Here is a 72,089-nt window from a genome sequence, read left to right as displayed (position 1 = left end):
TCTGAGGGATAGTTTAGAGATATGTCATATTACTAAAATCAGTTTTCCAGCCGGACAGTATATGGTCCAGCTAAGGGTTGTGGAAGAGCCATGATTTCCTGTTGCCACTGTCTCTTTTTGGGAAGGGATTTACTGCAGGAAGGAAGAGACAAGACAACACCCCGTATCACATTACTATGTGTCAGATCTGTCTTGGGGAGCACTTGTGTTACAGGCAGTAGGCATATCCCATCCACAGTCCCTGGTGGCTGCCATTGGATCACAGGCATAGCATGGGTGTGTGACAGCATGAATTTCCAGACACATAGGTCCTATGAACCATGCTCCCATTTTGATAGACCATATGTCAATCATCTTAGAGTCCCTTGTTTTAATTAAAAATAACCAAACATGAAGATATGTGCATGGATATTCTTGTAAGCGCAAGTGTGTGTGTTTGTATGTTGTATGTGTTTGTATGGTTGTGTGTGTGTGTGTGTGTGTATGTTTGTTTGTCATGATGTGATAATATTGTAATACTTCAACTGCTATTACTCATCTTCGTATTAGCCAACATCTGCTTCAAAGGCCTATTGCGCAGTTCTAGGCTATATAAATGTGTCTGGACATCCCAACAGCTGTGCTTCATGTTGGCCCTGCCTTAGTCAAAAGAGGTTAAAAGGTCCCCCCTCCTCTGAAGCCAAGATAATAATAAAAACCTGTGGCCCGCTTTTGGTTCACCCCACCCCCATAGCCACCGATATTCTACAAACGTGCTTGCAATGCAAGAAGATGGCAGTCAAACAGTCGTTTTCTTACACAGGAGGAAACGCACAGGGGACATCCGATGAATGGGAGTCAAATTCCAACACAGCGTTTACGGTGCGAGCTGTAGACTGGCTGAGCGAAGTGGAGAGTGAAACTGTGTTCTGGACCTACACATTGAATCTGGTTTATAATTGAATGTACATAAAGACGGAGGGGAGTCCCACTTGTGTTGGCTTTTGAAAGTATACGGAGTTACTGGAATACAAAAGCGTATTACAGTCCATGTTTTATTCATCGATGGGCAAAACCACATTCTAAACGGTGCGGGCATGGAAATGCGTGCAAGGTAAGTTTAAACACTTTGTTAGACACTTATCGAACATGCAGATTTTTTTCGTCATCACACAATATTCACTGTGTGTTTACCGGAAGTTGGTCCACGCGTAAAACTCGATCTCTCCAACCCAAACACTTTTCCTCATACATGATATGTTTCCTTTTATGTAATCATTATAACAACTTGAGATAACGTGTTTATATATGGTAGGTAGACTATGTAGTCATCGGAATTATAGCCTATGCATGTGGCACAGCTAAGGCTACAATATTTTCCATTACTAACTTTCTAGACACATTGAAATTCAATTCAAACATAACACCCCTTACAGCAAAACCACAGAAAAACCGCATGATTTTACATGTGTAAAATCACATAATTTCACATTGAATTGTACATGTGAAATCATGTTTTATTTATTTTTTTGAACATTTCACATGTGTAGTTTCATGTTATCTATCACATGTTGCTTTACTTGTTGTCGCATGTTATCACATTAACTTCACATACTATCACGTGATCACATGAAAACATGTGTTTTTGGACTTTGCTGGGCCAGAGACTAGCATTGTGCAAGGAGGTTGCCTGGAGTTACTAAGTGCCAAATGGCTCATGTCTTAAGCTGTCAACCATTCCGACTGAGGCCATGTACATGCACATAATAGCTACTTAAATTATTGTTTAGGCCTATTTTATTATGTCCAGTGAGGCTACAATTGGGCAACATGTTGAGGAACATATGGATTTTGACACTCCCTTCACTATGACATAACAAATGATATATTTCTTCACATAGATTGGGACACGCTGACAGAACAACCTCAGGATATAAAAAGTGAAGACCCGTCTGTGGTTAAAGTGAGGATCCATCTGTGGTTGGAAAGAAGCAAAACTTTGATGCTGGATCCTGCGATGCCAGAGGAACCCAGTAAAGACACCATGACAGTGCCAGCAGCCCCAGAAAGAGCTGTCGTGGAGAAGGCCAACATCAATGACCACCCTTTGGTCACTGAAATCCTACTGAATGCGGCCACAGGTGGTGCAGAACTCTCCTGCTATCGCTGCACAGTGCCGTTTGGCGTGGTCATTCTCATTGCCGGTATCGTGGTCACTTCTGTGGCCTACAGCTTCAACTCACATGGGTCCACCATCTCCTACTTTGGGCTGGTGCTACTATCTGCTGGACTGGTGCTATTGGCGCTAAGTGCGGTATGCTGGAAGATGAGACTTGAGAGAAAGAAGGAGAGGAGGAGGGAAAGCCAAACTGCACTGATCGCAAACCAGAGGAGCATCTTTGCATGAAGGGAAAGACTGATCATCAGGAGAGAAATAAGTCTGTGATATGTTTGGGTGCGAGAGGAAACAGAGTTAGTGGTTCATTTGAAAGCGGAGTGGAGACAGCTGTATCCAGATGTTTTCATGACTGACCAACGTCTATGTGGTGGGTCGTTGACCTGCAAGGCTTTCACCTCAGACTGTCTCTAGGCTAAGCAAGTCAAAACGTCTTAGCTTTCATGAAGTTGTTGGGTTTTTAATCTGTCAAACAGACTGGTCACATCTGGGAAGCTGGGCAGACAGCCAAACTGAATGTATCAAAATTAAGACAAATTACCACTGTACAAAGCAATGGAGAGGATGTTTCCCATGAATCTACTGTTGTATCTGGTGGCTTAGATTTACTGGGAGGGATAGTGGTCTGAAAGGAGGGGGACATGGGAAAATCCAGAACAATGAATCATGCTTCATTTACCATGTGTTAGACATAACATCTCTCATTAAGTCTGATTGTTCCTTTTCATTTCACACAGAATTATGTTCAATTACCTGACATGGGAATATGGTACTTACATGTTAATATGTAATGATATATATTGGCATTATGGGGACACAAAAACGTGTTGTTTTTGTTTGATGTTTATTATCGTATTCTCTGAAACAAGTCGAGCTCAGAGATAAAGTCAATTAGATGTCACACAGTAATTATGTATAGTACCTATGATGTACCTATGATGTTATAGGTAGTATTGCATTATGAGGGAATATGATTATTGACTAAATGTAACTTACATCGAATTAACCTTTATTAAGTATTCTCTGTAAGCACTTTGTTCCACACCATGACTAACATGGTGTTCTATGTAACTATGATGACAAGATTCTTTGGAATTACTAGCATCTTGCCACAGTCTTGTTGTCGCTACAGTACTTGCCATTGTCAGTAAATGTATTTCATATGTTGAGCGATATGAAATGGTCTAGTATTTTATTCCACTTTATTATAATCATTTTTATGTATGACTTCTCTGTTAACAGTACATCAATTGTTAATAGGTTATAGTGAGGTTTAATAAACTCTCATCCATATTTAAACATTTCATTTGTGTCCGTTGTCATGATCCAAAGGTTCACTATGTATGTATTCTGAAGAGAATAGCTGATATATATAGGGGAGAAGTCAAAGTGTTCCATGAGACAGCCTGGCTCATATCAGCTATTAGCTTGACATATCAAATGAAATTATCTTTCTGTTTAACACAACCACACATGGTTTATTTCAGCTTTGGGGTTTTTTAACGACTGAAATGACATAATAGAATGTCTCTCACTTAATGTATTTGTCAAAGAAGAAAGAGTAGGGCATAACTGCTAAAAGCAGTTAAGTGGTGTGACTTGAACATTCAATAGTGAATTGAAGGAAGTGTGTCTTTCTCTCCTGACGTACACCACTAAGTCCAACTCCTTATCCTGGGGTTCCATTGTGTATTCAACCTTATGCACTTGTTCTGCCCTTTGTTGATTGTTTCAACTGCTTTGAGGGCAGGTTTGCCTACATTTCATTAATTTGCAGTGAATTAAATGTGTTCGTGATAAAGATAATAAATATTGTTTATGTATTATAGAAATAAGTTACAGTAATAATATCTTCCTAAATATTTGTTCTAATATTACAATGTATTAACTATTTGTTGTTATTTTGTACCTCTGTCAGGATCAAATTATGTAGCTGCCAAAGGTGACATCACTGTATGCTTTGACAGCTGAGAAAACACTTCCACTGTTTCTTCCACTATATAGTAAAGTCCAAATAATCTGCATAACAGTGCTCAGTTGGCCAACAGAATCAATACTTCATTCTACCTTCCAATACATAAATTCCAAAAAGGTAAAAGGAAGTTGAACTCTCCTGTTTGACTTGGTTTAAAATAGCACAGACGCGGAGGTATATTTATAGGCAGCATTTGCGTTGCTATGCGTCCCTGTGACACCAGACACTACAACTAAATGGTTTGCTTGCGTCAGAGGAGCACCTACAACACACTTTGCCACTTTTGAGGGCAAACCTTACCCCACGCATAGGGAAGCTCCTTATAGGGGGAGAATGGAGTCATTCAGACACCTGACTCTGAGACCAAATGTTAATCACTTAGTAAGATGTGTCCCCTTTCCGCATGACAGGTTACCAGCAGCTAAGAAGCAGTGAAGTTGGAAAAAAGGGGTGACTTGATATGGGACTTAACAAGTGCTCTCCGCAACCGTACCCTCTTTCTGAATTTGGTGTATGTCACTTTTTTTGTTCCAGGGACTGCCAAGCAGATAATTATGTTTATGAATCAGACAAAAATGAGATTGGATCAAATTATTTTAATTGAATTGAAGAAGCCCATAATGGCTAGCTGTTACAAGCCAGATTGGGATGAACGCAATTAAAAGTAATGAGGTCAACATTACAGGGATCCTTTTCAGTCAGTTACTTCCAATCAAATACTTGATAAAAAAAACACCAGAGAAGCATGGCTTAACCATAAACAGCTTGAAATAATAAAAATATGTGGTACCAGAGGAGCAAAGGGCTTATTTATTACAGCTTCTATTTCAAATGACGTCCAATCAATGACCTTGCTTGACCTGGAATATGAGGTCCATGTTTTAGAAATATTTTTTTCATCGTTGCTTGTGAGCTCACCATGTTATCATTAGGCTGTTAGGGCTGTTGGTGTAAAGACAGACAAATTCTCACTTTTTGTGTCTGCTCAGAAATAAGACTGCCCATGTTCTTGTACAGTCCAGCCCAAATGGAAAAACAGCTAACCATATCCTAATAATTGTGGATTGTTCAATTGAAAACGGTGTTACAAATATTCACTTCAAGAGATAAGTTGCTGTTATGAATATTAGAACTGGGTTTCTGATCAATGCGTCATTTGAAGTATTCTATGGTCAGAGCTTCTCATAAGTCCAAACCATTGTAAATTCATTTTGAGGTGACTTTTAAGTTGCTCTACAAGGGCTGGTGGGTTAAAGAGATGGAGCGTGACTGTTTAGTTGCTCTACATGGGCTGGTGGGTTAAAGAGATGGAAATTGACTGTTTAGTTGCTCTACAAGGGCTGGTGGGTTAAAGAGATGGAAATTGACTGTTTAGTTGCTCTACAAGGGCTGGTGGGTTAAAGAGATGGAAATTGACTGTTTAGTTGCTCTACAAGGGCTGGTGGGTTAAAGAGATGGAAATTGACTGTTTAGTTGCTCTACAAGGGCTGGTGGGTTAAAGAGATGGAAATTGACTGTTTAGTTGCTCTACAAGGGCTGGTGGGTTAAAGATCTGGGAGTGACTGTTTAGTTGCTCTACTTGGGCTGGTGGGTTAAAGAGATGGAGAGTGACTGTTTAGTTGCTCTACAAGGGCTGGTGGGTTAAAGAGATGGAGAGTGACTGTTTAGTTGCTTTACAAGGGCTGGTGGGTTAAAGAGATGGAGCGTGACTGTTTAGTTGCTTTACAAGTGCTGGTGGGTTAAAGAGATGGAGCGTGACTGTTTAGTTGCTCTACAAGGGCTGGTGGGTTAAAGAGATGGAGCGTGACTGTTTAGTTGCTTTACAAGGGCTGGTGGGTTAAAGAGATGGAGCGTGACTGTTTAGTTGCTTTACAAGTGCTGGTGGGTTAAAGAGATGGAGCGTGACTGTTTAGTTGCTCTACAAGGGCTGGTGGGTTAAAGAGATGGAGCGTGACTGTTTAGTTGCTCTACAAGGGCTGGTGGGTTAAAGAGATGGAGCGTGACTGTTTAGTTGCTTTACAAGGGCTGGTGGGTTAAAGAGATGGAGCGTGACTGTTTAGTTGCTCTACAAGGGCTGGTGGGTTAAAGAGATGGAGAGTGACTGTTTAGTTGCTCTACAAGGGCTGGTGGGTTAAAGAGATGGAGCGTGACTGTTTAGTTGCTCTACAAGGGCTGGTGGGTTAAAGAGATGGAGCGTGACTGTTTAGTTGCTCTACAAGGGCTGGTGGGTTAAAGAGATGGAGCGTGACTGTTTAGTTGCTCTACAAGGGCTGGTGGGTTAAAGAGATGGAGCGTGACTGTTTAGTTGCTCTACAAGGGCTGGTGGGTTAAAGAGATGGAGCGTGACTGTTTAGTTGCTTTACAAGGGCTGGTGGGTTAAAGAGATGGAGCGTGACTGTTTAGTTGCTCTACAAGGGTTTGTTGGTTAAAGAGATTGAGAGTGACTGTTTAGTTGCTCTACAAGGGCCGGAGGGTTAAAGAGCTGGAGAGTGCGTCAGCCACCTTTCCCCTGGAGGATTGGCCCATGTCACTACTTCCTCTGTAAACTCACCCCACCTGACACTCAGCGACCATGGGTACAGGCCAGCTGATGCAGGAAACAATAGGCAGCTAGCCTGCTTATCAGACACGACCCTCCCATTTCTTGAACGTGAGCAGCTCTTTGATGGTTATGTCAGTGGATACAACAAAAGTGGAACCTTGGCAATCAGGAGATGGTTTTGATTAGATTGTTGCATCAGTCGCTTGTAAGAATGCTTGCCTTCCCAAATTTTCACTGTCAGAAATATTTGTTCACTTGGAGTTTCAAACTTTTAAGCTTGTGCCTCTGCTGAATTTCAACATTGGCCCATGTTCTTGATCACTGAAAGAGCAACCACTGAAACACTGCTAAATTCCATGTATTGGTTCAGCCCTTCAAAATTTCCAATCTATATTTCAAGTGCCTCGTCAAGCAATGTTTTCTTCCTGCTCCTTCTGAAAGGTACTAAGTGCACACCCTCCAAGATAAATAAATCGCTTATCAAAAAGTATTTCAAGGCAATCGTTAACCACAATTATGGTGGTAGTTCTCTTAAACAAATTATTATTGTGATAGCTGGGAGAGGATAACCATATTAATAACTTTTTATTGGAAGAAATCCAGACTACATCCATTATCCAAGAAGCACATTTTACCTTAAAAGGAACAGAAAAGCCACTATGGCATTCACAACAGTTATCTTCACTGCCAAGACTGTCTTTTCTTTCATGCTGCGCCAACAGCTCTCAAAGAGGTGTCTGAAGTGCTGCCTGCCCGCTGCCTCTGGGGTCCTAACCCATGGCATGTCCTCATTCCCATGCACACTGGAGGTAAAGCCCTTCCTGACAAACTCAACAACTCAGAGGGATAGAGGATGCACTGGATCGCCATTAAATCTCAGTTCAACCTAAAATTTCACACTGTTGTTTTAAAAGAAAAACTTAAGCACTGCTTTTAAAAGCTTTTTTTTAAACTGCAAAGTTCTTCACCCTCTTGTATCTGGAAGTATAACTTGAGTTTTGAATCTTGATTCAATTTGACATGAACAACTCTCAGCAGATTAAAATAAGTCTGAACAACAAGCAATGCAAGATCAATAGACACTGTGACGTTATTGAGTCTGGACATTGTGTAGAACCTTGGAAGGGTGGTGGGTCAGGGCCTCTAGAAACAATTTTTTTTTTTTGTATTATTTCCCTAAATTCTTATTCAGACTACAGGGCTCTCTTCAGCCATAACAAAAGGCCATCTTGACTGATACAATCTTTACGATTGAAGCAGCTGCAGCTCCCCCAATGCCCAACAACGACCAACTGTTGAACCAGGACATTCATCTTCTAATCGATTGTGCTGTGTAGTATTTTACCTCTTGTCTCCTTGTAGCCAGCCACCCTTCTGTCTCTCTCCCCACAGACTTCCTAATTAAACCAAGGAGTGTACTGCTAACAGTGTTTTCCCTCTATTTCTCTTTCCTCATCAAGACCTCTCTCAAACATAGTGAGCCTCAACCAGCTGCCTGCTGGAAAAGGGTGAAAAGGATTCCCATCATACAACAAAGACGGAAGGACGTCAAAACGGCACAAAGGGAAACCACAAAAGTGACATCCTATCGTGACTGTATTGTTGACTCCGTCAAGCATGAAGAGACATTTAATCCATTTGTCTGAAAAGAGGAATGAGAACACACATGGTCAGAGTTTGGTTTCACTGTGATACATAATACAGGATAGTTGGCCGAATATCTGTTGGACCATGGTGTATGTTGTATCTTGTGATGTACAATGTATTGCAAAAAGCTTAGAGAGATAAATAGGATGAACAGACAGTGGATATGTTATTCATGGTAAATATGTTGGCTCAATGTTGATCTTGAAAGAAGTTCTCACCCTAAAACAATCTAATCCTTGTACCCTTGTTGGAACAACAGAGGAACAATCACTCCTGTCATGGCGTAAAAGACCAACAGGGCTGTTTCATGTCAATCTCTGACACCAACAGGAAAAAAGCGACTTCCACAGTGTTTACCATCTCTGCCTCAGGAAATCTGTTTGTAATCTGCAAGTTCTCCTTTGAAACCAGGGATTGGGAAACAGCTGTAATTAAAGAGTTATCTATTAATCAGTGTTTATTTTTTGCACTTCCACCTTAATTAAAGTGTGTGTGTGTGTATTTGTGTGTGTGTGTGCATGCATGTATGCAAATGCTCATTACAGAAGTACTTGAGAAAAATACACAATGCAGATGAAAACTGCACCCCCTCATTGATCAAATAATAGACAATATGCCAAAGTACATGTGCTGCAAAAGGATATATATTTTTAAATCACAAAACAGTGGATAAAAACACAATGATTAATATGTCTCCTGTGTCTAGAATATCAGTTTACTGTAAAGAAACATTGTGGACAGTGAGTTAATGCTGGAAGACCTCAAGTGTAATTGGTTAGACAGCAATAATACATGCAAGGTGTTCACTCTTTCCAGTACCATATTCTTGCATGTGTACCAAGAAACATCTTGGCAAGCATGGCCAGTCTTTTTCCCCTAAGTAAATTAACTAAATCATTGGAATGGTTTAGGGAGGAAATGACAAGGTGTGTCTGACACAGCTGCAGAGGTCATTTAACAAACACAATGATGTCATGGGAAGTAGCTTCTTCACAGCACTTGGTTTCCTTTCATCTGAACAGCTGAGCTACTTTGTAAAGGGTTGGATTTTCCTCTATAGGCGTTCAAAAACTCCATTGCATAGATCTTTTTGAATGGTAAGTAGAAACTTCTACTTCTGCTGTTGGTTAGGTTACCACCTTGATATTACTCAACAGATAAACTAATACAGTTATGCTATAAATTTATTGATCTTTGGGGGAAAATGAAAAAATATCGAGGGAATAATCTAAACGCTTCATCCTTGAATGTACTAATGGAGACGAAGACAGAAATGTATATTTATTTACCTTCTTCTGCCCTTATGTGACATGAAGTGAAAGCCCAGAGGCTTTCCTATTTGCCACGCTCTGTCAGGTAACTTTCACACCCAGAAGCTATGGCCCCATAAACCAGCCTGGGAGCCTAGGACTTGGTCAGACCTGGTCACACAGAGCACAACAAGGGAATGTGGCCCAGCGGAGAGTAGTGGGACCCCAGCTCCAAGCATCACCTCATCTTGAACAAGTGTGAATAGGTTACTGTGGGAAACAGTGGGGGAGCGTTTAATGTGGTCTCGGGTGTAATTCGGCATGCTTTTAATCAGCTCTGGACGTTCTTCTGAGCGCTCCCTAGGGAAGAGAACAGCAGCATTTCGGATGACGTATGCAGGACAATGGAGAGGGGACACAGTCAGGGCATCTGTTTTGTAGTGCCCCAATGACTTATTACTGTGGCCAATGGGACCCACGTGTAAATCTGAGCTCCTCTGGAGCTGCAAGGCGAAAGAGTCTCTTTGATGCTGAGTGAGATTTAAAGCAAATAAAACAAGTCAACAACGCATTAGACGGAGAAAGAAAACCCTTGTCGACAGCCCTCTGTCCTGCTGAGTATGTAGAACATTGCTATAGGTTGCAATGTGTTCTGAGACATATGGCCAGAGAAGAGTGTTACAAAGGATTACACAGACTTCATATAGAGTAAAACAGTTAATTGAAATCCTATTACTCCATATTACATAGATGTCTAAGTAGGCTACAGATGTAGGATCTTAATTTGAGCCAGTTTAGTACAGCAGGAAAATAATTCTGAAGGATCAGGAAATATGAATTATTATGTGGATTATAATTCATGAAAATGTTTTGTAGGGGTTGATACATTTTTTGTTAGGGCAAATCATGCATATAAAGTCTGATATTTCAAGTGGAAATGACAAACTTTAGAATCCTTTTAAAACATTGAATATACTACATGTTTGCATTTCCTCCTGTGCAAGAAAATTCTCAGCAACAAAAGAGTGATCAAATTAAAATCCTACATCTGTAATTTAGTGCTGTCTAAAAACCATTTCAATGATTCATGTGGTGTTTCGGTAAGGGTCTTTACATGTGTCACATGCGGTTTAACACCACTGTAAAATCACTCCTCTCCCAGGCTGGGCTTTAAATGTAAGTCACATGGTACACAGACTGGTCGTGCTTTGTGAGGTCCTTGACTAGAGGAAGCCATGAGCTCTGGGAGCAGGTTCCCACACCCAGAAGAAGAGACGGAGGATAGGCTAACACAAACAGTTCGCCTTTCAGGAAGGAAAAGGCTCCCTTTAGGCCTTTATCAGATCTGCGAGCGCCTCAGTCCGCCAGTCGCCCGCCAGCTGCTGTCCCCCCGAGAGGTACGGCTCCACCCTGGTCCAATTTAATGATCCCTTTACTCTGAAATAATCAGTCATCATAATGCACTACTAATATATCAGGCTAAATGCTAGGTCACTCCCTTATTTGGGTCTGAGGACACAGTGCATACAGAGGTAAAGTGTGGAACTAGTCTGTGAGTTTTGGGACCAATTTCAAGAATGCAGGCTAATGGCAACACTATCAGATAGGGCTAGACCGGCAGTGCAATATGTGATGACCTGTGCACGGTAGGCCTACAACCCCTCACACGTGTTCAGGAAGGTCTGGCCAACGGGATACAGCAATGTGGTAACAATTACTATAGAATGAACAAAATAACAGATCTGTGGGTAGAGTGTGGGTAAGTTTGGTTTACCACACTATACATTGATTCCTTCCCGTTCAGGTCTAATTTCCTGATCAAACAAGTTATTCTATTCATAAAAACAATTCTGAAGGAAATAAACACAACACGAAACAAATCCTCAACCCCCTGGTTCCTCAGTCTAGATTCCCTCTACTCTCTGTACCCATGGACCAGTATGTCTCTCCTGTGGTATTCGTACACATTGCGGCCGAACAGGAGCTGCCCTCAGCTGTCTTTTGATTGCATAACCCTGCCTCTTTGCTTACCTCATGGAACATCTCTGGAGTAACTCATGGAGACTGAAGACACAAAGAACAGGGACACGTTCACAACATCTGCTGGCTTCAGCACCTCATGACTGTGTATGCCGCTTGGGCAACTCCGCGTGAGTAATAGTTCCCTTATGTCCAGTAAAGGGGGCTGTGTGTACGTTGATCTTTTTTCTAAACTTACTAAACCCTTATGAAAAGGAACCGGATGTGGAACGCTACATTTAATGGGGGAAGGAAACTTTGATACTTCAGTTTAGTTAAACCTTTCAGCAACAAATGTTTTCTTGGTTGACTCCTCCATTCTTTAGATAGAAACAGATCTCAGCAACAATCATGTAGGATAGGGACTGGGAGTAGATGATATCCCACTAACGTCATAGGGAAACCTTTGCCACATCGAGGAGGTCTCGATTTTATGGGTTGTTGCGAGAAATTTATACGCTTACGCATTACAAAATTAGCACTCTGATTTAAAAAATATATTTTTAAAAAGCCTGGGGCTGAAACCTCTGCAATCTTTTTTACTGGCATAGCTAAACTCTCCAAACTTGTATAAAATATATCTTACATTCGTTAGTAGTAGAAAGAACACAATGTATTCCAGTGTCCGACGACTGAATTTCATTATTACCAGATCTGTAAAACAGAGCATTTAAACCTCAAATGTAAACATGCTGCCTTTTGATTGATGTCAGTTAAGTTGTAACAACTTTCTACATTTGGCGCACCCTCATGGTTGCTCACAGAGACACCATGGCAACAAAGAGAAGAGTGCTTGAATACATACATGTCAAGACAAAGGTCCATGCTGTTCAGTATTTGAACATAAAGCTAGTATAGGCGAAAAAGGTTCTTCACATTGTGTTGGATTGCAGAGGGGGAGGGACCTTTTGAATGTGTATGTCTTGTAACTAATTTGTTGTGGACTTGGAGGGGTGAGGGTGGGGGGGTCAGGATATGTCTGATGGAGGGAGGGACACCACCGAGTATTAGTGGCATGCTGGGAAAATAAACAAACATTGAGCAGAGTTGTGTTTCTTTCCCTTGGAGGTAAAGTCTTTGTGCACTAGCAGAATGTGAGGCTTTTGTCGACGGAAAAGTCAAAGAAAAGACTAACTCCCCTTGCATCCTCAGACATCCACACACAGAAAGGCTCCATCCAGACAGAGACGACAGATGGGAAGGCCCAAGGCCCTCCGGCAGGTTTCTCTACATATCCTTTCTCCCCAGCTCTCTCAGGGCGTCTGTCTGCTTCCAGCCCCGTGGAGACGGCCGGACACCCTGGCACCAGGTCTGAAGCTGGGAAAGATCGTCGGCCCAGATATAAACAGGAGAGAGACCCCACCCATGGGCATGGGGCAGACAGACAAACCTGACATATCCTCTCCTGGAATCACTTCCAAACAACTCAACAAAAACATCCCTCAGATTTTCCTTCAACCCAATGTCAATGTGCTATTTTTTGTTTAGTAATCTTGAAAATGAAGCTATATGGATTGCAATGCTGCAAATGACCTTACCAATATTAATCCACACCCACAATGTCATCTCATTGCCAAAATTTACCATTTCCCAGAAGGATATTCTGGCCTCCAAAAATAAGGTTGATGTTTGCTAAAGAAATGCAGGTTGAAAATGTTCTGCATATCAAGCCACAAACAGACTGTATTAATGCTGAGGCCGCCACACAAGGGCGTAGCCTTTTCCAGATGCTCATTTTGGGAATTTGACCAGATTAACAAGTGATGACGAACTGACTGACGTGCTGAGGACTGTCAGAGGACATGGTTGCGCAATGAGGACTTTTTACTCAAAGACAGAGAAGGCATTAGTCTTCTTCATAAGCGTTCATGAAATATTGTGCTGATTGTCCTTCAGAGGCCAAAATAACCCTCTAGTTTTAAATCAATGTCCAAATGGACAGTTAGATCATGACATTTTGGTGTGTCTATGAAAAATCGTTGTAACCTTTGACATTGGTCACAAGAACATTAAAAACGTATTAAAGGCATGAAAATCCAGTTCTGCTATGAAGTAACAGTGAATCCTAACTAAGCCTCTGATGTTATTTGGAAACATGAAACCTATTTTTCAAAGAAATTCTTACTTTTTCGAATTAAAACTGCTCTGTTCTTTGTTCTAAAAACGCATGTCATCTGTTTGGGGCTTGTCCATTGTAGACATAAATGACCAGTTGATCCAGAGGAACATGAACTCTAAAAACAGAGCTGTTAGAAGTTCATCAATTCACATATGATCTATCTGGTTTTATCCTTGTTCAAGAATACAGTCTAAAACTCATGTATGCGCTCATAACAATGCACCAATCAAATCTCATCTCTTTGTATTGAAGTGCCTAATAAACAAATATTGATTACCAACGACATCAAGTAGAACATTGCAGTTTGCCTGTCCCCATACATGACAGACACAGGAGTGTGTGTGTGTGTGTGTGTGTGTGTGTGTGTGTGTGTGTGTGTGTGTGTGTGTGTGTGTGTGTGTGTGTGTGTGTGTGTGTGTGTGTGTGTGTGTGTGTGTGTGTGTGTGTGTGTGTGTGTGATGGCAGTCTGGGTCAAAGTTCAGATTATCATCCTATAGATGGTGCTGTTCCTACTGCGCAGCTCATGCTCATGTTGACAATGATGACTGCCCTCTGCTGCTCATCTAAACCTCTCGCTTGAACGCAAAAGGATGAAAACCATACCACAGGAACAACATTAGCTTCACTCAGTAAAAAGATATCAGTAAATATATATGGTAAAGAAATGTCCTTGTGGTGGAAGTTCTCTTCCACAGAGCATGTGTATTTGAAAATGAAAAATGGCACTGCCTTAATTGACATGCGTCAGCACAGATTATTGACCTCATAGGAACGCTTTCAATTCTGTTAATCCGCCCTCTGATATCTCTGCAGCGGCAGCCTACAACGACTGTCAATCCTCTGATACACACAGTAAACAGAAGAGTACTGATAACACATATTTAACACAATAAATATGCCTGCATTGATATATACCATTGAAAATATGAAAGTCAAAGACCCCTCTTTCACATCTGAGTAGCTTTTTAAGTCGCTATCTCGGGTCTCTATTTAGCCAGATGGCTCCCTTACTCAATCCCCACTCACAATCAAGATTAAGATTACACTATTACACACACACACATTCACACATACACACACACACAGAGAGAGACAGACACACAGAACACAGTACTCATAAATGCGTCATACACATGTTCATACTAACGACAGACTGTCCGTCCCCACCCTGCTTTTTCTGATAATTCTCTAAATCCGTGCTGTTTCCAACATTAATATGCCCTTGATAAACAGATTCTGGTGATATAACACAGGCTTTCAAAAATGGCCTTTTTAAATGGGCAGAATCCTATACGAGATTCAGTTGTTGAAATTACAACTGAGGCTTAAGTTATTAAACAGAGCAGCTTTAATCATTGATCACAGAAATTCAAGGTTGGAGGAATGGCATGGATTAAAGTATTTTTACCACAAAGCCACATATCCACTGTGATCTGAGAGAGAGAGAGAGAGAGAGAGAGAGAGAGAGAGAGAGAGAGAGAGAGAGAGAGAGAGAGAGAGAGGAGATTGACGAGGATAGATTGACGGGGATAGAGAGAAAGCCCTGCTGTCACTTGCTAGTTTAGTGATTCCAGCTCCACTGAAGGCGACCGTCTTCCATTCTCCGTCCCATCCACCAGCTGTTTCTTCTGGGCCTGTGGGCCGCACAGTATGAGGCAGCTACCATGGGCTTTAAGGAAAACTTCTCGGAGATTGATCCTGTCACTTTGAACCTCTGCATCCTTATCGCCAGCTATGTTATCTTGCTTCTGGTGTTCCTGATATCTTGTATAATGTATGACTGCCGGGGCAAGGATCCAACCAAGGAGTACGCGCCGGACCCTGTGCCTACCCAATCCCCCATCAGACTGGTGGTAATGCAGCAGACCACCCCTTCTCCGCAACATCAACGCTGGGACCAGACCAATATGGTCACCTCATATGAGCCTCAGCCCAGTCCAGACTTCAGGGAGAAGAAGAGCACCATGGTCTAGATTCTAGAAGGACTACTGTGGTGCTGAATAACTCAGTTCACCACCCGTTGGAATTATCGCAGCGGGATAAACTTTTGTACATATATGTTTTTAAAAATCTGTTCCTACATTTATTTTTTAGACTGTATTTTTCCCTGGTGGCCAGGACAATGCTAGGATTGGACCTGCAGAAGACCAGTCTGAGACGGTAAGAGAGAGGCATGTGTGTGCAGTGTTGATGCACATGAAATCCGTCTTTTAGAAAGCTCTGGTGGATCACAGAATCCTACAGCCTGTTCTAAAAGAAGAAATGTCACAACTGATAATCAACATGGAATTCAGGAGCTGTACTATTAACAGTGGTTTGTGTTACACGACATGAGAGGGAAATGCAACTGACTGAAAAATGGTTGCAGTTTTCAAACCTTATCTTTGCACGTAGCTCAACTAGTTATTACACCACAAAATGCCTCAGTGTTTAAATTTGATACAAAGTATTACAAGTTATAATTTTTTATTTTTAAAGAGAGACAGGTCTGTCCCCTCTCAGTGAGCGTTCATTGTCATCTTGCTTCACTACTTTGTCAAATGTTACTTGATAGACATTTGTATGATGCTCTGCTAGTGTAATGTTTTCATCGATGAAAGACTTATTGCCCTATCTCAATCAGGTCTCAGGAGGAGTGTATTACAAAGTGTGCCCTGGCATTTTCAGATTAGGAGATTGCCCAACATTTCCTCGTATTGTTTATAGGCAAACTAAGGTAGCCATTAGCCAATTACATAACTTGACAGTGTTGAGTCTCTATGAAGTAACCGACCACAGTTTAGCCAAGTGCTGTCCAACCATGGTCCTGACTTGTGAGGCCCAGATTATTCTGTTATTTTGAGACTTGCTTCTTTAATCGCTCTCCCACCCGCCATGAGAAACAGGTTATTTATGGAGCCCATTTCAGATATGTACCTGCTAACCCTTTGATGTCAAGACATGTGACTTGATTCAGCCAACACAAGTTGATACATGTAAATAAATACATTAACAAATGCTATGTAACGGTTTATATACAGTTAACTCATTAATTACAAGCTGTATTGAAGATACAAATGGTCAGAGTAACACATCAATCAATCAATATTGCATACTGTGTACTTTTTCTGAAGTGCTTATTGTTTTGTATAATTTCCCTGTATGAGTAGTAGCTTCCTGTACAAATGTTCCCTTATGAATAATGAAACTACAGACGCTTGATACAGACTACTCCTATCATCAAGCAAAAATAAAGATACTTTCTATTTAGTGTTTTACTTTGATAATTGCTGAATCTTATCAGTGCATGTAAATATTACATGGACTGTTCCAATAAAGAGCTGCCGTATCTAATACTGATAAAGGTGTCTGCAGCACACACATGGCTATTTCCTGACTGTAGGGTCCAGACTGCCCAGGGCATTTCACTTGTTGGTGATACAGAGAGCACGCCATGCAGTGCCCGGATAAACATGTATCTCTCGTGACACAGATACGATGGGAACATTGTATTCCCAAGCCCCACACCAGTCATAATGTAGTGCAGCTCTGCAGTGTACACGTGAAACGAGCAAAGTCCCATAGATATTTATTGATGTGACGCAGTGCTGTTACTGTAGGTCCTGAGTCCTGACTTTGCCTAATGTACAGTATATGACTCACTAAATAGCCAAACCTATGCACACATTCCTTGACTTGATGTTGTCTGATTCCAATGTGTTTCCTCTTTTATTCTGACTGGCAGTGTTTCCATTTGGCATCTGTGTTATAGGTATATGAGACGCTAGAGAGGGTCTGTCTTTTGTTCTGTTGTCCTAATGCTGAAAGGGGAGAATGCATCCACAATGCAGGCCTCATGAGGACTCGCAGGTATGGATTGTCGTGGCCATACATTCTCCTCCCGAAATTCACTAGGCCATCACAGACTCCATTGAACGACTACAGTATATTGAGAGACAGAGGTTGTGGCTAACACTTATCCAATTATTCAGTCAATCTGCTTGAATTAGGATCTCTAAAAGAGAGTGCAAGCTCAGGCTATAAACTGAATTAAGCCCTTGCATGTAATATAATTAAACGGCAGTAATCATACATTCACTCGAAGGTGTGACGGAAACCCATAGTAGTCACTGCCAAAACTAGCACCTGTACACACCGAAATAGCTTTGCCCATGCCATCTAACCTGGAGCATAAACAAATTAAGCTGTTTTAGTCCTTATACTTAGAAATGCTACTTGTATGCACCTTGCCCTGAGCTGACACACCTGGCAAAGCAGCTCCAATAGCTTGATTACAGTACAACAACATCAACACCTACAGTACCAATATAGGATTACAGTACAGCAACATCAACACCTACAGTACCAACAGAAGATTACAGTACAACAACATCAACACCTACAGTACCAATAGAAGATTACAGTACATCACCATCAACACCTACAGTACCAATAGAGGATTACAGTACAACAACATCAACACCTACAGTACCAATAGAATATTACAGTACATCACCATCAACACCTACAGTACCAATAGAGGATTACAGTACAGCAACATTAACACCTACAATACCAATAGAAGATTACAGTACAACAACAACACCTACAGTACCAATATAAGATTACAGTGCATCAACATCAATACCTACAGTACCAATAGAAGATTACAGTACAGCAACATCAACACCTACAGTACCAATAGAATATTACAGTACAACAGCATCAACACCTACAGTACCAATAGAAGATTACAGTACGACAACAACACCTACAGTACCAATATAAGATTACAGTGCATCAACATCAATACCTACAGTACCAATAGAAGATTACAGTACAACAGCATCAACACCTACAGTACCAATAGAAGATTACAGTACAACAGCATCAACACCTACAGTACCAATAGAAGATTACAGTACAACAACATCAACACCTACAGTACCAATATAAGATTACAGTACAACAGCATCAACACCTAGGGAATCACACCATCTCTTTATCAGTTATTGACAGAGAGAGACACTTATATTCTTGAAGTAATTTACTTTGGAAAATGTATTTCTCAAAAGCTGGAATCAAGAGATTCCAACTGATGAGAAACTAGCCATCTGAAAGGATCATGTTCTGCTGAGTATTAAGATGTAAAAATAATTGCCACTAAGATAGAAAACCACAGAATCCCATGTAAGAATATACTGTATGGGAACAAATAATTGTACCATTTAGAAAAGGCAACATGTTGCAGGACAATGGGGCTCCTGAGGTCTAATGTGAACATAAATCCAAATGTTCCAAACATCTGAAAATGCTTGCAGTATTTTTGTCAACAATGAAGAGCAATGTTGCACCAATTTATTAGCTGGGTGCAGGCCGGCTGTCATGCCTCTATGCAGACACTACACCAGTAATCCTTTGCTACAGGGGGAAATGTGCTTTACAGTTTAAGAACACGCCATACTCAGCTTGTTAGCTACTAGATCAATTCTGAACTCTGTTGAGGCTGGGACACAACACAGGCTCTATCTTACTTTACAGCAGTTTGATTTATTGATTGAAATCGGCATTGACAGCATGGCTATAACATACACTAATATATCCACCATGCCATGAATTGCAAAAAGCAGCCATTTTATTTCCATCTCTTTACTGAAACCTCAAAGGGGATAGCTATGTATTTAGATGTTTAGCCTTTTCACATTGACAACATTGATTCATAAAGCATCTGAATATCACACCTTTACATTTCTTGTCATCTTTGTCAGACAGAATTAGTGTTGTTGTTATTCTAAGTGTGAGGATGGGAATATTCAGTAGCTTTTCCTAGAGGTGTTTCCGGCCTATTGTAATCCACAGTATTGGGATTCCCATGTCTTCCCTTTTTAGAGGTACTGCATTCCAGCATGAAACAGTAAACCAATTACAGAGCTGTTTAAACCTGGCATCACGTGTCTTCACAAAGCCTCTGTTATCCTGTGGGTAGTCCCACCAGTGTCTGTCTTACAGTAGCCACTAAAGATGTCATATTAACAGCATGGCCTGCTGTGTGCATGTACAGTACAGTACATTGCGGTTGGGCAGTATGGAGCATTGTTTGGTACTGTTGATCTACATGGTGTAGGGAGCTTTTACATCCTGGCAGAGGGCTTTGTTGGGCAAGCTTTGAGTGTTTAAAAGCAATCAATGAAAATAGGTCACACACAGCCTTTACAGTATGTGTAGCCATAGTGTGACACAGAGGGTGATTCCTGTCAGATGCTTAACATAATACCTGACCTGAGGGACCTTTAACCACACTTCCTCTGTAACACGAGCTCTTCCACTTGCACTGCCGCTGTGGCTAGTGGAGTAAGTGAAATGGGTCTTCAGGTTGTTGACTGTGAGCAGAGTGGGGTAACGGATGAACTCTGCATGTGCCTCTAGCATGTAACAGTGTCAGAAATAGAATGAGCTAAACACTGTTTTATAGCATATTTAGAAACATAGGGACACTATGCTGAGCTGCTAAACCCTGTGTTTGTATGACAGAATGCCAACCTCCATGTCTCAGTCCTATATCGCATTAGGGGTGTTAGCATGGCACCATGGGGGAACTGCAGCCTTGCAGCAAGAACAAGGAAACGCTAAACCCTACCATATGGCTGCTCGCTTCCTCCCGTTGTCTCTGCTAATGTCATTCTTAAAAACCCTGCCTGCCTGCCACCTCAGCTGTACTTCCACAGCTCGTAAACCATGAGCTCCTCCTGGGCTGGATAAACCACATGTGAACTGTCCGGTGCATGGTGTACCCTAGGGATAGGATCTTGTGCAAAAAGTGGATTTGACTTTCATGAACTACAATACACATTAGCCTAGGGCTACTTTTGTAATCCTTTGGCATCACAACATATAAAACCAGAGAGATGAATTCATACTTAGAGGCTTACCTGTCTGTCCAAAGATAACATGTGAAATCTTTCTCTAAGGGGTTGATTACACATCTTATTCTGAGTTTACCAACGCAAACATTTAAAAGGGATACATTTGGGAATGTTATCTTCTCATGCATAAATGTGCTGGTTATTAATGGTTCTGAAAGGTATTGTGCAATGCCACTGCGTTGAAGTTGAGTCAGTATGGGCTTATGTTTCACTCTGGTTGTAATAGCCCAAAGAGAAAAAAAACTGCAGGCATTTGTCAGTTTGAAACTCATTAAGCTTGCATATCGCACTTAAAGTCTTATGTAAACAGCTATGTGTTGTGTTATCTAATGCTGTTCCTGAATGATCCAGTTACATTACTGTCCCTGTTATGTAACTCTATGGGTTAGAGAGTGCTCATCAGATACATTGCTGAGTTACAATGCCGTCACTGTTATGTAACTTCATGGTTAGAGAGTGCTCATCAGATACCTTGCTGATGTGCAATTCAACATAGGCTAGCAGCACATTGTTTTGTGTCCTGTCCACATACAGCACAACACAATTACCCATAGGGACATATTTGCATCTGATAACATTGTGAATTAATCTCTTTGCATGCAAGTATACATCTGTTGAAACAGGCCTATGATGTAATATCAGTTTATTTGCTCAAGTTTATTAGCACTGAGATAAACAGTCAATACTAAAAAGCTGAATTAAAAAAAAAAAAATGATTAATTCATGACACAGGACATGATATTGGACTCTGAACAGAATACAAAAATAATTTTTGATGCATATTCAGGTTTTCGTCACTACTTGCCACACCCACAAAGTCATAAACCCCGGCAATTCATACAATTTCTCTTATTGAAATTAAAATCTGATTTCAAAACTAACGCTAACATTAACATTAACCTTAACCACACTGCTAACCTTATGCCTAAACCGAACCTTAATTTAAGACCAAAAAGCTACTTTTGATTCTCATAAATTTTTTCGATAAAGCGTTTTAACTTTAGGGTTGTAGTAACTAGTGGAAACCCATATTTAGTGTTTGTTGCTGGTTGAAAAACAAAAGTAACTACTACTGTTACATCTGTCTATCATGGTGTTGCAGATTTTGAGACCTCCTCCAGCCACCCACACTGTCATCAGATGTTTGATTGGTCTGATAGGACGAGGCCCCACACTTTTAGTGCTATTATTGGTTCAAGCATCCGTCATTCAAAATCTCTTTGCATGAACGAAACACATTTCAATGGTGAAAAAGGGAACAACGCCGGTGTCTACAAGGGGACACAAGTGTCAGGAGGATATGTATTTGCTAAAATGATAGTATTAATGTAATCGATTGAAGCTAGTTTATATTTGCAGCACAATGGTATTAAGGAAAATACTAAAATAGTGTCTTGATGTATTGATTTGGACTGGGGGGGAATCTTATTATGTGCACAGATGACTGATTAGTTGATGACGATAGCTGGGCCTTCACTTTCTCTTGTTTTGGCTAGCTTTCTAATTTCCTATTTGGCTAGCTTGCTGATTTCCTATTTTTGACTGTAGCTCGCTAGCTAAATCTTGCTTCGTGATTTCCTCCCTTCGTTTTGCGTGAAGGCATTGAAATGAAGAGAGTGAACAGCCTTCAAAGGTGGGTTAGATAAAAATGTGGCAGTTATCCAATGTTTGCATTATGATGAATTTAGCTATAGATAGATAGCTGGCATTCATTTATTCAGGCAAGTGGTTTTGTTAACGTAAGTGAACCTAGCTATTGGCATTTACTGAGCCTTATTCTTAGATGGATTGTTTCTTTGTAGCCATGAAAGAAGCAGAAACATGGTTATTGTAGCATGCAGTACTATAGCCTACTAGCTTCAATGTTTCCCACCAGGAAATGCGATGTAGCGCAGGTAGATGGAATTCGGTAAAACAAGTCGCCATAATTGTCCAATCATGGCTTTGTAAATAATGGGTATATGTCCTTGATGAAGGGCAATTCCATGTTATCAGAGTGACGCTGAGACTCACTTTAAAATGTGTGGCAAACAAAAACGATTGAATGCAAAAAATAAATAAACATACACCTATATGCAAAAGTATAGTTTTAACAATTGCCACTGAACATTTGACAAAAATACTTATTTGAGGAACAGTGCAGATGCAAAGTTTGGTAACAGAATTACAGTAAAATCTCCTTCACTTTTTTCTGTGACCACGTTTTTCAAAAACTATTAAATAAGTACTTCGAATTAAGATTCAAAGATGATTGCATTAAGAATTAGGTTTCAGCTATGATATGACATCTTGAGTATGAACAAATCTGTTTTGGTTATTGAACTACACTAAGTGAAGTGGATCAATACCTGGTAACAGAATGACTGTAACAGATTGACATCATGGGTCTGTACTATACAGAAATGTATAATTATGAATATCATTCTCTTCATGGTGAAGTGTCCTATACAAAGGTAGAAAAATGTAATATCCTCCTTTGCATGTTTGAGTATTATTCTACACACTGGCTATTATTTAAAATGTTATTTTATTTATTTATTTAACCCTAATGAGCTCTGCCTCTATACATGACCAAATGTTGTTGGTCCAGACCGGACCACATCTCTACCAATCATAGATGTCTATGTTTCACAAGTTTGGACATTACAGTAAATTAAAGGTATAGTACAGTATAGTGCTGCAGAGTAGAGTATATAGTTCAATACAGCACAGTATAGTTCAGTCCAGAAGAGTATATTACATTATATGGTACGCCACTCATGTGCTCTACTGTACTGAACTTTACTTCCATCTCGGTGACCAGAAATCAAAGCTTTTGCATATTCCACATTTTTAGGATTTAAAATGGTTGAAAAATTTATCTATGCCTTAATTTAAAAAAATACAGACTTTTAGCTTTCATTTGGAACAAAATGTTATATGCTCCTATAAACTTCAGGTTGGTGCTGATGGGTCCTTTTACATGGAAATGACCTGAAACTAAACAACTTTTATTTTTTTCTTCGGTCAATCACTAAAATGTGAATGTACCAGTAGGCCTTCTTGTGTTAGTTATATGCTATTTTTCTTTGAGATGTACTGTATGTCAGTTTCTGGTCTTCTCGTGTTATTTTCCTGCTTCCTTCAATTGGCATGGCATACTGTTGCATGAACAACCCAGAAACAGTGTGGAAACAGCCCTGAATCAGGATAACCTCTAACACCGGTATTGTAACAGCCCCTAGTCCTCCCCGCTACCTGCCCCACTAACACTTGCTGCATGTTGCTGTATGTTTCAGGTTCATGAACAGGCGGGCCTCTGCTAACTGCCGCTACCAGCCCACCTGCTATGAGCATGCTGCAAACTGCTATACTCACGCGGTGAGTTCACGTTCCCTAAGTGTAGGCCTACTGTACAAAGACGGGTTTTCAAATGTCAGACCTCAATTGCTCTTTTTCCCATGCTTAATTCTATTGACGGAATTCTACCTGGTGTTGATAGGGTTATGGAGAAAACACATTTGACCAAAAACACTATCATTATAAACTACACTGAGTGTATGTTACAATGATCGTTTTCAACAGTTGGTAATGTTAATCTGTCTCCCTTTGTCTGTACCCTGCAGTTACTCATCGTACCAGCCGTTGTGGGCATGGCCCTGCTGCACCGGCTCTCAGACGACCGCTGGGAGAAGATCACAGCCTGGGTGTACGGCATGGGCCTGTGTGCCCTCTTCCTGGTCTCAACTGTGTTCCATATCATCACCTGGAAGAAGAGCCACATGAGGTAAGGAGGCAGAGGAATGTTCTATCACACTAGACCAGGGGTCTTCAACCTTTTCTTGCCAAGGGACCCCCTCCCAAGCAAAACGGCGACCCAGGGACCCCCTCCCAGGCAAAACGGTGACACAGGGACCCCATCATACTTTAGCAAATATAATTTTTGACATGTCTTGTCTTATCATCAGGTGAATGGAAAGGAGAAGTAATCAACATTTTAAAATTAATAGATTTGTTTGATTATTTTGACCTCCCCACATTTGAATTGAAAGAGGAAGTGTAAACTCATAGCCTATTAGTTAGAAAGGTAACTCCAAACTCATTTTTGCGAAGAGCAGTTGCCTAGCGCTGGTTAAACAAAGGTTAGCTATGTGTTGGTAAAAATGAAAGTCCAAGCCAAGAGCTTACCAGCAGCACTTGTTGCAGTGGTAGCCTATTTGCGGGTGCTTATTCAAAGCCTATGTCAGATACTTCAGTGAGTTTAATTTGCAGTAACCGGTCTGACTACCTGAGTTATATTATACAGCACCCAGCACATAATAATTTTAATTGCATAATAGGTATGAGTGGGCAGATGCAATCAAAGACCAATGAGAGAAAAACTGAATGCTTGGTCTTGATTCTAGGTCTGTGGAGCACTGCTTTCATATGTGTGATAGAGTGGTCATCTATTTCTTCATCGCTGCCTCCTACACACCATGGTAAGTTCTATTTATAATACCAATTTTGATATGTCACTTATGGGATGCACCTAAGGGGCGGATCTCAAGCTTGATGTATCCAATCACACAGCGTCTGTTGGAGACAGAGTGACGAATGAGGTGAGCCCCTCTCCTTCATTAAGGTAGCCACTCGCCTGCCAACTGGTCATTCTTGCCTCTACCTTGCGGAAGTGACCGCGTTCACTAAAAGCTCTCCTCAGCACAACTAGATTCCTGTCTTTCTAGTGAACTGTTCTCAGGCGAACCGTGAGGTTAACGCTGCCGAACTTAGAACCTCAGCTCTTGTCGATTAGTGTTGAGTACTGACCGAAAGGAAAATTTTTGCTTCGAGTAGAAGGCACTTTCTACTCGTTCAGCCTCCGGTTTTCAGGTAGTGCCACATGGCTAGCTACCGAGACTCGGTTAGCCCTCGCTTTGGCTAACTAGGCTAGCACACACCGTAAGGCTTTAACTAACCACTAACAAATGTCTAGCTCCCGCCTCAATGCTTAAGCTAACCTGGCTAGCTAGCTACAAAGCAAGCTAACCGCACCAGCCTTACTACCAGCAACACTGTACAATTGCTAGCTCTCTTCTCTTGTCTGGTTCAAATCTACTTTTACATGTTTGTATTAACTCCCTAAGGCTGACGTCTGCACCCCCGCGGAAATTGAATTAGCATAATAAAAAGATCCCCATAAAAATCTGTCAGTTTAAGCTAGAGATATGTATTCTTTTGCATTGGATGCGTCTCAATCCCCCGCATCCACCTATGTAACACTTCCGCATCGGCGTTGAAAGGTGACAGAGCTAGAGCAGTGTTTGTCAGACCATGAGACATCCCGAAAATTGGTCTTCTCACAAAATCGTCTGTAGCGTCCGAACGGTTTGGGTTACAAACTATTGTTGACTATTGGCTACGACCTCCACAAGCATCTTGAGACTCGTCTGAAGTCTGTACAGCCAATCTGCTAACTTCTGCCTGTAGCGTCCGAACAGTTTGGGCTACACACTAATCTAACGTACATGTTGATTGTTTTGGTCTAGGATGCCCACAGGCCCCTCAAGAATCGTCTGAAGGTCCCTGGTTGCAATCGGAAAAATTTATGGAAGTAAATTATATATACAAAAGTATGTAGACACCCCTTCAAATGAGTGGATTCGGCAATTTCAGCCACACCCGTTGCTGACAGGTGTATACAATCGACTACACAGCCATGCATTCTCCATAGACATATATAGGCAGTAGAATGGCCTTACTGAATAGCAACTGTAAGTGCTGTTATTGTGAAGTGGAAACGTCTAGGAAAAACAACTGCTCAGCCGTGATGTGGCAGGCCGCCGAGTGCTGATGCGCGTAGTGTGTAAAAATCGTCTGTACTGTGTTGCAACACTCACTACCGAAGTCCAAACTGCTACTGGAAGCAATGTCAGCACAATAACTGTTCGTCGGGAGCTTCATGAAATGGGTTTCCATGGCCGAGCAGCTGCATACAAGCCTAATATCACCATGCTCAATGCCAAGCATCAGCTGGAATGGTGTAAGGCTCGCCGCCATTGGACTCTGGAGCAGTGGGAAACACGTTCTTTGGAGTAATGAATCACGCTTAACCATCTGGTAGTACGACAAAATAATCTTGGCGGATGCCAGGAGAACACTACCTGCCCGACTGCATAGTGACAACTGTAAAGTTTGGTGGAGGAAGAATAATGGTCTGGGGCTGTTTTTCATGGTTTGGGCTAGGCCCCTTAGTTCCAGTGAAGGGAAATCTTAACACTACAGCATACAATGCCATTCTAGAAGATTCTGTGCTCCCAACTTTGTGGCAACAGTTTGGGGAAGGCCCTTTCCTTTTTCAGCATGACAATGCCCCTGTGCACAAAGCGACGTCCATACAGAAATGGTTTGTCGAGATCAGTGTGGAAGAACTTGAGCCCTGACCTCAGCCCCATTGAACATCTTTGGGATGAATTGGAACGCCGGCTGCAAGCCAGGCCTAATCGCCCAACATCAGTGCCCGACCTCACTAATGCTCTTGTGGCTGAATGGAAGCAAGTCCTCGCTGGAATGTTCCAACATCTAGTGGAAATCCTTCCCAGAAGAGTGGAGGCTGTTATAGCAGTAAAAGGTGGACAAACTCCATATTACTGCTCATGATTTTGGAATGTGATGTTTTACAAGCAGGTGTCCACATAGTGGATGTAGTGTAGTGTAGTGTATATAAAGTGCATTTGGGAAGTGTTCAGACTCTTTTTCCCACATTTTGTTATGTTACAGCCTTATTCTAAAATGGATTAAATAAATAAAAATCCTCATCAAGCTACACCATAATGGGCTCCCGAGTGGCGCAGCAGTCTAAGGCACTGCATCTCGGTGCTAGAGGAATCACTACAGATACAGCCTGGATTCGAACCAGGGTATCACAACCGGCCGTGATTGGGAGTCCCATAAGGCGGTGCACAATTGGCCCATCGTCATCCGGGTTCTTAACTGACTTGACTAGTTAAATAAAATAAATAACAAAGAAAAAACAGTTTTTTTTAAATGCTTGCAAATGTATTAAAAATATAAAAACCTATACCTTATTTACATAAGTATTCAGACCCTTTGCAATGAGACTCGAAATTGAGCTCAGGTGCTTCCTGTTTCCATTGATCATCCTTGAGATGTTTCTACAACTTGATTGGAGTCCACAGAGACTCTTCCTAGAGCTGGCCTCCCAGCTCAACTGAGCAATCAGGGGAGAATGGCCTTGGTCAGGGAGGTGACCAAGAACCCAATGGTCACTCTGACAGAGCTCCAGAGTTCCTATGTGGAGATGTGACAACCTTCTAGAAGGATAACCATCTGTGCAGCACCACCAATCAGGCCTTTATGGTTGAGTGGCCAGATGGAAGCAACTCCTCATTAAAAGGCACATGACAGTTTGCCAAAAGGTCCGTAATGGACTCAGACCATGAGAAACAAGATTCTCTCATCTGATGAAACCAAAATTGATCTCTTTGGCCTGAATGCCAAGTGTCATGTCTGGAGGAAACCTGGCACCATCCCTATGATGAAGCATGGTGGTGGCAGCATCATACTGTGGGGATGTTTTTCAGCGGCAGGGACTGGGAGACTAGTCAAGATCGAGGGACAGATGATTGGAGCAAAGTACAGAGAGATCCTTGATGAAAAGTTATCTGTAGCAGGTTAGAACCTCAGACAAAGGGCAAAGGTTCACCTTCCAGCAGGACAATGGCCCTAAGCACACAGCCAAGACAACGCAGGAGTGGCTTCAGGACAAGTCTCAATGTCCTTGAGTGGCCCAGCCAGAGCCCGAGGTTGAACCCGATCTAACATTTCTGGAGAGACCTGAAAATAGTTATGCAGTGAAGCTCCCCATCCAACCTGACAGAGCTTGAGAGGCTCTGAAGATAAGAATGGGAAAAACTCTCCAAATACAGGTGTGCCAAGCTTGTATCGCCATACCCAAGAAGACTCGAGGCTGTAATTGCTGCCAAAGTTACATTTACATTTACATTTAAGTCATTTAGCAGACGCTCTTATCCAGAGCGACTTACAAATTGGTGCATTCACCTTATGATATCCAGTGGAACAACCACTTTACAATAGTGCATCTAACTCTTTTAAGGGGGGGGGGGGGGGGTTATAAGGATTACTTTATCCTATCCTAGGTATTCCTTAAAGAGGTGGGGTTTCAGGTGTCTCCGGAAGGTGGTGATTGACTCCGCTGACCTGGCGTCGTGAGGGAGTTTGTTCCACCATTGGGGTGCCAGAGCAGCGAATAGTTTTGACTGGGCTGAGTGGGAACTGTACTTCCTCAGAGGTAGGGAGGCGAGCAAGCCAGAGGTGGATGAACGCAGTGCCCTTGTTTGGGTGTAGGGCCTGATCAGAGCCTGAAGGTACGGAGGTGCCGTTCCCCTCACAGCTCCGTAGGCAAGCACCATGGTCTTGTAGCGGATGCGAGCTTCAACTGGAAGCCAGTGGAGAGAGCGGAGGAGCGGGGTGACGTGAGAGAACTTGGGAAAGTTGAACACCAGACGGGCTGCGGCGTTCTGGATGAGTTGTAGGGGTTTAATGGCACAGGCAGGGAGCCCAGCCAACAGCGAGTTGCAGTAATCCAGACGGGAGATGACAAGTGCCTGGATTAGGACCTGCGCCGCTTCCTGCGTGAGGCAGGGTCGTACTCTGCGAATGTTGTAGAGCATGAACCTACAGGAACGGGTCACCGCCTTGATGTTAGTTGAGAACGACAGGGTGTTGTCCAGGATCACGCCAAGGTTCTTAGCACTCTGGGAGGAGGACACAATGAAGTTGTCAACCGTGATGGCGAGATCATGGAACGGGCAGTCCTTCCCCGGGAGGAAGAGCAGCTCCGTCTTGCCGAGGTTCAGCTTGAGGTGATGATCCGTCATCCACACTGATATGTCTGCCAGACATGCAGAGATGCGATTCACCACCTGGTTATCAGAGGGGGGAAAGGAGAAGATTAATTGTGTGTCGTCTGCATAGCAATGATAGGAGAGACCATGTGAGGATATGACAGAGCCAAGTGACTTGGTGTATAGCGAGAATAGGAGAGGGCCTAGAACAGAGCCCTGGGGGACACCAGTGGTGAGAGCACGTGGTGCGGAGACAGATTCTCGCCACGCCACCTGGTAGGAGCGACCTGTCAGGTAGGACGCAATCCAAGCGTGGGCCGCGCCGGAGATGCCCAGCTCGGAGAGGGTGGAGAGGAGGATCTGATGGTTCACAGTATCAAAGGCAGCCGATAGGTCTAGAAGGATGAGAGCAGAGGAGAGAGAGTTAGCTTTAGCAGTGCGGAGCGCCTCCGTGACACAGAGAAGAGCAGTCTCAGTTGAATGACTAGTCTTGAAACCTGACTGATTTGGATCAAGAAGGTCATTCTGAGAGAGATAGCAGGAGAGCTGGCCAAGGACGGCACGTTCAAGAGTTTTGGAGAGAAAAGGAAGAAGGGATACTGGTCTGTAGTTGTTGACATCGGAGGGATCGAGTGTAGGTTTTTTCAGAAGGGGTGCAACTCTCGCTCTCTTGAAGACGGAAGGGACGTAGCCAGCGGTCAAGTTGTTTCAATAAAGTACTGAGTAAATAGTCTGAATACTTACGTAAATGTTATAGTTCAGTTTTGTATTTTTAATATATTTGCTAACATTTCTGAAAAACTGTTTTTGCTTTGTCATGGGGTATTGTGTGTAGTTGGGGGGGGGGGGGGACTATTTTAATCAATTTTAGAATAAGGCTGTAACGTAACAAAATGTGGAAAAAGTGAAGGGGTCTGATTACTTTCTGAATGCACTGTATATGGAGACTGTTTAGTGCCAAAAATAAGGGGTTTAATACATGTATCTGGGACTATATGTTGTACCATGTAGTCAATTCGTTTGTATGGGCCAATAGCAGTAAGGCCCCAAATAATTTTTGATTAAATACATTTTTTATATATTTTTTTGATACCTCAAGGGGTCTTAAAATTCCCAATCAAATAGCAAAATGATCCTTGGTATGACCTTCTTTAAAATAATTCCATATAGCTTAGTAGTAGCTCAAGTCCCGATGTCTCTGTATCGATTGGCCAGCTCTGGAAAAATACTCCTATCCCGCATGGCCCCGCTAAGAAACTGCTTACCACGGTGACAGCCTGCCTCAGAGAGGCTAGGAGCTCATGGAATAAGCCCCTTACCAGCAGCATCCTGGCTAGGGGTTCCCTAGCAAGGACATGAATAATCTGGGTTTCGCAACCCTCCCAAGGTGGAGCCGTCACTGGCGGACCACCTCCACCCCACATGCTGTGCTGCTAGCACTACTGGCACTTCCCTCCCTTGAAAGATGGATCACTTTATTGCCTCCATTTTCCATAAGACATACAGAGCTTTGGACCTTTAAATCTGAGGACTTAACGTGACCTCTTTATTGTTGGCCTACCAGGCAGAGTTGCAGGAGGATGTGGAGGAAGCAACTGGATTCAGGTACTCTGAATCCAGTTTCTTGGGATGAGATCTGTATGGCTACAGATCTAAAACTCTGTGCCTCCCATAATGCTATCCAAGGCTGTGGTCATACTATGAGTCTGGCGGTGGTGGGAGAATGGGCTCTTTGGCTAAGCTTATCCAGCTTGACAGACAAAGAAAAAGTGGACCTCCTGTGATACCCAAGGAGTTGTTTGGCCCGCTGTCGCCGCCATGCAGCAGAAGTGCAACATATGTATGGAAGAAGGTGAAACCTTCAACTTCTGCCTACCCCGCAAACCCGGCCCTTTGCCAGCCACTGCAACTCATCTTAGCCTCACAGGGCAGCAAGCTGGCCTTAGGGGCCCTAAACCCCAGCGACACAGCAGACTGCCAATTCCCAGGCTAAGCCCTTGAATCAAGGCAAACCTGAAGCCAAACAATCCTTTTCTGCGGCCTCAGCAAGGTTCCGCCCTCCTAACCCCCCTAAGGGGTGCAAGAAGTGCCAGTCAAACTAGGTCACAGCCCTAAGTGGCAGAGGAGGATAGTGTGCAAAGCCTACGGTCTCTCTCTCGGGTTTAACGTAAGCTGTCCCTCCCTCTCGCGTGACAGTGGTGAGGCACATCTGTAAATAATAATATGTATACACTATTCCCTTTTGCAACAGCGCACTTTCGTGACATTGTTCACATGGGAAGATGGAGGATGTGCACTCTTACCACGAGTGCCATCCCCCTTGGACTCTCCACTTGGCACCTTCTCAGGTTTTAGCCAGGGATGAAAAAGTTAGCATGTCCGTTCTCCCTCCGGTCTCTTCTGACATTCGGAGCTGGATGACAGATTGCCTTTTGCTATTATACCATGGCTTCCTTATTTTTCCTTGCCTTACGGCATTGTTGCCTCTAACTGTCTTTTGCACTAGCAACACAGTAAAAACAGGCTAATGTGGGCACCTCCTCAGTACTACCACCAGGAGGCGCCATCACAAACTGAGCAAGGCAGGGGAGAAACCTTGCACCTTTCTCTGTTTTCATAGTGACAAACAGGAAATCAGGTTTCTGGGGTTCACTTTAAGGACCAAAGTCTTTTTTTGGGCAATTTTATGGCAAATTAGCTCTATTGATAGAAAACTATTTTTGTTGAGCTATAGGACAGTCAATACAGTATTCCATATTCCAAAAATAAGAGGGGGGAAAAAGGTTACCTTTGCTGGGCCCCGGAGCCCCAGACAGCAATCTGGTACACCAAGTCCAATGCGCTCTGGCGTTTTTTCCTTGTCCCGTTCTTACCTGCGCTTGGTTTGCGCAGTCTGAGATTAGGTCAGCTCCACCTTTGCTTTCTGAATGAGCGGCTGAGGGGATCTTCGCTCATTCTAACCCTCTCTTCCGGGGTAGGGCCGAAAGGGGTAGGGCCAAAACAGAGCAGACACATACAGGCAACTGCCAAAATAAAGGAAACACCAACATAAAGGGTCTTAATAGGGCGTTGGGCCTCCACGAGACGCCAGAACAGCTTCGATGTACCTTGGCATAGTTTCTGCAAGTGTCTGGAACTCTATTGAAGGGATGCGACACAATTCTTCCACGAGAGGCTTTGATGGTGGTGGAAACCACTGTCTCAGGCACCACTCCAGAATCTCCCATATTGGGTGGAGATCTGGTGACTCGCTCACACACACACACACACACACACACACACACACACACACACACACACACACACACACACACACACACACACCTGTAGCTGATCTATTGCTTAGGATTAGGATCTGGGTAACCAGCATGTTTCCTTCTTTCTTTTGGCTACATGGGGGAGTTAGTCACTCCATTGGCCGGTCTCTCTCGCGCAAAGAACCCCGCTCGGTGACACGAAATAGCCATACCTATTGCCACCTGCAGTCCAAGAGGATCAAGCATGTTTTGCAAGAAACATTCATGCTCATATGCCTTCGACCCATTATGAGGTATCCTAGTTAACTGGGACACTCTTTGCCTTACCCCCCCGTGTCGTTATTATGCCCCGGGGTGAGCATGACACTCGCATGCTGGCACTTCAAACCAGTCCCTGAGAACCCGGCCTCCCCATCTATCCAGACTGACTCGAGAAGACACTGTTAGAAGCGTCAACCCTATAATGGTCTTTTGGAGACCCTGTCCCTAAATTATGATTAGGCACCACTAGGGGTGGAAGCGACGGCACACCCTCTCAAGGGCAATGCCCTATGCTTTTTCTCTTTCCTAGGCCTGACACCCCCACTCTAAGCAGAGCGAGGTAACAGGCTTATCCCTGATCTTTGACCCCCGCAATGGCCAGGTGCACCCTGGTTAGCGGAGACCACTCTCCTGCTCTATAACCAGACCTGGTAGCCACTGTTATGCAGGGATCCACGGACCCTAACATACGGAAAGATTTGTACCCTCACCCAGTAGCCGTGACCCTCTGAGCATAGCCCGTGGGAGGATAAATCTGAATGCGACAAGCCGGCCACTCGATCTTTCACAATCCAGAGTGCCAGTGCCCCACATACATGCCCATTGTTTGGAGAAACAGACAATGCGTTTTTTGGAGAAGTGGTGTAACTTACACAGACCATTCCTTAAATGCTCCGTATGCTTCATTGCAGGACCTTTTTGGACAGAGGGAAGATCTCCAAACGTCCAGTTGACTGGTGTCTCGCCTGTCACACAGGCCTCGACAGATGTTATACTTCTCTTTCTAACCCGCTTTACCGTCTGCCCTATGCCCACAAAACTAATAAGTGGGCTGTACTCACTGGCAGCCAACCTCTGCGTTTTTTTGTGGGCACCTCCCTGCAAAGGGAGGCCCCCTACATCGTTAACGGCTATATTGAGATAGTGTAGGCTATTGTATTGGAAAATATAATAGCAAGGTTACAGCCCAGAAGGGCTCATTCCACTAGAGATATACCTCTTGGACACTGGTCTAAGGATCTCCTTAGGGGAGATTTGTGCTATAGCATGTTGGGCCACCCCTCATATGTTTGTGGTCTTCACCGACTGGATGTCACTGCACCTTCGTAGGGCATACTCCCTCAGTGTCATAGCCTCTGAGGGGGTAATGCGTTTAGAGCTACCCTGGCTTCAGAGAGCATGTCTGTGTTATGGGAGTTGACCATGTCCCATAAGTGACACATCGAAACAAGTATAAAAAATAAAACTTTTGGTTACTTGTGTAACCCTGGTTCTATAAGAATATGAGTGAGCTGTGTCACCACTTTTCACGAGAGCGCAAGGACTAGAGACATGATTGAAAATGACCAGTTGGCTGGCGAGTGGCTCCCTTTATGGAGGAGAGGGGCTCACCTCATTCGCCAATCGACCAGTCTGTCTTCAACAGACGCTGTGTGATTGGATAATTTGAGCCTGTGACCCGACCCTTAGGCATATCCCGTAAGTGACACATGTCACTGGTATTCTCATAGAACCGGGGTTACACAAGTCATTCATAATGATCTCATGTATGTGATGAGGATCCTGTAGTTGGTATGTTTCCCTAGGCTAAAGTGTGGAATGAACATCATCTTTCTCTCCTGCCAGGTTGAATCTTCGTGAGCTTGGCCCACTCGCAGTTCACATGCGTTGGTTTGTATGGCTAATGGCTGCGGGAGGAACGATATACGTCTTCAACTACCACGAAAAGTCAGTATAATAACCTTTCTGCATTTTAATGATGCCTTTTTTGCAATTTAAATATATGTATTTTTACTAAATCTTCAGTGGAGTAATTGGATATGTACAGACTACGGTCTCAATGAATCCTATAACAATGAAGCTGATGAACAGGGCCATTGTTATATCTGCTAACCATCATCACTTTTTTGTTCTCAATTTTGTAGTTTTTCTGGTGATAGGTAGGTCTTTTTTTAATATGGAATATTCTGTGTTTTTTTGTTCTAGGTATAAAGTTGTTGAGCTCGCCTTCTATTTGACTATGGGTTTTTTCCCTGCGTTGGTTGTGACATCAATGGTAACGTACTCAGTTTTACATATTGACTTTCTGCTGTAATCTCCTTACTCAGTCACCGCCCACACTCACAGCGGTAGTGGCAGTGCTGCTTACATTTGCATCTGCTGCTTACTGTTTGCTTTGACACTCTGTTTCGAGCTATTTGGCAGATGCATTAAACATGACCGGTTTTACATAACTTAATTAAAATGGCTCTAGAAAATCTGGAATCTGTCAATTCCACCAAACCAGTGTCTACATATGTGAAAACAGCGCATTTCTATGATCTGTGGTTAAAAAAAGAAGGTCCTAAAAAATGCTTCTCTGTGTCATCACAGGGTAGGAATAAAAGGGAAAAACTGATTTTCAAAACCTGCAATGAGTTTCTTGCCCAAGGGAGGGTATTTTCTTGCTCCCCACGTCTCCGTCAATCTCATAGTGTTTGAAAATCACTGTTTTTAAAATGGTTCAACATTTGATGATGTCATCTGGTAGAACTGTTCACTTAATTTTTTCTATAAAACTTAGAGATGGGCCGTTGACACTGAAGTTGTGCTGGAGATAGTGAACATGAGGTTGAAAAGTGGTGAAGTTGTTCTAAGGTGCTCTATCGTTTTGCACCTTTGTAATGCCTACCGTCATCTGGTGTTCTTGCAAAAACATCAAGTTAATGAATTTGTTAATGTGTGTATTAGTGACTTACTATACATTATCAGTAGCATCCATCACCAAGGCGTAGTGATCACAGCCTCCATCACCACCCTTCACTTGTGTACCACCATATCCCTCAAACTCAACTCTGGACATTGAAGCCAGTCCCACTGCATTTTTCATTATTCCCCTCTAATCAGGGTCTGATTTAGACCTGGCACACCAGCTGTGGGCAAATAATTATGAGATAGGACAGAAAACCAGCAGGCTCAGGACCTCGTAGGGTAAGAGTTGAATAGCCCTGCGCTATATGATCAGCAGAATATCTGTTGTTCAGCTTCCTATGCCCCCTTGTGGACCTCTTGTGGTAGTTCACTCAGACTCCAAAGGTTTTTAGGGGTTGTATTACTGTACTATATGCTGAACCTTGGAGAATAATTTTCTAGTCCTTTACATGAGATTTTTCCACAAATTTTCCACAGACCAACACGGATGGACTGTACGAGTTGGCCTGTGGGGGACTCATCTATTGCCTGGGCGTGATCTTCTTCAAGTCGGACGGGGTTATCCCGTTTGCCCATGCCATCTGGCACGTGTTTGTGGCGCTGGCTGCAGCCGTGCACTACTACGCTATCTGGAAGTACCTCTACAGGAGTCCCCCTGCTAATACTATTCGGGACACCTGACCCCCACCGCGTCAAGTAGGCTAACTGAAAACACAGTGCCCTCCAGTGCCTCTCGACATAGGCACCAGCTAATAAAGACTCCCACAACTGCCCACCGAGGATGCAACCACAGCCGGAAAGTTTACGAAAATGACCATGCATTGTTTACTGTTTCCAGGTAGGGAACAGTTTTTCGGTTTAGCTTTGACTGTACAAATGTTGAACAAAGGTTATTTGTAATTCTGTTTTTGTACAACTGTTATTCAGTTGGAACCCCCAAAACAACTAAAATGATCAACTTATGACTTCCATTTGGAAATTGTTCTCATCTTCTACACATAATGATACGTTGGGCTGTATTGATATCAGTGTTTTGTATCACTTCACATTCCATACTTAGTATCATCTGTCATTTGTAGTGATTTTGTCAGTCATCTTATTAATTGGAAAGCAGTTGGGAAGGACATTCAATTGAGTTGGGCTTTTCACTCTGAGGTAAATGTGCACTGTGCACATTGGACACAAAATGTCTGAATCAGTATTTATCAGTATCTAAGTGCAGTCTTATTTTTCAGAAGCACTTTTGTATGATAAGAACCGCAAAGAACTATTGGATATGATGTTTAATAAGTACTCTGATTTGTGTAATTGTATTCTTTCTCACAAATATGGAGCCTTCAGAAGGTGAGTATTTGAGTTGGTATAGCTTTTAAAAAGGGTCTCTGTGGTTGGACTGAACTTCCAGAAAGATACAGTATTTACAGTACATCTGAGATGTCCTGTACTTCTGCACATATTATCACTGCTGCCACTTTTATGGTATAGTAGATAGTTCCATTATATCACACACTTCCTGATTTAAAAACTCTCCTCACATTCTAAATTACCCTTCTGTTCTTTGTATTAATTTTAACCTGTTATGTGTTTTTGGATCTTTAATGGTACTGCATTCCCTACCTTTCTTTTGAGGAGTATTTGCCATTTCAGTTGAGAAACTATGAAGACCAGTACCATTACACTATGAAGTTGAATTGATTGAGAAATGTGTCATGTACAACCAACCATATAATGATTTTTAATGGTTGGTAGATTTATCCATTTTTAGCTTTCTCACTTGTTTCTCAAATTGCCAGAGACAGTTTTTGGAACAGGTGTTCACAAATTGTCCTTGTGTAAAACACTGTACAGCCCTTGGTGAGCATGCCTTTGTTTTTCCCCTCCCTGACATTTTGTTAGCTATGCTAAGTGGAGAAATCAGATGATTTTGTTATGGATTGTAGCCATTCTGAAATGTCTTGCTCCCTTTACCACAATGTTTTGTAATATTTGTATATTCTGTTTTGGCACATGATCCCGTACTGGCCTTTCTAGGGAAAACATCTGCTTCTCGTTAACTCTACTTTATCCATTGGGTGTATTGGTGCTGTACATATAGAAAACAATGTTCACTCTGTAAGAAATGGATAACTAATGTGTTGATGAAAAATAAATGCCCTCAACATTGTTCCTTTCTTCTCAGTTTGTCCATGTCTTGTAAATGTGTACTAGATCTATAGGTTGAAACTATAGCTGACCTCTGGGGGCTTGTCACAGCACTTCATACAGACAGAAAACACATTTCTCCATTGTTCTGTGTAGGAAACCAAACCTTCATTAAAGGAGTTGCATTTCCCCTTAGCTCATTTCCTCCATGGACAGAATGGTAGCCAGACAGACACCCAACAAGAGACCTTCCAATCACTGACCTTGATGCTTGAGACAGCTGCTGGGCCTGGGAGCTTTTTGATCAATCAGACTGGCAGGTGGATGAGGAAAACACACAAGCCACTGAAATGTTGATACCAGCGGTTTCATTCATTTAGTACCATGTTCTGAACATACCACAACTGACAACCCAGCCAACTGTAAATGTTTTTTACTCCTTTAGAAATACTAGTTATGTGACATTACTTTCCTAAATGTATGCTAAACATTAGGAACAACTTCCTAATATTGAGTTGCACCATTTTGACCTCAGAACAGCCTCAATTTGCTGGGGCATGGACTCTACAAGGTGTTGAATGCGTTCCACAGGGATGCTGGCCCATGTTGACACCAAAGCTTCCCACAGTTGTCAAGTTGGTTGGATGTCCTTTGGGTGGTGGACCATTCTTGAAACACACGGCAAACTGTTGAGTGTGAAAAACCCAAAACCGTTGCGCCCGGCACCGACTACCATACCCCTTCAAAGGACCTTAAATCTTTTGTCTTGCCCATTCACCCTCTGAACAGCACAGATACACAATCCATGTCTCAGTTATCTCGAGGCTTAAAAATCCTTCTTTAACCTGTCTCCTCCCCTTTATCTACACTGATTGAAGTGGATTTAAAAAAGTGGCATTAATAAGGGATCATATCTTTCACCTGGATTCACCTGGTCAGTCTATGTCATGGAAAGGGCAGGTGTTAATGTTTTTTTATAAACTGGGTGGTTCGGGCCCTGAATGCTGATTGGCTGAATGCCATGGTATACCATGGGTATGACTAAAAAGGACTATTTACTGGTCTAATTACATTGGTAACCAGTTTATAATAGCAATAAGGCACCTCTGGGGTTTGTGGTATACGGCCAATATACCATGGCTAAGGGCTGTTCTTAGGCACGACACAACATCTCCTCGGGCCTTATTGCTTAAGTACTATATAGACTCAGTGTATACAGTAAACAGTTTGAAAATGTTTGACACTAGCATAAATAACAAGTGTGACACATCAAAAGAAACAGAAAATACTTTATTAGACACTACGAATTACAGAAAGGGAGGCCAAGGACTGAATATCATATGTTATGCATTCATTCCATGATAAACAAGACAAAATACTCCTTTCATTGTGTATCTATGTACCCTCTGTGAAACAGTCCATTGGTGTTGCCATTAATACAATGGTAATTAGTTAATTGTAGTGTTTTAAATAAGTAAAAAGACAATTGTAAATATATATAATATTTGCTGCATTAGATCTGAACCTATTCAAGTGGTGATAATGACATTACATCGCTGAGAGACTGAGGAACAGGCAGTGTATTCAAGGCACTGGAATAGACTCAGAATTATGGTACTTTTTTCCATTCATGGGTGAGGTAGTGAAGTCACTCTACAGGGAGGTATGTGGGCAATGTGTGGACTGGTAATGGCTTTATCCTATTCTTTCATATGGTACGTCCATGGTACAGAATAGCATGTTAAAGTACATGGACACACACAACTAACAAAACCCATATCTGTACGGATGGGCTAAAGAAATGTGAATAAGGAAAACCACCTCCAGCCATTTCTCTACAGCCAAAACATATCATCTCTACTCTCACCTTGGCTGGACCATGATCTTCAATAGGTAAGAAACACTACACTGTATTTAGTCAATTGTGAATTTAATGAAGTAATATTGCAGAAATAGAGACCTCAGTAAGCTATGCAGTGTCATTGAGAGTAATATCACTCAGGCATCGGGGGCTTACTAGAACTGCAAGGTCTAACAAGCAGACAAACAGCAGCTACAGTAACCTGAAATTGCCCTCCCCCTTCATTGTAACATCGTTCTAACTAGTGAGCATAGAGATGGCTCCAAATATTAGTCATATTAGTCTATATCAGAATATGACTAAAAGGTCAACCTTTTCAGTTTTACCATCAAAGGACTCTGGTGACATATTTTGGTCATCTGAGTGAAGGGACACATAACAGGAGTCTTCTTGAGACACCTAGTGGTGACATCGATGACAATCAATAGCAATAGAGACCCAATAGTGGGTCTCTACAGAAAGCAATTAAAGATAATTCCATACATTCCATCCTCCATACTCACAACTTTATTTCATGTTAACGTTGGGGAGACTCGAGCTTAAAGCACTACGATTCCATGACACAAGGAACTAAAGGTTACTAACGGCTAAATCTATAGTATATAACCAGGATACAGGAGTGTCTTCCAATAATGCCCAAAAGTATCTGTTACTGCTGCTGGATTTGGATGAATCGCTGTAAAACTACCACATTATTATGGTTAAGATATCAAAACACTACTATATTGGATCTTTGAGTAATGTATTTGTATTCTTTAATAATAATACTATTCTGGATTCTGTTCCTTTAAAATACATAGCCAGTAATGTATAGGAAAAATACTGTACAAAAAAACCCATATAGAATAGCTTTATATAAACATCTCTTATAACCAATATATCATCTCTGTACTGAATATTTTGGTTTGTAGTAAACTAATTGTTTGGGATAACCACAGTACTGGACAACACCATCCAACTTTTTTTCAACATCTTTTACATTCATACAGCCATCTTACAGAAGAAGGCAAACACATATCTACAAAAATACAGATATCTCTATTGATTATTAAAAGAACCACTCTTGTTAATCATGCTAAATAAAAAGGAAATAATTAAACCACTTTGCGATTAGCTTGAGGTTTGTGTTCTGAGAAATCATGCTGAAATATTCAAATAAAAACAATGAGATGATAATAAGAACAACAATAGCAACGACACAAAAGACGTCATAATAATAACAATTAACAATTGAATATTTCAAAAATGTATCTGTCCTTAACAGAAGAGATACGTAAATATCAGGCAGATTAGACTGAGGAACATTGCACCAGGGCAGATTGTGACACGCGTTAGAAGATTAGTGCAGAGATGGTTAGCTGAGTTGTGGTTTTGGAACAGGCTGCAGCAGAGAGACCACTGAGCACAGGGTGGGAAATCTGTTCACCATCACCATGCTAGCTAGCGCAACTTCCAACAGAAAATGACCGCGCCGCGCAACGCGAGACAAGAGGCTTGTGGGTTCTATTGGAGACCAAGAGGTGCTCCGATTGGTGAATCGGTGTGGGAGGAAAAACTTGGTAGCATGAATTAATATAGATTTGGAAAAGATTATTGCTCAATGTGTGATAGAAAAGAATCGCTGGTTTTTCTTTTCAACTGTACAGTTATACTGAGGTTTGAGAGGGAGGTTAAGTGCTAACAAGAAAATATTAAAAATCACAAGAGTAGCTTATAGTCCTGATGTGATGAACTGATGTTACAGCGCTGCAATAGAACAACAATGGACACGGAAATGTATAATATTAACGGAAGTACAATAACATAAAAAAATTGCAATATGAATGTACGCGCAGTACAAACCGTTCGAGAAAGGATGCTACAGAAAGGTACAGGACATAACAGACAGGAACAGGGTCTTAGGTAGGAGGATAATCCCTCTGAAAACAGCACTAGAAGAACATAGGATGGGGAGGGAGATACATTACAACAGTTCTCAGTCCTGATCACATGTATAAAACAGGTGAGAAAGGGGGAAAACAAACACCATGGCATCATTTACAAAATGAACAATGGAAGGAGGGGACAGGGTAGGGATCCGGAGAGTAGGTTGTTGGCTCATTAACACTCAAAGTGCCTTCTAGTACTTGAAAGAGGAAAGTGTGTGTGCATATTGTACATACATACATACATACTCATACCCCATGTACATGTGTGTACATGAAGGGTGAGTGAGAAAACAAGGAACAAACAAACGGATGCCAGTGACAGAATTCAAATTCCAAATGATAGAATCATATAGGATTATCATGTACAGGGGTGAGAGGCTGGTGTGTGGGGGGCCAGTGCCACCAAAAGGGAGGCACATTGTCCTTCAAACTCTTGGGTGAGGGGGTGAGACGGAAGGGTGTGGCGTGGTTTGGGGAGGTTCACAGGGGCCCATGCCGAGCCTCGTATTTGGCCACAATGTTCTTGGTGCGACCCAGTTCCTTCCTCAAGTCGGCCACCTCTGAGCGAAGTGCACCGTTCTCCTTCTCTAGAAAGCTAGCCCGGATGGCAATTTGGTTCTCCTTCAGTCGCCTGGCATCCCGTGATCTTTTGGCTGCTACGTTGTTCTTTCTGCGTCTGGCCCAGTACTTGTCATCCTGGAAAGTGAGGTGAAACACACTGTTGTGATTAATTTATTTCTTCACACTACCTGTGGTATTGTAAAAATATAAGTGATTCACCTGAGTAATAAACAGTATTCCAAATGTATTCCAAACCTATTATTCATGTCATCACGTATCTCATTTTCACTTAATACATTTCCATAACGTTGTTTAAAACTGCCTGACACGTTCAACCTCCTTTGCACCCTGCAGGAAGCCATCTTACCTCAACAAACAAAATAGTACATGTGATACACATCTTCCAACAACATCATATGACCCGGGTTAAGGGTAAATGACCATGGCTAAACCTGTCAATCTAAATCCTGGCCAAGTTCGCCTCCTCCCTATCAATACTGAAAAAGCTGCCGGTTTGGGTTTGCGCCAGTGGTTTAAAATATTTCTGATTATTTCGGTGGAATAAGTCCACTTGCTGCTTACATAACATAACATAAGAAAACATGGTGCTTAAAGTTTTTGGCCAAACAAGTGGTGAACCCTTTCAACCTTCCACATAAGTAGGCTTCAGGTAGGTTACCTTGAGATCTTCAGGGATGAAGATCTTGCGTGCCTTTTTGATCATGGGCTGTGGTTTGAGCTCCTCTGGGGCGAACTTGCGTTTTCGGGGGTCAAACACCTCCTGTCCGGGCACGCTAGACAGAGCCAGGTCTGCAGGATCGGGCTCGTAGCCCACTGGAACTTGAATAGACTCTGGATCGATGGGGCTGGGGGTGTTCCTGGCAGCTGAGGGCAGCACTGCAGGAGAAAGGCAAAGGAAAACAGGTTAGAGTGTCTGCTGAATTACATCTGGGCACTGTTTAGAAGAGATTGTACTCTCTGAAAGATCAGGCTTTGAGGTGCAATGGTCCTTGAGAAAGTAATGGTTAGAAATTAGGCGTTATTAGACCTCAACTGGTTTCCTTAAAATGAAGGTTCAAGAATCTGCCATTAAATGTAATATAAAAAGCTATGACAAATGTGGCAGTCATTAGTACCCCCCTCACCTCCTACCCCATACCTGGGGTAGTAGGGGTACTTTTGAGTTCTCTAGAAAGACCCCTTTAAAAAGTCCCAAGGAGGGCACTTAGGGGAAACTAACACACGTGTGCCTGTTCACATCATAGTATTCCGCCATTCTGTTCTGTATCACGGTTGTGCTTTACAAAGCTGATCCTCTAGAACAGGGGTGTCAAACATACAGCCCGGTCCAATGCGGACTACGGGTGGTTTGAGTAAAAAAAATCTCTCATATATTTGTTTTTCAACAGGACAATGACCCAACACCCCTCCTTGCTGTGTAAGGGCTATTTGACCAAGAAGGAGAGTGATGTAATGCTGCATCAGAATACCTGGCCTCCACAATCATCTGAACTCAACCCAAATTGAGATGGTTTGAGATGAGTTGGACCACAGAGTGAAGGAAAAGCAGCCAACAAGTGCTCAGCATATGTGGGAACTCCTTCAAGACTGTTGGAAAAGCATTCCAGGTGAAGCTGGTTGAGAGAATGCCAAGAGTGTGCAATGCTTTCATCCAGGCAAAGGGTGGCTACTTCAAAGAATCTCAAATATAATTTGATTTGTTTAACACTTTTTTGGTTACTACATGATTCCATATGTGTTATTTCATAGTTGATGTCTTCACTATTATTCTACAATGTAGAAAATAGTCAAAATAAAGACAAACCCTGGTAGGAGTAGGTGTGTCCAAACTTTTGACTGGTACTGTATGTATGTATGCATGCATGCATGCACTTTAAAATGTCTAAAACCAAATTGAAAATTTGTAGAAAGGATAATGGACCTACATTCATATAGTTTCTTGACTGTGTCCCGCTAGCTAATTAATCACCGAAATGAAAGCTAGACAGTCAGGAAGCATCGGAAATTCAGAAAAGAGGACTACAAGACTATTTGTTGCAAATTTTGACAGCAAGGAAATATAACCATTTTTTGTGCGGCCCTCCAGACCTCGTTGACGACCGTATGCGGCCTCCGGGGAAAGATTAGTTTGACACCCCTGCTCTAGAATCAATACCAGCCTTGCATGTGAAGACGGACTATATTCTTATGTCCGTCTTATTCTATACATGCTCATCAAGTCAATGACTATTTCATCTAAATAATTCTACAACTGGCCTTGCCCACAGGAAAGCAAAATAACTGTGGTTGCACCTTTTAACCAACAGGTGGAGCACAGAGAACACAAACACACAGATTTACCGACACACAGACACTCTCACAAACACAGAATATATGTTATTTAAGCTTTTCTGGGGCCCTGTTATCAGTGCCTCTAGTCAGCTGAGCTCAGGCAGACAACAACATTGTGTCTGTAAATGTTAAGGCAACCTTCTCGTCAGCCAGCCTCAACATGTGCCTCTGCAATCTCTCTGTGGATGTTACGTAACACCTAATAGATTTATATTGCACAGAGCAGCAGGTCAGCAGTTGACACGGTTTCACATTCTACCCTTCATCATTCTGTGGATTAGCAAGCAGAACTGAAGAACTGAATTGGATGGCTTCATCAAATCAGCTGTAATTTGGTGGCTGGCGGTGAGCATCTTATGACAGTGTATTTACTTGAGATTCATCCACTTAAACAGCTTGACAATTACAATGATTCACAATCAAAGGACTGTAGTCTTTTGTAGTTGGTTTGAAAACGTAATGAGGAATGAAAGAAATACAAATTCTTCCTGCTGACGGTGAAAACATTTCACTCAAACAGAATTCAAAGGTCGACATTTTAGGTCACTTCCTACGTCATGACCCAGCTTCTCTGTGCTTAAGCTGGCTACGGCATTAAGCCTTCTGACCTTTGGTCACAGCAGCATTTCTAGCTCCAGCCAGTCCTGGTTGAGATTTAAGCCGGGGCCAACATACAGGTCTGACCTGCTTGTACGTTATGCAGAAGGAAGTAAGACAGCTACTCCAGCCCTTTCAGAAGAGAAAACAAATATGTATGAATTTAGAAAAAAAAAATATGGATGAATATGTATGCACTCACTACTATAAGTCGCTCTGGATATGAGCATCTGCTAAAATACTAAAATGTAGACACGCAAGCGTGACAACTACACTCTAGCGTCACCAGTGAATCATTGCATCAGTAGTCACTAACACATTAAGCTAAAATGGCTGGCCATCCAAAGTGGTACTTCAGCAGGGGTCCAATTCAATGCCTCATGTTAGTCCCCAACAATGACAGGCCACTGACTAACACTGTCAGCTTAGTGCCAAGCTACTTACAAGGGCTAAATCAGACGCTGTCCAAAACAATCTGTCAAAAGTATATCACCTGTATAAATAACAAGCACTGTGGCCCAAACAACTTATCACTTTAACCATTTATTCTGACCAGATTACTGGAGTAAAAATACAGTGACATGCTTTACTGGCTAAGAGTGGCCTGGTGAAAAGTCTGGCTGATAGTGCCCTATAGTATTTGGCTGTGACCTCCCCTCTATGAACCTCCAATAGGAAGAAACAACACACACCAGTCTGACAACATGTGTTCAACGTCCACCAAACATAGATAGAAGGTAAGAGCTCTGCGTCTTGTTCCTTCTCCTGTAGGTAAATGCTCAGATTTGCATTGTGTGGGTGGGTAGTAGAACCAGTGCAGATGGGATGGAGGGATAAGATGGCTCTGACCTGACTCTCACCTGCATGTTCTTCCTCTGACTGCTGGACAGTCAGGAGAGAAACTCAAACCCTCTTTAAACTGCTTTGATTTTCATTAACATTTTAAGCTCGACCCCTAAGGAATGACAACATTGAGTCTGTGCCTTTTCCAACCAATCTTCAAAATGAAGTGTGAGCTAGTCGGGGATTCATATTATTGTGTTAAGTGTTTACTGTATATGAATGTGACGCTAAACAACATGGAGTCAACAGGAGAACTAACCATGCCTCCCCTTTATCTGTTGACTATAGGGAGAGGATTTCCATAGGTACCACATACCTTATCAGACAGTCACTTCCATGGCACACAAGTTTAGACCTGACCTTTTACCTTGTCTACATTCCACTTCCCTTTTGGCACCTGCCAACAATAGACCGTAGGCCCCTTATTGAACCAGCAGTGGGACCCGCCCATCACTAACTCCACTGGATATCTGCTGTGATAACAAAGCTATCTTGTGCTTGCATGCAATATGGAATTGGGAGGTTGGTGGGGCGGGCTAGGCTGGAGGTGTATGTGATAGCAGCATAGCCTTGACCATGTGAACTCATCAGGGTTCAGCCTGTGCCTCTGCTATGGCTCCGACTGGGATCTGTCTGGTGAGGGAGAATTAAAGGAAGGAGGAGGGGGAGATGCTCATGCCATGACAAGCTCCCGTTAGCAGTGGGGCTACACATAGCGGATGCATGTGTCTGTCAGGAAGACCTAGCCGTACATGTGAGAGGGGATGTGCATAATGGCGAGAAGACAGGCCCTGTGAAACTGTACCAGACAAAACACACACACACACACACACACTCACTCGCACTGAGACAAATATACACGCACGAACACCCTCACATGCTGGGATTCTTTGTACTGTAACTGTACAGATGTAATTCTTTGACACGAGTGACAAGTGTAATAGTTTGTTGTGTTCGGATGTACTATTACTTCCTGTGGTGAGGCCAAAAACTATTTACAGTACCACGTCAAGGTTTGCTCCCAACTTCTTTTTTTTTTTTACTTTGTGAAAGCAGTGGGGAAATAAATACTGAGAGAAACATTGTGGTCACTGTACGTACAGTGACGAAGGACATACATATGGCTATATTTGGCATGAGTAATAATGTCATCATTAGAAACAAACTATTACACTTCTGTCTGCGACTACTTTCAAGGGACAAGCTAAATCATATTAAAATGTGTCAAACAGAATGCCATACATCAGAAGAAGTTGTAAATGTTCTTTTTTTTACCATGGCAATTGTGAGGTTATTTTTGGAATGGATGGGAATTTAGGGCATTTGTAATTCCTTCAAATGTGAGTGCAAATCACAGTAAAAGCATGCTGGGTGGATCAGAGTAATAGTGGGGGGGAATTGATACAGTAGAGTATCGTAATATTAATACTATTTATGACAATATTATATCAATTTTATGACTCCAAGTATCAATTCTCAACAACAAACCTTTTGTATATTTTCTGCTAGGTAGTTGACGTTAGTCGTCTGTACCTGTCCCAAAACGTTGGTATTTCTCCTTCTATAGCTTTGGCCTCAATCTTCTATTAAATGGTGAGCCAACATTTCAGTACTTTTATTTCCATGACGGATCAAAACTAGTTATCATCATGGGCCTCTCGTGTCCCCCTGCAGCAGACATAGTGAGCAATATGTCATGAACATCGAATCACAAAAATCGCAGTATCAAATCAGAATACATATAGAATCGCAATAAATATCGTATTGGCACCTAAGTATCGCGATAATATCGTATCGTGAGGAGCCCTGGCAATTCCCAGCACTACCATTTAAGTGGTAATTCATATGAATTCAAGTTCACTACACAGGCCAGTTTCACTAGGTCACCATCACTGTTCACGTCGGGACGTGGTAGATCATTAATGACTAAGATGAAAAACCTTTGGACATACATAGGTCTATTGGAATAAAATGCAGCAGAATGTGTTTTGTGTGAGAGTTCAACTTCTATTCAAGCTGAGGATGTTTACTGATAATGGTGTCTTAACTCATATCCATAAAACCTCAAGAAGTATGGGACAAATAATATAGGTCCCACCGAGCAGAGACATTGTAAACATGAGCTTCTGTTATACACTGGAACATTATAAAAAGGCAGGTTTCCATACAGTGTGGATGTGATTATAAGGATTCTATTTGACACACTGTGCTCTACCAACTATGGTAATGTGAAGATATCACACACACCAACCAAAATACGTACCAAAGTTACTATATAACACAAACCAATGGGCACACAGAAATATTCCCTTTAAACATATAACATACTTATAACTGATGTGATAACACCTTATTTACAAATGGTGATTAAATAAAATAGGGTCATAAAGACAACTACCATCCTCATCATTAATTAACTAGCTTCAAAATTAAACAATTACAGGCAATAGAATCACTGTTTTCCCCTCGAGTAGAAGATTCAGATAGGATGTCCATTATTTAGCAACAAAGAATTGGCTAGCACAAACCAGATCACATCTGCCTGCTCCAACAAACACACCAATTACACTGACCCTCTTTATTCACTCCCCCACTTTCAAGAGGCTGAAACCATGACAACTAGCCTTATGAAAGATGTTTGCCTTGGTGATGCCTGTAAATAAGGTATGTTTATCCTCACACCTCTAAATAACTGGGTACCAGGAATGTGTGTTTCATTAAGGAGGAACGTTTTACTTTTTTCTGGTTGTCTCCTCAGTAGACAGCCACAGATACGTCAGGATTCGCCTTAGGCAAACAAAGCAAAATGGAGCATCGCGTGCCAAGCAACAAAATGAGCCTAATCTAAATCAATATTGGAATTTCACCGGGTAAGTAGTAAAACTGTAAATGTTTGTTGACAAAAACTACACAGTTGAGGGATCAAAACTATAACCCACCCAAGTTGTACAACTACTGTCCCTCCAGTTTAACTTTCTAGTACTTGGCACAATGCCACTCAAGCTCCAAAGTCCAGGGCCAGAATTGTAGAAGAAATGTCCTAGCATACTCAAAGCCCCTGAAGTAGCCTAAATATGGAGAAACCTCTATCTGTGCTTTTGGTCAGAGTGGAATGGGGTATACAGTAAAGGAGAAAGTTCAGTGTTGAGAAGACCTGGTCATAATATGCGTGCGGAGTACACCAGGTGGACAAACAGCGCCCGGGGCATATTATTAGAAAGCGCAACAACTCAGGTTTTGACCATAGAGATTTGCCCTAATTTGAGAGCTATAGGAGGGTTGTGTGTGTGCGTGTGTGCGTTTGGTTGACCTTGCAGATGTTAGCTTTCGTTTGAGAGTGTTCCTGTGCTTTGTGTTGGGTGTGATATGGTCTTTTACCTGCTCTGGCTGGGGGGCCCTGGAGACAGTTCTGGGACACCATGGATGTATGAACGGAGGTAGTGGCGTGGCTGCTGAGGTCGACCACAGAGGGTATGGGGGGTGCAGGGGAAACCTGCTGGATAGTGGGCTGCCGGGACTGCTGTGGCTGGTTTTGGTTATTCTGAGCTGAGTTTGCAGGGATGCCATTCTCTGACAGAAACTCTTCCAGGTCCATGTACTCCAGCTGAAAGTTGTCCCCATCATATGGCAAGGTCTTGTCCCACAAGGTTGGCCCCAGGAAGGCCGACTGTGGAGTATTGGCACCGCCTTCCTCATCCAACTTTTTCTCTTTCTCATTCTTCTCTTTTCCAAAACCTGCAAATATTTGGAGAGAGTCATATCACTGTTAGACCAAAACAGCCAAACAATGTCTTTACAATGTCAAAGCCAATAAAAGGCCAAGGTTTTAATTTATATATACACACACAATATCTACAGCCCCTGATTGTTGATTAAACATATAACATAGGTCTACTTGAGGCGTATTTGAATGTATATATACTTGATGCAAATATATAAATAACCAAACTACAGTAAATACCCCATCAACTCCAACAGCAAAAGCACCCCCAAGGGGACAACCTCCAGTCTCAGGAAAGCTCAGGAAATATATTTTAATTTCTCTTCAACCTATTTCCAGAAGTTTTAAAGATTTTTTTCAAATCTATCTATATATAGAGAGAGAGTCTCTATCAAGTTGTTGCCAAATAAGTACTAAATGGTTTCTAGACTGGCTAGTTTTCGGGAAAACAAACTATTTACAGTAGATTACAAACTTCCCACAATGTACTACTGTTGGACTTGCTTTTGCCCTTTAAAAGTATTTTTGTAGTAGTGTTCAGATTTTTGTCTAAGTTGTTGGGAAAGTTGTCAAAATGTCAGTTATTTTTAAAAGTTTAGATAGAATGTAGTTGATGTGGTTAATAAAACAGTGGTTGTTTGATTGGTAGAAGATATTTCTGTTCTGATTTAAATAGCAGAGAAGTAGACCAAGATGCCATATCCTCTAAGTTTTTGCCTAAGTTGTTGGGAAAGTAGTCAAAGTAGCTGATGTGTCAAAAGTCTAAATGTTTACTCATTGTCTCATGCTAGAAATGTGCTCACCCAGTGCTATAAATGTTACATTTCTGAAAGTTATATGACAGTTAATTCAACAGTGGGAAGTTAGCTTAACGAATGCAGTGGATAACCGTTACTAAAACAGCTGTCACTTTTGATCAGAAGAAGATAATTCTGTTCTGATTTCAGATTTGAATGTGTTGTCACGACACCAGAGTTTTGACTTCGATACCAGGTTTAGTATCACAATACTTGATACCAAAATGATACCAATTAAAAAAATAAAGGGTATTAGCCAAAGTCACAGAATGGTAATTGATCCAGATGGATCTTTTGAGTCCATTATCATTACATTTGAAAAATGTTTTAATGTATGCATTAATTAATAAATTCCAAAATAAATGTCACCTTTTTTTTTACCAAACGACATAACATTATGGTCTCTAGTCTATTGATAAACTGGGTAAATCATGATGTAGCCTAGGCCTATTTACAATACAAGGGAATGCATATTTAATTGGAGTGTGTGCATACATTGCGTTATTGACCTTGTTTTGGCTGATTTCATTGGGCTACAGATGAAAACCAATCCGTTTCCCTTCCATTTGGGCCTTATTTTAAAGTATGCGCGTTCTCTTTAAGACCCATGACGTCATGCACATACACCTTTGAAAACATTTATTAACAGTTTCAACATTTCTACATGCTGTTTTTCATTATTCAAGTGTGTTAACTTGTGTGCCGCATAAGTGGTGATGCAGCTCAGACTCCCAGTGGTTCCTCCTGACAGGCTTGGGCTAGCAATGAGGAAGTGGAGCAGGCACGGTGCTCTCGCGCTATAAGGGGACATCGGCTACGCTGATAGACAGACTTGGTCCTCTCTCAATCTGTAGACGACATGAGACATGACAGAAGTACCAAATATAACAACAATTCGGGTACCCAACCGTTTTTCAGGTTCTAGTATAGAAAAAGTACTGAAGTTTCGGTATATCGTGAAACACGCATTTGAATACCAGAGAAGTAGACCAAGATCTCATACCCTTTAAGTTTGTCTAAAGTGCTGGGGAGGTCGGCTAATGTTATTTTTTTTTTTTTTTTTTTACAGAAAATGAAGTTGATGCGGTTACTAAAACAGCTGTAACGTTTTATCGCAAGAATATATTTTTGTTACGATTTCAGATTTCAATAGCAGAGAAGTAGAGGAAGATTCCACACGCCCTAACTTTTTGTCTAACTTGTTGGCAAAGTGTCAATGTAGCTGATTGTTGTCACAAGTTACATTGTTCACAGTGCATAGAATGTTGGATGTATTGATGTCACAATGGGACCTTTAGAATGTTGAAATCCCTTTAAAGTGGATGGAGGACAAAACGAAGGGCAAAAAGCTTTATAGTTTATAAAGTGTAAAGGACATCCACAAGTTGTATACAAGCACACTGGTCCCGACCACTCTTTTTTAAACGTTTGAATGACGTTTCTAGCTTAAACGGTGTACGAAAAATAGCATTCCAAATAATAAAAGTACTGTATGACAAAAACTTACAGTGGGACGTTTTCTGTCGTAAGTCACAAGAATTAAAGGGATAGTTGCTACACTGTATCCTTATCAGGCTGGAGCTGTCATACCAGGAATGTATTTTTGACATTTAATGACAAATTGCAACCATCATGGATCATACTGTACTCCTTCCCGATCTGGCTAGATGTAGTAGTACCAATACATTACACTTAATGCGGAAATCAGCAGTATAAACAATAACAAAGCGAATCCCCCGACACTGGTTCGGTAAAAAGCTGAGGGATGGGGCTAGAGAAATGTAACCACTCAAATGCATAGACATGAAGAGTTAGAGTTATGGATACAAGGATTGACCATCCATGATATCAAAATTATAGTTTTAACCATGTTGAGGCTATATTGTGTTTGTTTACATTTTCATTGTTTACAAACATTGGAGTAAAACAATCTTATATTTGGGGTTCTGATGGGGTATGACAGTTGAACTAAGCTTATGAGGCATTTATAAGTTCTCCTCTTCAAGAATCAATTCATTTATAAGTCCAAAAATGGATGTAGCAACAGTGATTGTCCCTTTAATTTACACTTGAATCAACGCCAATTCTTAGTAACTAAAGGTGAGAAACACCGGGCTACCGAAATATTGTAGCCATCGGAGACGTTCTGGTTTTTCTGCATTGTATTTTGCATGCTCACGCGCTGCAACACTGGCAGATCCTGCTTGAAAGCGAGAACGACAAAACAATCGTCTCAAAAATGAATGTAAACTACCACGTAACAAATTATTTGACGTCTGCGTTTTGTTTACCTTCTTCATGATGAAATGGCAGCTTCATTGGATTCTCCAACAGGGATTTCAGTACGCCATTAGTTGGAGGTTGGAAAGATGAGTTTAAAGGAACAAGTCTGGCCATTTTCTCCATTGGTCTGGAGGACGATAGTATAGCCTACAATTGATGTTATTCCAAAAGAAGACGCACGTTTGAAAATATTTTAAACAAACACCAAACCTCAATGCTTGACCCAACCTGTAGTTCAGACCGAGAAATTGATATCCGCGCAGAAAATAACAATTACGGTTTTCGTCGAACAAGGCAGAGAACTAACTGGATGTGAAGCTCAAGATGGTTCACAATCCATTTGTGGACACCGATGTACATGACGTCAAACCTTTGGCAAATACTTACCGACTCTGCGAATGAGATGGAGGGAAGGAGGGACTGACCACTGCTGAATAGGGAACTTATTTGTTTCACGGTTTTTGCCTATAATTTCTTTCTCAGCCCTTTTCTTCTTGAAAATATACATGTTTTTTTTTTCATGTTAATTGACAGATTACTCCGACATGGCGTATGTGATCGTTGTACTACCTACATCCATTAGCCTTGGTATGTAGTGCAAGATCCATAGATTGAGCCCCACATACAGTTCTCTCTCTCCCTGTTAGGCTACTGTAAGAAATTGTATTAGATATTGGTAACTTGTTTTAACAACTTCTCAACATTACCTATAAGTTGACACAACATACACACCCCCTCTTTCTCTTGGACATATGCTGGACACATTGGACATATACACGGCACCCACAATTCCCCTCCCCCATGACAATCACACAGACACACCCAACCCATGGTTGGACCTCAGGACAAAGAACTCTCAGGAACCAATAGAACGTGGACACCAGGCCTGATCAGGACTACCCAAGACCCAGATCGACCAATCGGAAGGCCGGACTCGCAGATCTACCTACTTTGCTTGTTGTCTATATAGTACTGTACAATTCTGGAAACTGGCCTCTTTCCCGGACGATTCACTAGGAGTCAGACAGAAAGAGCCTTGCTGCAAGATTTTACTAAGATATCTTTACATGTGATTAAACGGCCTTATTATAAAATTATCCACCTCGTCCTATTGTCTCCTCTTGTTCTCCTGTCAACAGTAAACGTTTTACTAACACTACACTATTGTGTTATTGACTGTAAGTTTGTTCATTCCATGCGTAACTCTGTGTTGTTGTTTGTGTCGCACTGCTTTACTTTATCTTGTCCAGGTCGCAGTTGTAAATGAGAATTTGTTCTCAACTGGACTACCTGGTTAAATAAAGGTGAAATAAATCAAATAAACACAGATGGGAGCAGTGGGATCATTGTGGTGTTCTCTCGGGGCGTGTACGCATGCGAAGCTTTGAGTGTGAGGACATACAACCCTTCTTTAAAGAGGGGGAATATTGTAATTTAGGCCTACTGCAATGTGGTGTAGTGAGCTTCGTTGGACATATACACAGAGGCCTGTGTTATTAGGTGCTCAGCTCTGTAATAGGATATGGATCAAGCCCCCATCATAGCTCTCTCTCTCCTGTACATTCAATAGATAATTTAAAGCTTGTTTCCACAAAACTCGTAACTATTCAACTCTAATCATTTTTTTGTCACACACCGGATAGTTGTAGTGAAATGTGTTGTTTTACAGGGTCACCCATAGTAGTACGGCACCCCGGGAGTAAATTAGGGTTAAGTGCCTTGCTCAAGAGCACAGCGACAGAAATTTCACCTCGTCAGCTCGGATATTCAAACCAGTGACCTTTCAGAAACTGGCCCAACGTGCTAACCGCTAGGCTACTAAAAGGATTAGGCTTATAACAGGTGTGCCAACTGTACATTTCTTAACCTTAGGTCTATAGGCCTATTATTGGCCACAGAGTAATTGAATTATACAAACATTTATTTTAGCTCTCTATTATGTCCTACAAACATTTAACCTATGGTCTACAACAGCCCCCGACACTCATTTTATTTCTTAAAACATAAAACCAATCAATTAGAATGATGCTAGTACAAAAAATGCCCAGGACATCTACAGCACCCAATGTCACAGGAAAGCACATCACATCACATCAAGCACATCACATCAATTCAAATTGTATTAGTCACATGCGCCGAGGGTCTAGACCTTACAGTGAAATGCTTACTTACGAGCCCCTAACCAACAACGAAGTAAAAAAAAAAAAAAATACAGATAAGAATAAGAGATAAAAGAAAGTAACAAGTAATTAAAGAGAAACAGTCAAATAACAATAGCGAGACTATATGCAGGGGGTACCGATACAGAGTCAATGTGCGGGGGCACCGGTTAGTTGAGGTAGTATGTACATGTAGGTAGAGTTAAAGTGACTATGCATAGATGACAACAGAGAGTAGAGGTTGTGTAAAGAAGGGGTGAGGGGGGCACTGCATGTAGTCTGGGTAGCCATTTGACTAGATGTTCAGGAGTCTTATGGCTTGGGGGTAGAAGCTGTTTAGAAGCCTCTTGGACCTAGACTTAAAGCTCCGGTACCGCTTGCCGTGCGGTAGCAGAGAGAACAGTCTATGACTAGGGTGGCTGGGGTCTTTGACAATTTTTAGGGCCTTCCTCTGACACCACCTTGTATAGAGGTCCTGGATGGCAGGAAGCTTGGCCCCAGTGATGTACTGGGCCATTCGCACTACCCTCTGTTGTGCCTTGCGGTCAGAGGCCGAGTAGGTGCCATACCAGGTGGTGATGCAACTAGTCAGGATGCCCTCGATGGTGCAGCTGTAGAACCTTTTAAGGATCTGAGGACCCATGCCAAATCTTTTCAGTCTCCCGAGGGGGAATAGCTTTTGTCGAGCCCGCTTCACGACTGTCTTGGTGTGCTTGGACGGCCTGTTCACCCTGCTGTCATCCAGAAGGTGAGGTCAGTACAGGTGCATCAAAGCTGGGACAGAGAAACTGAAAAACACCCATCTCAAGGCCCACAGACTGTTAAATAGACATCACCAGTACCCTGCCCTGAACTTAGTCACGGTCACTAGCCGACTACCACCCGGTTACTCTACCATGCATCTTAGAGACCGCTGTCCTATGTACAGACGGGAGTTTAAGCTGAAGTTGAAGTCAGAAGTTTACATACACTTAGGTTAGAGTCATTAAAACTAATTTTTCAACCACTCCACAAATTTCTTGTTAAACATGCGTACTATTGTTTGTACAGATGAACATGGTATCTTCAGGCGTTTGGAAATTGCTCCCAAGGATGAACCAGACTTTTGGAGGTCTACAAAAAAAAAAATGGAGGTCTTGGTGGACTGAGTCGGAAGGTAGGCCTTGAAATACATCCACAGGTACACCTCCAATTGACTCAAATTATGTCGATTAGCTTATCAGAAGCTGCTAAAGCCATGACATAATTTTCTGGAATTTTCCAAGCTGTTTAAAGGCACAGTCAACTTAGTGTATGTAAACTTCTGACCCACTGGAATTGTGATACAGTGAATGATTAGTGAAATAATCTGTCTGTAAACAATAGTTGGAAAAATTACTTGTGTCATGCACAAAGTAGATGTCCTAACCGACTTGCCAAAACTATAATTTGTTAACAAGAAATTTGTGGAGTGGTTGAAAAACTAGTTTTAATGACTCTAACCTAAGTGTATGTAAACTTCTGACTTCAACTGTATGTATGTGTGTCCCATCATCCCATCATATATACTGTATATACAGTACCAGTCCAAAGTTTGGACACCTTCTCATTCCACGGTTTTTCTTTATTTTTGACTATTTTCTACATTGTAGATTAATAGTGAAGACGTCAAAACAATGAAATAACACATATGGAATCATTTAGTAACCAAAAAAGTGTTTACAAATCAAAGTTAAGTATGCCTTGAATTCTAAATAAATCACAGTGTCACCAGCAAAGCACCCCCACACCATCACACCACCTCCTCCATGCTTCACGGTGGGGACTACACATGTGGAGATCATCCGTTCACCTACTATGCGTCTCACAAAGACATGGCGGTTGGAACTGGACTCACCAGACTAAAGGACAGATTTTCACCGTTCTAATGTCCATTGCTTGTGTTTCCTGGCCAAAGCAAGTCTCTTATTATTATTGGTGTCCTTTAGTAGTAGTTTATTTGCAGCAATTCGACCATGAAGGCCTGATTCACACAGTCTCCTCTGAACAGTTGATGTTGAGATGTGTCTGTTACTTGAACTCTGTGAAGCATGTATTTGTGCTGCAATTTCTGAGGCTGGTAACTCTAATGAACTTATCCTCTGCAGCAGAGGTAACTCTGGGTTTTCCTTTCCTATGGCGGTCCTCATGAGAGCCAGTTCCATCATAGTGCTTGAAGAAACATTCAAAGTTCTTGACATTTTCCGGATTGACTGACCTTTATGTCTTAAAGTTATGATGGACTTTGCTTATTTGAGCTGCTCTTGCCATAATATGGACTTGGTCGTTTACCAAATAGGGCAATCTTCTGTATACCACCGCTACCTTGTCACAACACAACTGATTGGCTCAAATACATTAAGAAGGAAAGGAATTCCTCAAATTAACTTTTAACAAGGCACACCTGTTAAATGAAATGCATTCCACGGGACTAACTAATGAAGCTGGTTGAGAGAATGCCAAGAGTGTGCAAAACTGTCACCAAGGCAAACGGTGGCTACTTTGAAGAATCTCAAATATAAAATACATTTTGATTTGTTTATCACTTTTTGGGTTATTACATGATTCCATATGTGTTATTTCATAGTTTTGATGCCTTCACTATTATTCTACAATGTAGAAAATAGTAAAAATAAAGAAAAACCCTGGAATGAGTAAATGTGTCCAAACTTTTGACTGGTACTGTATATTTAAAGTCAAATGCATGTCCCAGATTGGGTCCATATCAAGTGAATGATTGGCCTATGTTGGGATCCCTATATCTGAAAGTAGGGCAACAACCTCAGTTCACCTCAACGGAGGAGCTGAGTCTAACAACTTGATAAAACATAAATAAATATTTAGTTTTATTGGTTAAGTTGCTTTAAAAAAAGTATATCCAGGCCATATTTCAGTCATGGTTTGTTGTGGGTGGTAGTGGTAGTGGTGGTGGTGGTTGAGATGGATTTATTCCTCAGATAGAGTAGTTCTGACTAAAACTGCACCATTCTACACAGCATACCAGAGTGGGAGTACAGAGATCACAAATAATGTATATGAGAACCTCACTTTGCCTGCAGCCGTTTTTAGGGTTCTTGTGAATAGGGTTGTAGTTGTATGATCAGTATATCCAAACACACTACCCTGGGCCTTTCACTCCCCCACAACCAAAATATAGAATTGAAGATTCAACTGGTTGAAATGTGTAAAATGAAAGCCACAGCTTAATTTGAATTGTACCAACAGAGAGGAGACTACGTTTTTTCAAGAAGATTGTCTCACTTAGCCGTGGAAGTCATGTGATTAAGAATTCAGGGGCTGGACGGAAAAAGTACAACTCACTGAAACGAGCCACAGTACAGCAGTTAAATGCCTGTGAAAGGTACTGAAACGAGCCACAGCACAGTAGCTAAGGGCCTGTGGAAGGGACTGAAACGAGCCCCAGTACAGCAGTTAAAGGCCTGTGGAAGGGACTGAAACGAGCCACAGCACAGTAGCTACATGCCTGTGGATGGGACTGAAACGAGCCCCAGTACAGCAGTTAAAGGCCTGTGGAAGGGACTGAAACGAGCCACAGCACAGTAGCTAAGGGCCTGTGGAAGGGACTGAAACGAGCCCCAGTACAGCAGTTAAAGGCCTGTGGAAGGGACTGAAACGAGCCACAGCACAGTAGCTAAGGGCCTGTGGATGGGACTGAAATGAGCCACAGCACAGTAGCTAAGGCCTGTGGAAGGGACTACTGGCTGGGGCCCACTAAGTACCTTTAAGATACATGATATGGATAACATGGGTCTTAAAACATTCCTTGAGAACCCTTGATGTTGACCAACTATTTTAGGACTTAGCATCATGTGCAGCTATTGATTAGAATCACTTGACATGATTTGCTGTCCACCACAGCCTATGAAAATTATATTTACCATTCAAAATTATTGATTTTATTTGCAATTATTATACATTTAAATCCATTTCAGTGGCCTAATGTAGACATATTACAAATCAGTGAGGGGCACTGATGTTGTATGCATTTGATCTCATAGAGGTCTACCAACCCTGTTCTAGCTCTGGCCATGATGGTTAGACCTCCGCCTTAGCTGCACTAGCTGTGTCATGTTCCCCATGGCTCCCCATCTGGGCGTAGGCTTCCTGTGAAACTACTGGGCCTGAAATAGAAAACATGACAGATCTCACTCTGCCTGTCTGAGGAGCTAGATGGGAGACCAAGCCCAGAAGGGTTTAGAATCCTCTCCTCAGTAGTGGCAAGCTACTCAAGCTGGAAGTATTCATTGTTTTAATTCCAACTTCTTTGTGCACTGTGTATTTTGTACTTTTAAATATGCAGTGCACTTCAACTTGAAGTTGAACCCGTGAAAAGGGTCACATTTCAACATTCTCTTTGTCATGTTTCAACTGGACCATACTATAGCTCTATCCTCTGTGTTTTTTTTACAAGTAAAAGTTACGCATTACCAGTAATACAAGTGCAAGTGTTGATAAATGCAGTCAATTTGACTGGCTTTTAAAGTACAGCTGAGAGTAGACTTCTACATTTCACAGTTGGCCCTCCTTACTCTGCTCCATGCAATGCAGATATGTCACCGTGGATTTTCAATGTCACTGCTGTGGCTTAAGTGCATGTTACTCAAGGAATATATCATTTATTAATTGTTCATAAAGTGTTGGTCCCCTCCTTTTTTACTATTTATTTTGTTATGTAAGTGCGCGACAGTACTGTCCTGTGAAATACATGCAGAGTCTAATTCAATGCAACATCCCCCTCCCAATGCTCCCCCTGACAAGAATTCACACTGAGGGTTCAGGTGTGGTTTTGGGCAAGATGTGGCACACAGAATCCTGCAGCACAGTGAGCTAGGGATAACGGCCTGAGTCCGCATGTAGGTCTAGGGTAGCATGCTACCCTAGACCTTCAGGCCTGCTGAGGTATTACAAAACAGCTTTTTATCTCATCGTGTTTATTCATTCACAATATCCTTTTTCACAGAAAGATGACGTGACATTGTTGACCTCTCGACCCCTGGCTATTTCAGGCACATCATATACGTACAGTGGCTGATGTTAATCCTTCAGATTTCGTTATATTCCCAAGGGGAATCCAAATGGCCTGGGCGAACGCTAAAATAAACCTTATTTAGGGTTGGTTATTTTTAGAGGAGTGTAGTCGTCAAGATGTTCTGTGCTTATATATAGTTTTGAGGCAATTTGAGTGAGGCGTCCTCAAAGATAATCCCAGATGATAGAGACATCTGACCTACCTGGAACCCTGCTCCTCCTTCTCCAAATGGAAGTACTTCAGGGAGCTCATTCTTTACCACAGCATTGCAACTCAAACATCCCCAAACCTGAGAGATTGCCAAGGGTTACACAAAAACCTCTTCAGAAATAGAATAGGCATGAACGTACAATATATAGCAATAACAATTCCATGAGAAGTCCATGTACCCAGGAAAGCATAAGGTAGGGTAACACTCTTCAGTTTCTGAATCCGTTTGCTTTGATTTATCCTGTGGCAAGTAAACATTTCTTGGAATCAGAGGAGCTCAAACTCGGGCTTTGTGAGGTAGAGCAGAGAAACAATCAAGCAGAAATGGGCCGTAAGTGATACTCTAACCAGATTTAATTTCATTGACAAAGTGTTCAGAGCACACTCAACAAGACAGGTGGGCGGCATGAGACAAAGGCTACGTGTCAAATGTATGTCTCCATGGTAACACCTTGCGAAGAAGTGGCAATAGACAGTCGGAGACAAGGACATGATCTGTATGTTTTTCCATTTGAATGTTATCACTACAAGGGGAAAGAACTCTACTATGTTTTGTTCATTTACATTAGGAACAAGAAACAGGGTTTTAGGGCTGTACAGTATTTGTTTTATGAAGCTGCATGCATTCTTAGCTTCTACTTCACACACTGATTCTCCATCCTCTGCATGATTCTGCCTGTCTATCACCTCCTCTCCCTGCCTGAGATGTGAATTATTGAGGGTCATCTCCAGCTCCCATACACTGCATTAAGCTCTCACTGCGCCAAAATACTGAGCTGCTGCTGCCCACACACACATCAAGAGCAATGCAGTTGAAGAAATCTCTCTGCGGGGTTGCCATATATGCTTGAATTATTAAGCGCACATATAGGTAGAAGTAAGAGTAAAGAAGAGTCAATTGACTTATACTATTCAGGTCATCAGCGTTTGTTTAGTTGGAGATGAAGCCTATAGATACATAAAAAATGTGGTGCTTTGGAGACATTTAATCACAATGACCCATATCTTGGTGACATTGAGTCCAAGCAGATTTCTTGAGATTTGAAGCAAAGCACAAAGCATGTTTTGACATACAACCATTACATGTTGCCATTAATAAAACAAAGAATCTACTTCAATCAAGGTTTTCTACAAATGACCTGCTTGAATCCATTGATTGTATTGACTTGGCCTTTGAACAAAAAGTCAATAGGGAAAGCTGCTTAGTGGTTTACACTTAGAGAGGTTACTGAGGATGAAGAACATCACAAGTCAATACTTTTCAACCTACTGGAAGCACATTCAGTTTCTAGGCCCTGGGGAAATTACTGTACATTTCACTATATGTAGTTGTGTACTTTCAGAGAAATTTACTTGAGTACATTGTGACTTCAGCAAAGTGTTCTGCCTCATAGCTTACCTTACCTTGGCCAAGATTCAATCAGATAAAGTGTTAACCGAAGACAGCCGACACCCTCATAGCTGATGTTTTTGCAGTGTCTGAGGTGTAAAGGAAGCCACGTATTAGGTTTGGTTTGCTTCTAGCAGAACTTGGATAAGCGAAGCGAACGTCTGTGCCTCGCATACTCCCTTAAAAGACCATTGCTTGAAAAACTGCAATATTACTGTTTGTCCCTCTTGAGACACCATAGCAACAACATACCCAGTATACATTTCTTCAAAATAGTCTGAATTAATCTAAGATAAATCAAGAAATCTGTAATTAATTGAAGATTTTGCTGAGATCTTAGTTGTGCAATTTTACATCTAACTAAGATGTTTGGTGCAGTATTTCTCAAGTAAAAAAATCTGCATGAAAACTAGCCATCTCTCACTGAATGACAACAAACACTTAATTGAAGAATCACTTCCATAGCTCCCACTCCTACTAAGAGTAGTACTGTTGACCAATCACAGACGAAAGGCTACCGAACAGCAAAAAAAAAAAATGTTGTCAGTAATATATGCACAAACTGTTTTGACTGGGTAGCATGCGACAGGCTTGACTGCATCGGAGCTGTCAAATCAGTGAGCAGCTAATCTTCATCATTAAACATGAAGCACGTCCTGTTAGAAGTTCAGAATGAGAAGTGTAGGCTAAACAGAAATAATGACGCTCAAATTGAAAATCATCAAATTAAATAATGAGGATTTCTATCAGCCTGATGGAGGTGTAGATTACGTCTCACATTCCAGTTTTCAAATTTGTAAACAAGGCTGCATGGGATTTCTGTTAATGCGACTTCGTGCAACCAATGGCAATGTCCGCTTTAGGTATAATCCCAGCAGACACTTGTGGATTTGACAGCTCTAACACAGTTCCACCTCCAACACTGCCAAACCAGTGTTTTTACATAACAGACATGATGCACATGATTGAGCATAATAACATTCTTAATAAATAAAACATTACGCTGCAGGACATCACTCCTTTATGGTTAAGTAAAATACACATTTGATATGACTGGCTGCTCTTAATTGACCATTTATGGATTACTTATGCTTATAATTACTTAATATGATTTGAACTTTAAAACAGCATTACAATGTAAAGGGAGTTGTGCATGAAAGAAAATAAAATGTCCTCCAGTGTGTATGACCCCACTCTGGGTTTAGTGTGATCTGGCAGGAAGAAAACAAATACTTTAATTAAAATATAATATTAACTCTTATAATGAATCAGTCTAATCTCTGAACTACAGACTGGTGGTGATTGCTCAGAGTTAAAGTAATCTCCTTTTTACATTTGATAGGGGACTTTCTTGTATCATTTTTTCATGGCACAGTAGCACTTCTTTCTTTGCCACCCATCCCTTGCTCCTCTCCTCCTCTCCTTCTCTGTAGTTTTTTGTGTGCTTAGTTATCATCATCCACGTCCACATCTGCTCTTTGATGGCTTGTTGTGTCACATTGCTGCACAGTTGGCCTTCACATGACACACAGTAGAACGCAGCAGGCCAGCCGCATTGCTGCCCCAGGAGATGTGTGTCCCTCGGGGATCTGCTGGAGAGAGACCACCCTCAGCCTACACACAACACTCATCATCCCTACAGAAAATACTATGCTAAAACAACAGTATACCCACAAACACACAAACACACACACAGTAAGAAGTCACACGCTGCTGGTGCACACAGACACGTTTTCTCACACACACATAAACATTCAGGGGAGAACGGATACAGCTCCTCTCTCATCAGTGGATACACACAGCCACGCACGCAGGCACGTTCACACACACACACTGAAATAGAGCTGTGTCCATCTGTTGTGGCTGGTTGTTTTTACAGTCAACAACAGATAGAGACAGCATGTTGGCTAGGGCTAAGGACCAGCGGAGATGGAGCGTTCAAGGGGAGTGAGTCAGAAAGTGAAGATGGAGACAGGGGATGTCCACAGCCTTGCCTGTCATTTCTCCATGAAACAGACAACAGTCTGAACCCAGACACACACTCTCTCTCTCTCTCTCTCTCTCTCTCTCTCTCTCTCTCTCTCTCTCTCTCTCTCTCTCTCTGGAGAAGTGTGGTTGGCCATCCTAACACACTAATCTGCTTAGAGTCTACCGGTGTGTCCTTGTCCTTGGCACTGATATGGTATGATAGTTGACAGGTTGAGATGGAGAGGAGGGATGTTAGATTATAGACTGAGGGTAGTAACACAAAATAACAGTAACAAGGCTATATACTGAGAGGACCGGTACCGAGTCTATGTGCGTGGATACAGGTTAGTCAAGGTAATTTGTACATGTAGGTAGAGGTGAAGTCACTATGCATAGTGTACAAAACAAATGGGGGGGGGGGGGGGGGGTCAATGTATATGGTCCGGTGGCCATTTGATTAATTGTTCAGCAGTCTTATGTCTTGGGATTAGAAGCTGTTAAGGAGCCTCTTGGTCCTAGACTTGGCGCTCCGGTACCGTGCGGTAGCAGAGAAACCAGTCTATGACTTGGGTGACTGGAGTCTCTGACAATTTTTTGGGCTTTCCTCTGACACCGCCTATTACATAGGTCCTGGATGGCAGGAAACTTGGCCCCAGTGATGTACACTCTGTAGTGCCTTACGGTCAGATGCCGACAGTTGCCATACCAGGTGGTGATGCAACCAGTCAGGATGCTCTTGATGGTGCAGCTGTAGAACTTTTTGAGGATCTGAGGACCCATGCCAAAACGTTTCAGTCTCCTGAGGGGGAAAAGGTGTTGTTGTGCCCTCTTCATGACTGTCTTGGTGTGTTTGTTGGTGATGTGGACACTAAGGAACTTGAAACTCTCGACCCGCTCCACTACAGCCCCATCGATGTTAATGGGGGCCAGTTCATGGCACAGTCCTTCTCCTGTAGTCCACGATCAGCTCCTTTGTCTTGCTCACATTGAGGGAGAGGTTGGAGAGGTCTCTGACCTCCTCCCTATAGGCTGTCTCATCGTTGTCGGTGATCAGGCTTACCACTGTTGTGTCGTCAGCAAAGTTAATGATGGTGATGGAGTCGTGCTTGGCCATGCAGTCGTGGGTGAACGGAGTACAGGAGAGAACTAAGCACACACCCCTGAGAAGCCACAGTGTTGAGGATCAGCGTGGCAGACATGTTGTTGCCTACTCTTACCACCTGGGGGCGGCCCGTCAGGAAGTCCAAGATCCAGTTGCAGATGGAGGTGTTTAGTCCCAGGGTCCTTAGCTTAGTGATGAGTTTTGTGGGCACTATGGTGTTGCACCCTGAGCTGTAGTCAATGAAGAGCATTCTCACATAGGTGTTCCTTTTGTCCAGGTGGGAAAGGGCAGTGTGGAGTGCGATTGAGATTGGGTCATCTGTGGATCTGTTGGGGTGGTATGTGAATTGGAGTGGGTCTAGGGTATCCGGGAGGATGCTGTTGATGTGAGCCATGACCAGCCTTTCAAAGCACTTCATGACTACCGACATGAGTGCTATGGGGCGGTAGTTATTTAGGCAGGTTACGTTCACTTTCTTGGACACAAGGACCATGGTGGTCTGCTTGAAACATGTAGGTATTACAGACTCGGTCAGGGAGAGGTTGAAAAGGTCAGTGAAGACACTTGCCAGTTGGTCCGCGCATGCTTTGAGTACACGTTCTGGTAATCCGTCCCGCGGCTTCACACCATGAAAAAGTGCTAAGTGAGCATCATGCTCTATTCAGATTTGGTATTTGGTATTTTATTAGGATCCCCATTAGCTGTTGTAAAAGCAGCAGCTACTCTTCCTGGGGTCAACACAAAACATGAAACATAATACAGAATGACATAATACAGAACATCAATAGACAAGAACCTACATGTCAATGCATACACACAAACTATCTAGGTCAAATAGGGGAGAGGCGTTGTGCCACGAGGGGTTGCTTCATCTGTTTTTTTTAAACCAGGTTTACTGTTTATTTGAGCAATATGAGATGGAAGGAAGTTCCATGCAATAAGGGCTCTATATAATACTGTATGCTTTCTTGAATTTGTTCTGGATTTGGGGACTGTGAAAAGACCCCTGGTGGCATGTCTGGTGGGATAAGTGTGTGTGTCAGAGCTGTGTGTAACTTGACTCTGCAAACAATTTGGAATTTTCAACACATTAATGTTTCTTATAAAAAGAAGAAGTGATGCAGTCAGTCTCTCCTCAACTCTTAGCCAAGAGAGATTGGCATGCACAGTATTTATATCAGTCCTCTGATTACAATTGAGAGCAAAACGTGCCGCTCTGTTCTGGGCCAGCTGCAGCTTAACTAGGTCTTTCCTTGCAGCACTGGACCACTGTCACAGTGATAGAATCGTGCACTGTTTAGATGTGATAGAATCATGCACTGTTTAGATGTGATAGAATCATGCACTGTTTAGATGTGATAGGATCATGCACTGTTTAGATGTGATAGGATCATGCACTGTTTAGATGTGATAGAATCATGCACTGTTTAGATGTGATAATCATGCACTGTTTAGATGTGATAATCATGCACTGTTTAGATGTGATAGAATCATGCACTGTTTAGATGTGATAGAATCATGCACTGTTTAGATGTGATAGAATCATGCACTGTTTAGATGTGATAGAATCATGCACTGTTTAGATGTGATAGAATCATGCACTGTTTAGATGTGATAGGATCATGCACTGTTTAGATGTGATAGGATCATGCACTGTTTAGATGTGATAGTATCATGCACTGTTTAGATGTGATAGGATCATGCACTGTTTAGATGTGATAGAATCATGCACTGTTTAGATGTGATAGAATCATGCACTGTTTAGATGTGATATGATCATGCACTGTTTAGATGTGATAGAATCATGCACTGTTTAGATGTGATAGGATCATGCACTGTTTAGATGTGATAGAATCATGCACTGTTTAGATGTGATAGAATCATGCACTGTTTAGATGTGATAGGATCATGCACTGTTTAGATGTGATAGAATCATGCACTGTTTAGATGTGATAGGATCATGCACTGTTTAGATGTGATAGGATCATGCACTGTTTAGATGTGATAGAATCATGCACTGTTTAGATGTGATAGAATCATGCACTGTTTAGATGTGATAGGATCATGCACTGTTTAGATGTGATAGAATCATGCACTGTTTAGATGTGATAGAATCATGCACTGTTTAGATGTGATAGAATCATGCACTGTTTAGATGTGATAGAATCATGCACTGTTTAGATGTGATAGAATCATGCACTGTTTAGATGTGATAGAATCATGCACTGTTTAGATGTGATAGAATCATGCACTGTTTAGATGTGATAGAATCATGCACTGTTTAGATGTGATTGGATCATGCACTGTTTAGATGTGATAGAATCATGCACTGTTTAGATGTGATATGATCATGCACTGTTTAGATGTGATAGGATCATGCACTGTTTAGATGTGATAGGATCATGCACTGTTTAGATGTGATAGGATCATGCACTGTTTAGATGTGATAGAATCATGCACTGTTTAGATGTGATAGAATCATGCACTGTTTAGATGTGATAGAATCATGCACTGTTTAGATGTGATAGGATCATGCACTGTTTAGATGTGATAGAATCATGCACTGTTTAGATGTGATAGATTTATGCACTGTTTAGATGTGATAGATTCATGCACTGTTTAGATGTGATAAACTCATTCACTGACAGCACAGTTGTCCTTTTATCATCAGCCAAACACAATGCTCTATCTGACAGAGAAAAAAATGACCTGCAGCTCTAGCTGAACATGAGTACAGTATAGAGGATGGAGGGGGTAGAGGGGAGAGGGTAGGGGACAGGGATAGAGAGTAAGGGACCATGACCATCTGCAGTGACTCTGCAAGCCTGAGAGGAGATATGCCCAATGCCTGCAGCCTCCACTGTGAAATCGATTTAGGCCTACAGAGATGTGTACATTCAGCCATGTCTTAATACAGGGAATGTTTCAATTATATAATCCTCTGAAATGCATTATGAATGGCAAAGTTATTGTAGACACAGGTCATTCAACCTATCAAAGGAATCCCCAAAGGGCATCTTGATATGCATTTTAGTGTATGAAGTGAAAGGCATTCCATGGATTTCAGTTATATCCTGTGTACTAGGATAGGACAACGACAACATATGTTGTCCCAGTGGTAGGGGTGGCTCCCCTGCAGGCCCGGGCCTGTGTGCTCCCTGGTCCACGTCCCCTACTCTGGCCCCAGGAGGGCGGCCCGGCTGGCGGCTGAGAGAACAGACTGTGCCGGAGGAAGTGGCCCCCAGCCGTCTGCGTTTGTCACGGAAGCCCCTTGGATGGATGCCAGTCACGCTTTAGACCCAGTTACAGTACAGAGTGTGAAGTGCTCTCACAGACACTCATGTCAGAAGGAGAACAAGCAACAGGCTAAATAGTAATGACCAGGCATACACCAATCAGACAATCAGTATGGAAATGATTGCATTTTCATAAATAATATTTTGAAGTTTTAGCAAACTCCACAGATATTGTAAAATATGGTGGATACACTGAGTCCACTCATACAGATGCCATATCTTAATTTGATCCAGTTTCTCAGATCAGGCAAATAATCCTGCAGAAACAGGAAATGTGAATTATAATCAGTGGCAATTTTAGCATGTAAATCTTGGTGGGGCAAATTCAACAACAACAAAAATGTGATGCATGCCACACAACCGCTCACTGAATAGCAGACTAGTGATTGCTTTGCAACGCCTGCAGTTAGCCACTGATTCCTTCCAAACCACTCATTTTTGAATTTGCAATTTCCAACTTGTTGTGTAATGTTTACGTCCAATGGCTGATGAGCACCGATATGTTTAATCTATAATTTCTCTCCATATGACAATAATTGAAAAGGATTTGCCAGTAGATTGTCAACTTGATTCATGATAATGGTTTCTTGTCCAGCTTGCTAGCTAACATTTTGAAAGTATGATGTTGACATGATCAGTCCAATCAAAGCTATGGTAGATATAACGTGATTTGACGTCATTTTATCTGTGGCCAATGACCTTGAGCCTTCTTGGATGGACACTTCTACTGTAAACCTATGGCAGCACCCAATGGGGCTTGAATTTTATAGCTCTCCCTGTAGATTTTGCGGTGAAGTAGTGTCCCCGTGAGCGACAGAACAATGAGCCAATCACAGCGCAACTAGAGAACATTACCAACCCCTACACTCTGTATTTCTTGCTGGCTGCATCACCACCACAGAAAGCACTGAGCTAGGCTGAAACACCTGCATTTTGGAACTGCCTTACTCAAGAAAACAAAAAAGAAACCATATTTGTATGCGGCTTTATTAACTCAAATATTATTTCAAATCAAATTGTATTGGTCACACATGGTTAGCAGATGTTATTGCGAGTGTAGCGAAAAACTTTGTTTACATTGTTTGCAAACTGATATGTGACACGTAGTAATGCCAAAATATATGTATTTTTTAGCTAAACAAGTGGGGCTCAAAACAGGCTCTACCCCACCTGCCCTGAATGACGTGTCAGGGAAAGGGAAAGGGGGATACCTAGTCAGTTGTACAACTGTCACCACTGATTATAATGTGGATTATAATTAATGGAAGACATTTTAAGACATTTTTCCGTTAGGGCAAATCAAGTCAGAAATGTTAAAGTGTAAATTACAAACCTTATAAGCCTTTTTAAACCTCGAATACACTACATTCTTCCATTTTATGCTGTGCAGGAAAACATCTGCAACAACAGGATGATCAAATTAAGATATAGCATCTGTTCAAAAAATATATATTTTTTATATTTCCCCTTTATTTAATAAAGTTTGTGAGGGAGATATGAGTCTCCAGCTTCAGTGGTTTTTGCAATTCGTTCCAGTCATTACCAGCAGAGAACTGGAAGGAAAAGCGGCCAAAGAGGAATTGGCTTTGGGGATGACCAGTGAGATATACCTGCTGGAGCGCATGCTACGGGTGGGTGCTGCTATGGTTTACCAGTAAGCTGAGATAAGGTGGGGCTTTACCTAGCAAAGACTTATAGATGACCTGGAGCCAGTGGGTTTGGCGACGAGTATGAAGCGAAGGTCAGCCAACGAGAGCATACAGGTCCAGTGGTGGGTAGGATATGGGGCTTTGGTGACAAAACGGATGGCACTGTGATGGAATGCATCCAATTTGCTGAGTAGAGTGTTGGAGGCTATTTTGTAAATGACATCGCCGAAGTCAGGGATCGGTATGATAGTCAGTTTTACGAGGGTATGTTTGGCAGCGTGAGTGAAGGATGCTTTGTTGCGAAATAGGAAGCCAATTCTAGATTTAACTTTGGATTGGAGATGCTTAATGTGAGTCTGGAAGAAGTGTTTACAGTCTAACCAGACACCTAGTTATTTGTAGTTGTCTACATATTCTAAGTCAGAACCGTCCGGAGTAGTGATGCTGGATGGGCGGGAAGTGATCGGTTGAAGAGCATGCATTTAGTTTTACTTGCATTTAAAAGCAGTTGGAGGCCACGAAAGGAGTGTTGAATGGCATTGAAGCTCATCTGGAGGTTTGTTAACCTGTTGGGGATGGGGGCGCTGTTTAGACTATTTATGCTAATTTGGCTAATTTTTGAAACGGCTTCCCACAAAATCCTTGATCGTACAATATGCATATTATTATTATTATTGGATAGAAAACAGTCTATAGTTTCTATAGGAGTTGAAATTTTGTCTCTAAGTGGAACAGAGCCCATTCTACAGCAATTTCCCTGACATGGAGTCAGATTTGAGAAATGTTGGCCACTCTTCTGAAGTCAGTTAAAAGGGCACTGTCATTGCTATGACTACACGGACACTTCTTACGTCTTCCCCTGGATGCCTTTACGTGATGACGATTCCAATGGGGTCGATTGCGCGTTCACAGGCACTACAAATGAAAAAAACCTTTAGCTAGCAAGTCTTTTCTTGCTGCGTAACGCGCGTGGAAGACACCGACCCTCTCCTGTTCCAAGCGTTAGTTTAGCCTGTTATATTTCTCCGGTCATCTTTTCACTCGTTATAGGAGTTAAAAACATCATAAGGTAGTTAATTTAAAGCGTTTTATAGCAATTTATATCCGTTTAGTGCGATTTTGGGACATTTATTTTTGCAACGATGTGAAAAGTTGGGCACGCTTTTCAGTTCATCCCGAACGCAGTTGACATTTCCACATGGCAAGAGGACAGCTTTCCACCAAAAGACGATTTCTCCCAAGAAAGGATCCTTTGCCCAAGATACTGATGGAAGAACAGCTCAAGGTAGGACATTTTTATTATGATAAATCGTGTTTCTGTCGAAACATTTTAGTGGCTTAGGACGCCATGTTTTTTGACGTAGCTTCGCTTGGCGCAAACTGTATTGAAAAGTAAGGATAAATTAAAAAATGTAATAACGCAATTGTATTAAGAATTAAATTGTCTATCAATCCCTGTCCACCCTATATTTTTTAGTCACGTTTATGAGTATTTATGTATAAGAGTAGATCACTGTCTAAGTGGCGCAAGGACTTTTTCTTTACCAGCTTGTCTACATTTCACATTGTCTAACCATGATTTTGGTGGCTAAATATAAACATTTTCGATCAAACTGTATATGCATGTTGTAATGTGATGTTACAGGAGTGTCATCGGAAGAATTCTGAGAAGGTTAGTGAAAAAATTAATATCTTTTGGCGATGTTGACTTTTATCGCTCACTTTGGCTAGAATCAATGCTGGGCTGCTAATTGCTATGTGCTAAGCTAATATAACGATTTATTGTGTTTTCGCTGTAAGACACTTAGAAAATCTGAAATATTGTCTGTATTCACAGGATCTGTGTCTTTCGATTCGTGTATGCTGTGTATTTTTACGAAATGTTTGATGATTAGTAGTTAGGTAAACACGTTGCTCATTGTAATTATTCTAGTCCATTTGTGACGGTGGGTGCAATTGTAAACTATGCCATCTACCTGAAATATGCACTTTTTTCTAACAAAACCTATCCCATACCATAAATATGTTATCAGACTGTCATCTAATGAGTTTTTTTGTTGGTTAGGGGCTATAAATATCTTAGTTTAGCCGAATTGGTGATGGCTACTGGTGTTGGTGGACAAATAAAAGATGGTGGATTATGCTAATGTGTTTTTAGGTAATAGATGTACATCTTTACATGTTGTGTCTTCCCTGTAAAACATTTTAAAAATCGGAAATGTTGACTGGATTCACAAGATCTGTGTCTTTCATTAGCTGTATTGGACTTTAATGTGTGAAAGTTAAATATTTTAAAAAAATATTTTTTTTGAATTTCGCGGCACTGGTTTTTCAGTGGGGGGGGGGGGGGGGGGGGGGTGTGCCGCTAGCGCCACGCTGATCCTAGACAGGTCAACATCGCCAAGTCAACATCGCCAAAATATATTATTTTTTTCACTAACCTTCTCAGAATTCTTCAGATGACACCCCTGTAACATCACATTACAACATGCATATAC

The 72,089-nt window shown here is 41.9% G+C and overlaps 4 protein-coding genes across 5 annotated transcripts; 3 read left to right on the top strand and 1 right to left on the bottom strand.

Annotated features, from left to right (window-relative positions):
• The first annotated feature begins 714 nt into the window (after positions 1 to 714).
• Positions 715 to 3,459, top strand: LOC129825331 (transmembrane protein 100-like). The gene is made up of 2 exons (XM_055885344.1): positions 715 to 1,093; positions 1,881 to 3,459. The coding sequence occupies exon 2, from the start codon at positions 1,982 to 1,984 to the stop codon at positions 2,384 to 2,386; it is 405 nt and encodes a 134-aa protein (XP_055741319.1). The 5' UTR covers positions 715 to 1,093; positions 1,881 to 1,981; the 3' UTR covers positions 2,387 to 3,459.
• An 11,813-nt stretch (positions 3,460 to 15,272) lies between these two features.
• LOC129825323 (small integral membrane protein 36-like) lies at positions 15,273 to 16,111 on the top strand. The gene has a single exon (XM_055885331.1). The coding sequence runs from the start codon at positions 15,372 to 15,374 to the stop codon at positions 15,678 to 15,680; it is 309 nt and encodes a 102-aa protein (XP_055741306.1). The 5' UTR covers positions 15,273 to 15,371; the 3' UTR covers positions 15,681 to 16,111.
• Positions 16,112 to 21,815: 5,704 nt separating this feature from the next.
• Positions 21,816 to 37,828, top strand: LOC129825309 (monocyte to macrophage differentiation factor). Of its 2 annotated transcripts, XM_055885312.1 has the most exons (7): positions 21,816 to 22,242; positions 23,888 to 23,969; positions 24,215 to 24,375; positions 24,995 to 25,069; positions 34,600 to 34,701; positions 34,960 to 35,029; positions 36,142 to 37,828. In XM_055885312.1, the coding sequence occupies exons 1-7, from the start codon at positions 22,217 to 22,219 to the stop codon at positions 36,343 to 36,345; spliced, it is 720 nt and encodes a 239-aa protein (XP_055741287.1). In that variant the 5' UTR covers positions 21,816 to 22,216; the 3' UTR covers positions 36,346 to 37,828. The 2 variants fall into 2 exon arrangements, with proteins under 2 accessions (XP_055741287.1, XP_055741296.1); XM_055885321.1 differs by lacking the exon at positions 23,888 to 23,969.
• A 1,250-nt stretch (positions 37,829 to 39,078) lies between these two features.
• LOC129825300 (hepatic leukemia factor-like) lies at positions 39,079 to 53,123 on the bottom strand. Its single transcript, XM_055885301.1, has 4 exons — positions 52,758 to 53,123; positions 49,327 to 49,683; positions 42,836 to 43,053; positions 39,079 to 42,291 (listed from the first exon to the last, which is right to left on the bottom strand). The coding sequence occupies exons 1-4, from the start codon at positions 52,870 to 52,872 to the stop codon at positions 42,076 to 42,078; spliced, it is 906 nt and encodes a 301-aa protein (XP_055741276.1). The 5' UTR covers positions 52,873 to 53,123; the 3' UTR covers positions 39,079 to 42,075.
• Between the last annotated feature and the right edge of the window lie 18,966 nt (positions 53,124 to 72,089).

The sequence above is a fragment of the Salvelinus fontinalis genome, chromosome 2 (assembly GCF_029448725.1).
Source record: "Salvelinus fontinalis isolate EN_2023a chromosome 2, ASM2944872v1, whole genome shotgun sequence".
Taxonomy (NCBI): domain Eukaryota; kingdom Metazoa; phylum Chordata; class Actinopteri; order Salmoniformes; family Salmonidae; genus Salvelinus; species Salvelinus fontinalis.
The sequence above is the reverse complement of the archived record's forward strand: the minus strand, read 5'-3'. Positions and strand labels throughout refer to the sequence as shown.

Excerpts from the sequence above, each read along its gene's own strand:
- LOC129825331 (XM_055885344.1), top strand. The coding sequence starts at position 1,982 with ATGCTGGATCCTGCGATGCCAGAGGAACCCAGTAAAGACACCATGACA.
- LOC129825323 (XM_055885331.1), top strand. The coding sequence starts at position 15,372 with ATGGGCTTTAAGGAAAACTTCTCGGAGATTGATCCTGTCACTTTGAAC.
- LOC129825309 (XM_055885312.1), top strand. The coding sequence starts at position 22,217 with ATGAAGAGAGTGAACAGCCTTCAAAG. Across the intron at positions 22,243-23,887 it reads AGAGTGAACAGCCTTCAAAG|GTTCATGAACAGGCGGGCCT; the intron begins GTGGGTTAGATA and ends TGTATGTTTCAG. Across the intron at positions 34,702-34,959 it reads GTCTTCAACTACCACGAAAA|GTATAAAGTTGTTGAGCTCG; the intron begins GTCAGTATAATA and ends TTTTTGTTCTAG.
- LOC129825300 (XM_055885301.1), bottom strand. The coding sequence starts at position 52,872 with ATGGAGAAAATGGCCAGACTTGTTCCTTTAAACTCATCTTTCCAACCT. Across the intron at positions 43,054-49,326 it reads GGGCCCCCCAGCCAGAGCAG|TGCTGCCCTCAGCTGCCAGG; the intron begins GTAAAAGACCAT and ends TTTCTCCTGCAG. Across the intron at positions 42,292-42,835 it reads TCATCCCTGAAGATCTCAAG|GATGACAAGTACTGGGCCAG; the intron begins GTAACCTACCTG and ends CTCACTTTCCAG.